Raw genomic sequence first — 72,089 nt, 5'->3', positions numbered from 1 at the left:
TGGACATGGAACAACAGACAGGTTCAAATAGGAAAAGGAGTACGTCAAGGCTGTATATTGTCACCCTGCTTGTTTAACTTATATGCAGAGTACATCATGAGAAACACTGGACTGGAAGAAACACAAGCTGGAATCAAGATTGCTGGGAGAAATATCAATCACCTCAGATATGCACATGACACCACACTTATGGCAGAAAGTGAAAAGGAACTAAAAAGGCTCTTGATGAAAGTGAAAGAAGAGCGTGAAAAAGTTGGCTAAAAGCTCAACATTCAGAAGACAAAGCTCATTGCATCTGGTCCCATGACTACATGGGAAATAGATGGGGAAACAGTGGAAACAGTGTCGAACTGTATTTTTTGGTCTCCAAAATCACTGCAGATGGTAATTGCAGTCATGAAATTAAAAAACGCTTACTCCTTGGAAGAAATGTTATGACCAACATTTACAGCATATTCAAAAGTAGAGACATTACTTTGCCGACTAAGGTCCGTCTTGTCAAGGCTATGGTTTTCCAGTAGTCATGTATGGATGTGAGAGTGGGACTGTGAAGAAGGTTGAGCACCAAAGAATTGATGCTTTTGAACTGTGGTGTTGAAGAAGACTCCTGAGAGTCCCTTGGACTGCAAGGAGATCCAACCAGTCCATTGTGAAGGAGATCAACCCTGGAATTTGTTTTAAAGGAATGATGCTAAAGCTGAAGCTCCAGTACTTTGACTGCCTCATGCGAAGAGTTGACTCATTGGAAAAGAGTTTGATGCTGGGGGGGATTGAGGGCAGGAGGAGAAGGGGACAATAGAGGATGATATGGCTGTATGGCATCACTGACTCGATGGATGTGAATCTGAGTGAACTCCGGGGGTTGATGATGTACAGGGAGGCCTGGCGTGCTGCGATTCATGGGGTCGCAAAGAGTCAGACATGACTGAGCGACTGAACTGATGTTAAGATATTTGGTTTCATGCCAAATTTCTCTTACATCAGTAACTTGCAGCTTTTGTTATTTTCTACTGTCATGTTGGGCTTCCTAAGTCATAATAATGATAAAGAATCTACCTGCCAATGTAGGAAACTCAAGAGATGCGGGTTCAACCCCTGGGTGGGGGAAGATCTCCTGGAGAAAGGAATGGCCACCCGCTTGGAGAATCCATGGACAGAGGAGCCCAGCAGGATACAATCCATGGGGTCCCAAAGAGTTGGACATGACTGAACATCTGAAAACACCATCATAACCAGGAAGCCACAGACTAACAATTTTCACTCCTACTGCTTGCAATTTTTCCAAAATAATCTTTCCTTGAGCTTCTGTCTTTCCTTGGATGTTTTCTGGTGACTTTACACAGTTTTTCTTTTTCTTTTTTTGGTAATAATACATTCTGTTTTTATAATTGTCATTTGTGGGAGAGCTCATACAACCACTTAACTCTAATACATTCTTGCCCACATGATTTTTTTTTTTTATTTTCTGAACATTTAATGTTTTTATAGTCAGTACACTCATAAGTATAATTTTAATAGAATGTATTGTTGTTTGATATAGATCAAGTTTTGTCACACAGTAGATTCTGCAAAGTCAAAGTTTATACAAATATGTTAAAATTTACAACACTAAGGAAGGTGCTTGGTTTATAGTAGTTTTCTTTGTTTGTTTTATATATGTTTATTGAATGATTAATTGAAGAGAGTTTTTCTTTGCATTTACTTAGGGTTTTTCATTTTATGATCAATATTGCCCAATATTTTGTATTTTGTTCTGTTTTTGTGTTTCATTGTATTTATATTACACTACATGGTGTCATACTCTGTCAGAGAAAAGATCACAATGTGATTTTTGGTGTTTTGAATCATTTTTCATATAAGAAACCTCCAAGAGCCCATGAGATGCTCACTTTTATTTATTGCTGCTTAAAAAGTTAGAAAGCAATTAATGTCAAATTTAATTAGACTCTAAGACTTTCCCTAAGCAATTATTCACAGATTACAATGAAAGACTACTTTGACTGAGACTCCTGACTAAGGCAAGATGACAGAGGCAAGACGGAAAATAACAGAGCTATCATGCAGATGAAATAAGAGTTGGAAGCAATAAGGGCATCAAAACATTCCCAAACAGAAAAGTAAATAAAATCTGGAGGACAGAGATAACTATAAAAATAGAGAGAAGAAAAAGTCTTTACATTTGTCAAGATTTGAGAATGATACTTTACCAAGTACCAAGCAAGGTATTTGGCACAGATTCATCACAAAAGTTTATTTATGTTATCTCACGTTTTAGTAGGAGTTTAAGAAACACAGGTGTGAAGTCAATGCAAACTATATCACAAACAGTAGAGTTAGGGAAATTGAGAAACAGGAAAATATAGAAGGAATGGATATATGGTAGGCACAGTATGAAGAGTATCATGCTAATAAACCAACTTGGTATTTGGAATTTCAGACATTCTTACCCTGATGAGAATCCATGCTTAGCAAGACCAAGACTGGTTGATAGTACATAAGTGATGAATAACAGATTGAAATGTAATATTAATTCCTAGGTAGTGAATGCTACCTCAGTTTCCTAAGTTAACTGGATTATGTTCTGCCACCTGAATCTGCTAATGATTTTCTATAGGCTTATATTAGATTAGAACATTTCCAATGTTAGTCAAGGACAGATTGAGAAACAAAAAATAATCAAAAAATTAGCCAGCAGTTGTTGTTCAGTCATTAAGTCATGTCTTACTCTTTGTAACCTCATGGACGGCAGCACACCAGGTTTCCCTGTCCTTCACTGTCTCCTGGAGTTTGCACAGACTCATGTCCATTGAGTCGATGATGCTGTCTAACCATCTTATCCTCTCTTGCTCCCTTCAGCTTTTGCCTTCAACCTTTCCTAGCATCAGGATCTTTTCCAATGTGTCAGCTGTTTGAATCAGGTGACCAAAGTTTTGGAGCTTCAGCTTCATCACCAGTCTTTCCAATGAATATTCAGGGTTGATTTCCTTTAAGATTGTTTGGTTTGATATGCTTGCAGACCAAGGGGATCTCAAGAGTCTTTTCCAGCACCAAATTTGAAAGCATAAATTCTTTGGCACTCAGCCTTCTTTAGGGTCCAACTCTCACATCCGTACATGACTACTGGAAAAAACATAGCTTTGACTATACAGACTTGTCAGCAAAGTGAACTCTCTACTTTTTAATATGCTGCTGCTTACGTTTGTCTTATTTCCCTTCCAAGGAGCAAGTGTCTTTTAATTCAAGGCTGTAATCATCATCTACAGTGATTTTGCAGCCCAGGAAAATAAATTCTGTCACTGTTTCCATTTCTATTTGCCTTGATGTGATGAGACTGGATGCCCCCATGTCAGATTTTTGAATGTTGAGTTTTAAGCCAATTTTTCACTCTCCTCTTTTACCCTCATCGGGAAACTCTTTAGCTCCTCTTCACTTTCTGCCATCCTAGTGATATCATCTGCATGTCTGAAGTTGTTGATATTTATCCCAGAAATCTTGATTCCAGCTTGTGATTCATCCAGCTGAGCATTTTACCTGATGGACTCTGCATATGCTAAATAAGCAGGGTGACAATATATATGAACTCCATGAACAGTGTGAAAAGCTAGCAGTAGCATTTAGAATTACATTGTGTTCCTAGTTAATTCTGCTGATCAACAAGATAGGGAAGAACAAGTAAAAACATTTTTTAGTCTCTCTTTTTGTGTTAGCCCAATTTGTATGACTTCATTTTCACATTGCATCCCATGCTGTAGTCTGTCTCTTTATCCGACTACCTTGTGATAGACTGCTTTTAGATATGAGGTCACATAAAATCACAGTGTTCAATACATTTGATATTAATAGTTTATGTGGTTCAGTCGTTTGGCTGAACTATACCTCTGTCATACATAGCCTTTAAAAATTGTACCTTCTATAACCTGAGTTAGTTCCTCAGTCCTTCTATTCTACTCAGCTTGGTTTGTAGCCTTTAGAGTCATTATCCTGGCTATCATTAACCAATTAACTTGAAATGTCCAGTTAATGTTTAAAGCTTTCTTTCATATTTTGTGTTTGGGGCTTACGTTTTATGTTTTAGAGTAAGGAAAATCACACATTTTCTGCAGCCTCAAAACCTGGCTTGGCTCTTATATTATTTGGTTGACTCTGGGAAGTCAGCAACACTTTATTCCAAATATGCAGGAAAATTTCAGGGATATAGTTAAAGGGAAAAGAGGGAGGTGAAGAAACTCTAGGCTTAAATGTCTTTATATTAAGCACAATTTTATTTTATCTTACTTGTATTAATTTCCTGGTGCTGCTGTAACAAAGTACCACAGACTGAGTGGCTTAAAAAAAATCTCATTTTTTGCATCTGTTTTGGAGACTAAAAGTCCAAAAATCAAGTTTTTGGTGGGACCATGCTCTGTGGAAGGCTATAGGGAAGAATTTATTCCATGCCTTTGTCTTAGTTCCTGGTATTACCAATAATTCCTGGAACTCCTTGGCTTGTAGTTGCATAACTGTTATCTCTACCTCCACCAACACTTGCTATTTCTCCCTAACTCTTTGTATCTTCACACAAAAATATTCTTATGCAGACACCAGCCACGTTAGACTAAGAGCCCACTCTACTCGAGTATGAGCTCATCTTAACTAATTGCATTTATATATTTATATCAACTTTATTTTCCAATAAGGTCATACTGGGGATTAGGTCTTCAACATATCTGTTTTTGAAAGAGAATCAATTGAATCCTTCTACACTTGTGTGTTGACCAACAGGTAGAATTATTCAGGATTTTTTTTTTTCCTCTAAAATATTGAAAGGGTCTAAATGACATACAAGTAGACATCATACAGCATTTCTTGAGTCTTTAATATCCCACAAAGTAAAAGTATATTGTTGGCTCATCATATTGAGTGGTCTTAAAGATAAGTAAGGACCAAGATAAGCTCAAGATAAGACTTTCTGATAGATTTTCAGTGACTGAGTATTTTGTACAAGTTGATCATTCTTTTTGGCAATATAGTTTAAGAGAGTTGATAATTTATCAATAAGAAATAAAACTAGAAATTCACAGTCTTATTTATAAATGGCAATGCAAGCCAATATTTTAGTGCTGGCTGAATTTTAGCTTCCATCCATGTTCCAAAGGGAATTACAATTTAAATGAATCTGTCACACAGGCAAATGACATGGTTAGCTAACTTTCATAAATAAACCCATTGCTTTTATTGAATGTGGAATCTTCTGTTTGTCTTTACATTTTCAGACAGTTTTTTTTTTTTTTTTTACTTTTGTGTCATAATGATTGCATAATGGAAGAACACCTCATTTTCTGGTTTTTAGAATTTAAATATCTGGTTACCCTCCTGGTCTTACCCAATGACCCATTTCTTGGAGGTACAGTTAGGGTTAACTCCTGTCCTCCAGGCTTTTTAAATGTCTAATTAAAGAAGTTATTTATTTATTTTTCAATCACCAAAGTAGATATTTTGGGGGAGGAGGACATTTGGTCAAATGTTGTCTTTTCTTGCTTCAATTTATTGCACCTAGTGGATCTTAGGGCACCATGTATGTTGACAGTAAAAATAATAGCTTTACAAAAGCAGTAATCTGTAGCTACATATTGCAGTTCTGAAAAATGGAAGCCTTGGTTCAGGTCACATCTTTTTATTGAGCAACCATCCTCTATAATGGAAGATATAGGTGAGAAAAGAACATTTCTAATCAAAGTGCACTCAGATAAGGAGGGTCAATTAATCTTTGTCTTTGGAAACTGAGGATAAGAATTAACTTCCGTAAACTAGGGTGATGGCAAAGTTCAAATACAATTTACATTATTAAAGTTCTTTGTGACTCTTCTTTTTCAGCCTGTGCAAATTACTTTGCTCTTGTGTCAGCTCATGACTTAATACAGTTGCTTGGTTTGTTACCGATGCTAACAAATGTTGAAACCCATACATTATTTTGGCAGTGGCTATTATCTAAACCTGAATGACTGAGTTGCATTTAGATGAGCTCATCTTAGCTTGTTGTTATCTTTTGGGAGTTTCACCTTAATGCTACTGAGTGGGAAAGCAAAGCGTAAAGTGAAACTTGAGTAAATCCAGCTCTGTCTGCTTGCAGGCTCTGAATGTATAAAGGGATTAAAGTATACAGAGTACATTACCAGATCCATAACTTGATCTAAATATATCTTATCTTTTGTCAGAACTGACCTTTGGGAACTGCTGATTCTTGGGAGATTGAAGAATTCTTAAAATCTACCACATTCAAGCACTATCTAATAGGGTCTAGTTCATATTTCACTGTATTTCCATGCTGATAGAAATTAATAGATACCTAGTATGCTTTCTATCCCGATCCTGACTATAATTTTAATGCTCATGATGATTACAGTTTAAGCACTGCTAATATTTAGTTCATATAAGAGCTACCAGATTTGGGGGTATAGTGGATAACAGGGCACAGTATATATGTCAAGAATCATGAATTATGTCTTTATGGACATTATATTAAACAGTAGAAAAATGAGGGATAATTTATTTGATTACACATAAATTTTGTGATTACAGGAAAAGTATTAAGTTGACTTTACTATGCACAACTTTGCTACATTGAAAGAATGTGAAAATGTTAATTGCTCAGTCATGTCCAACTCTTTGTGACCCCATGGACTGTGGCTCACCAGTCTCCTCTGTCCATAGGATATCCTAGGAAAGAATACTGGAGTGTGTTGCCATTCCCTTCTCCAGGGGATCTTCCTGACCCAGGGATCAAACCTGGGTCTCCTGCATTTCAGGCTGATTCTTTACTGTCTGTGTTACCAGGGGAGCCCACAGACATTGCATCATAATTAATTGGATGTAAGACAATTTTTCTGTGAAAGAAAATAACTGGATGACAGTTTTTAACTCATTAGTCTGATTTTAGCTGGTTGAAATTTATTAACATTTCTTTCTGTTCACAATTTTCTTGATGGCCTCATTGAGCTGATGATACATGATGATGATTTCCCCTAACAATCAGTTTCTTGCTTTTAAACACTCTATATTAGAGGTGAATGAAGTTGAAGGCCTCAAAAGTTCAAAGTTGAGCCCATATCTCCCAAAGAACTTTGGAAAATCTATCAATGAGCATGTGACAAGAAGCCAGAAACACACAACACTAGAGGTTTTCACAACAAATACAAAGTTCAGTTACAAATATGCATAATAGTGTTTGGAAACTGGTGCCTTTATTACTAAAGAAAACAAAAATTAGCCAAAAAGAAAGTGTATGATGCTGAAGGAGGAAATTAATCAGCAAGATACACACATATATATATATATATATATATATATATATACATATATATATATATATGCATGTGTGTGTGTGTGTGTGTGTGTGTGTGTTCAAATGAATGAAAGACAAGTGCTTAGGTACAACCCACAGTATAAAATCAATTGTTTGTTCCATGAATCTACACACATTTTTAACTGTATTCAAATATTTTTGTATTTCTCAATGAAGTCTTTTTAATTTTATGATTTTTTTCTCGTTTCATTGTGTCTTTTTAAATGTCCCTCTTTTATTTTTCTTTATTTAATCTTTGACAGAAAAATTGCCTTGTGACCAACTAGCTGTGCTGTGAACAAGTTAGTGGCAAAAGTGTTTGTGGCAAAGATATGTATGTGTTAGTTGCTCAGTCATGTCCAACTTTTTGCAACCCCATGGACTGTAACCTACTAGGCTTCTCTGTCCACAGGATTCTCCAGGCAAGAATACTGGAGTGGATTGCCATTCCCTTCTCCAGAGTATCTTCCTGACCCAGGGATTGAACTCAGGTCTCTTGCACTGGAGGCAAATTCTTTACTGTGTGAGCTACTGGGAGGTCCAGATATGACAACGATGATTATGGCAAAATTACTGGACACAGAGTGTATCAAACAGGAAGTTTCACTATGAAAAAAACTCTCAGCAAAGATTTTCATTGCTTTTGAACAAAAATGAAGCATCAAAAAATGTTTATGTAACAGACTGTAGAAATACATTGTTCTGTATTTTATAAATGTTGTTATAGATAAAAATCTACGAGATCATCCCTGTAATAGCAGAGTATTTTACTGACATATACTGGTAAAACATTTAAATTTGTATCTAATGAATAAAGGTATTAAGATGTCAATACCATTACCTCACTGACCTTTCTGTTTTCAGTTGCCATATTGACACCAAAATTATTACTTCAGTGACAGATACTTCACATTATTTTTTTCATGTTCAGCATAATTTTATTTTAATTACAAATTTAAAGAGTGTTTAGGTTTCAAATATTTGATAAGCCTTAGTCAGCATGTTGTCACTCACTAATGGATCACAATAGGTTTTTGTTGTTGTTGCTCTTGTTGGTTGACAATTGTCAATTTCCAGCAGCATGTTCTGAATAGTAATAGCTTATCCAATTATTGATTTTAACTGTTTTTTAGAAACATGCTTTGAGCAATAATCCTACTTTCACTAAACCATCTTTCTGGCATATCAAAACCCATAATGAGAAGTTACACAGAAAGCTGTGTCTCTTAGGCAACTAAAATTTTTAAGAAGACTTACAACTTAATCGCTACCAGAAATAATATTAGCTATTCTTTTTGTAATAAATTATCTCACAAAATAACAGTGAAATCCTTATGTATTCTGCTTCTTTTTTTTTTTTTTCCACATCCCTAATAGATACCTGAGTGAAGAGAAGACTCTGACAGCACACTTGGCTTGCATGTTTCTCAGGAACTGTGGTCTCAAGCTGATCAACGGTATTTTTTCAAAACAAAAAAATCATTCAATGCATGTGTACTTAATTTGGCAAGAGACCATTTCTAGCATATTTTCCCTTATTTGTCAAAGGGATAATAGAATTCTGTGAAATTATATGTTGCTCTGTTCCTGCCTAACTCTAGCCTTGATTCTCATGAAGACTTTTCTCTAGAAAGAAAATAACTTCATTTCATATAATGATCCTGAAAATTTCTTATTGTTCATGGTAAAAAAAAAAAAATTAAGATGCTTTTACTGAGATAAACAAGCTGTTGAAAATCTTGACATAATCTATTCATTTTTTTGTGTGTTGAAAAATAATCTATAGATGGTACTGCCTTTTTGTGACTAAAAATATTAATGATTGACATGTGGTACATTTTTAATTGACTTGGGATCAGGACTTATAGGCCCCGTTTCAGCAAATCTGGTGGCTTTCCAGCATTTGTATACCCTTAGCTGAGAATGTGGAAATTAAGAGTGATAAAATAAGTCAAAGCATTTAGTGTGACTGCAGCTGTTAGGCAGATTACTCCAAGAAAAAACAACTTGGATGATTTTTTCATTTAAAAGTGGTTAAAGAAGGAATTTTAGTTAGATATTTTTGTTATCATTCAGGAAAGTGAATGATAATTTAATTTTACATATAAACATGTAGAAACAAAGAGTATCATAAATTTATTTTCCCCTCCTAATTTGAGACTATTTTATCTTACTTGCCTCACTGACTCAATGGACATGAGTTTGAGTAAACTCTGGGAGTTGGTGATGGACAGGGAAGCCTGGTGTGCTGCAGACTATGGGGTTGCAAAGAGTTGGACATACCTAAGAGACTGAACTGAACATCTTTCTTGTCAGTACATATTATTCCCAAAAGGATGTAGTTTATCTTTTATCCAGCTAAGCTACAGAGTTTGTAAATAATAGCTTCCATTTCTTCCCTAGAGAGAATATTATACACTCATTATCATTAAGAAGTGTTTTTTTTTTTTTTTTTGCTGGCATTGGTCTAAATGTTTGTTTTTATTCTGCTACTCATGGTTCTGATACCTTAAATGATGTCATTTTAGACTTGACGTTTACACTTTCAACACTGGTTTTCCATTCACTTAATTCTGTCTGTAACTTGCTTTCCAGGATCTATGTAAATGTTGTCTCTCTCGTGCTGGAAATAAATACTAATGAAGATGCACTTGCTGTTAAAGGGCAAGAGAGCAGCTGAGTCAAGGTCAGTTTTATTCCCTCTGCTAGTTTACTAAGCAAGAACTACTAGGCTAAAATGAAAGTCAGGGCAGATACATAACTTAAGAATGAAGTGAAACAGGTTTTAAGCAATTGATACAGAGGATTATGGGGAAGAAAGCTTTGGAGAGGAGAAACTGAGTTATTTCAATCATTTCTAGGCATGAACCTCTCCTTTCCGATTTTCCTTTAATATAAAAGCATGTCTGTTTTATACTTAGTCAAAACGCATTTCAAATATATCAAACATCACTGTACCCCTATTACGTGATTTTTATGTCACCAATTTGCATTCTAAATACTAACTTGAATTGGTGAATTCTCATCCATCAAATGAGAAGGTTCTGACATTGTGAGAAATCTAGATAGAATTTAAACAAAAGAAGGACTGATTTTAAGAAGTCATGTTGGTAACTCTAAGCTGACCATGGGTTCTGGCTTGCCTAGGACAGTTCTGATTTATATTTTGAAAAATAGAGATATAGTGGGAGTTACTCTGAGTTCATTACAAAACAAGACATGAAAACCTGATTTTTTAAAAAAATGGGCTGAGTGAAATGGTACACATAGATTAAATGTCAAAGACGAACTTAGAGAAAATTGATAAAATTGATAAATCAAGATGATAGATAAATAGACAGATAGAATTCATAGGTGACAAGTGTGTGTATGTGAGAGAGAGAGAGACGGAAGCCTTTGAATCCCAGTCTCTGTGACCAAAGACAAGAGTGAGACTTATAAAGGCAAAAGCCCCAGAGGCTGCTCATGGGAAGGTGAGTGGTGAGTTTGAACAAGTCTTTGTCTTGTCAGTTCAGAACTTGTTAGCTATAGTGGGTGCCAGGGCAAGCCACTTTTGTCCATTTGTTGAGTGTAGGATAATAGAACTGTGAATTCACCATCACTAGCATCACCACCTTTCTCTGAAGTCTGATCGGTTGTCTGAAAATAGTTGTTCTTATTTCTTCTGTTTGCTGACTGCTTACTGTCTTGTGCTCTTCAAGTTCAAGATCACACTGAGAACATGTCTGCATAAACACACTCAAAGATTCCCGATTTATTTTCTTCAATCAAAGTGTGGTCCCAAGGTCTTGTCCTATATATCTTTTTCATGGATTTTTAAATTTGTTTAAAAAATAATTTTGTAAACAGTCATATCAAAAATCTAGTGGGTGGGAGGTGATTGCCAATGTCTACTTTTACTTCCAATCTCTGCCATGGCTCCATTTATAAGCTATGAAATACATGATTTTTTGTAGAATTTTAGTCTGGTTAAGTCTGAAAGAACCCAAGACCATCCAAAGCACAGCTCTTTTTACTTGAATTTTCTCAAATACATTCTAACAAACACCCTTATCCTAAATACAATGTACAGAATTTTTCAAGAACAGTAGTAATAAAACCTAACTTCTTCTTATACGAGGAGTGTTCAACACATGCCCCTTGCTGGACACCAGCTGTAATGTCCACCTGTGTTGAGGCCAGTGTCTGACCTAAAAGATGCAGTAAGCTATCATAGAATGGTACCAAGATGGGAGAAGCACAGAGTGTCGTGGTGCAGATAATAGGGGAGTGTGTTATGCATAGGAAATTTTAAAAAGAATAATAATGCTGACTTACAATTCCTAATTTTTACTGCTTTGTATGGCTACCGTGCTCCAGCAATTCTAAACAATAGCGTGACAAAATGCTCCACGCTGCCAGGGCTGAACGCTTCCACTGTCAACCCCTACCCCCTTTGGGGCTGCAGTAGATATGGCCTCCAGCCCTAGGCAGTGGAAGAGAACGCAGGAATGGTAATTTAGGTGTATAAGAAATTTGTGCAGGAAACTGAGACTGAGAACTAGTGCCAGTGGAAAGTAGTCTGATATGTGTGTTGTTCTGTAAGTCTTAAACCATGTTTATAACTGCTTTCTGCACCAGTGAACTGAAAAAAAAGTGAATGTTTAATTTAAAAATACACATTATTTCCATACAAATTGTGAAATTATTTGTTCTAGCTCTGGTAGCTTGATAGGGATTGCATTGAATCTATAAATTGCTTTGGGTAGTATACTCATTTTCACTATATTGATTCTTCCGATCCATGAACATGGTATATTTCTCCATCTATTAGTGTCCTCTTTGATTTCTTTCACCAGTATTTTATAGTTTTCTATATATAGGTCTTTAGTTTCTTTAGGTAGATATATTCCTAAGTATTTTATTCTTTCGTTGCAATGGTGAATGGAATTGTTTCCTTAATTTCTCTTTCTATTTTCTCTTTATTAGTGTATAGGAATGCAAGGGATTTCTGTGTGTTGATTTTATATCCTGAAACTTTACTATATTCATTAATTAGCTCTAGTAATTTTCTGGTAGAGTCTTTAGGGTTTTCTATGTAGAGTATCATGTCATCTACAAACAGTGAGAGTTTCACTTCTTCTTTTCCAATTTGGATTCCTTTTATTTCATTTTCTGCTCTGATTGCTACGGTCTAAACTTCCGGAACTCTGCTGAATAGTAGTGGTGAAATTGGGCACTCTTGTCTTGTTCCTGACTTTAGGGGAAATGCTTTCAGCTTCTCACCACTGAGGATAATGTTTGCTGTGTGTGTGTCATATGTAGCTTTTATTATGTTGAGGTATGTTCCTTCTATTCCTGCTTTCTGGAGAGTTTTTATCATTTTGTCAAAGACTTTCTCTGCATCTATTGAGATAATCATATGTTTTTATTTTTCAATTTGTCAATGTGATGAATTACATTGATTGATTTGCAGATATTGAAGAATTCTTGCATCCCTGGGATAAAGCCCACTTGGTCATAGTGTATGATCTTTTTAATGTGTTGTTGGATTCTGATTGCTAGAATTTTGTTGAGGATTTTTACATCTATGTTCATCAGTGACATTGGCCTGTAGTTTTCCTTTTTTGTGGCCTCTTTGTCAGGTTTTGGTATTAGGGTGATGGAGGCCTCTTAGAATGAGTTTGGAAGTTTACCTTCCTCTACAATTTTCTGGAAGAGTTTGAGTAGGATAGGTATTAGCACTTCTCTAAATTTTTGGGAAATACAAAAAACCTCGAATAGCCAAAATAATCCTGAGAAAGAAGAACGGAACTGGAGGAATCAACCTGCCTGACTTCAGACTTTACTACAAAGCCACAGTCTTCAAGACAGTATGGTACTGGCACAAAGAAAGAAATATAGATCAATCGAACAAAATAGAAAGACCAGAGATAAATCCACACACCTATGGACACCTTATCTTTGACAAAGGAGGCAAGAATATACAATGGATTAAAGACAGTCTCTTTAACAAGTGGTGCTGGGAAAACTGGTCAACCACTTGTAAAAGAATGAAACTAGAACAGTTTCTAACATCATACACAAAAATAAACTCAAAATGGATTAAAGATCTAAATGTAAGACCAGAAACTATAAAACTCCTAGAGGAGAACATAGACAAAACACTCTCCAACATACATCACAGCAGGATCCTCTATGACCCACCTCTGAGAATATTGGAAATAAAAGCAAAAATAAACAAATCGGACCTAATTAAAATTAAAGGCTTCTGCAAAACAAAGGAAACTATAAGCAACGTGAAAAGACAGCTTTCAGGATGGGAGAAATAATAGTAAATGAAGCAATTGACAAACAACTACTCTCAAAAATATACAAGCAGCTCCTACAGCTCAATTCCAGAAAAATAAATAACCCAATCAAAAAATGGGCCAAGGAACTAAATAGACATTTCTCCAAAGAAGACATACAGATGGCTAACAAACACATGAAAAGATGCTCAACATCATTCATTATCAGAGAAACACAAATCAAAACCTCAGTGAGGTACCATTTCAAGCCAGTCAGAATGGCTGTGATCCAAAAGTCTACAAGCAGTAAATGCTGGAGATGTTGCGGAGAAAAGGGAACCCTGTTACACTGTTGGTGGGAATGCAAACTAGTACAGCCACTATGGAGAACAGTATGGAGATTCCTTAATAAACTGGAACTAGAACTGCCTTATGACCCAGCAATTACACTGCTGGGCATACACACTGAGGAAACTAGAATTGAAAGAGACACGTGTACCCCAATGTTCATTGCAGCACTGCTTATAATAGCCAGGACATGGAAGCAACCTAGATGCCCATCAGCAGATGAATGGATAAGAAAGCAGTGGTACATACACACAATGGAGTATTACTCAGCCATTAAAAAGAATACATTTGAATCAGTTCTAATGAGGTGGATGACACTGGAGCCTATTATACAGAGTGAAGTAAGCCAGAAAGGAAAACATCAATACAATATACTAAAGCATATATATGGAATTTAGAAAGATGGTAATGATAACCCTGTATGCAAGACAGGAAAAGACACACAGATGTATAGAACAATCTTTTGTACTCTGCGGGAGAGGGTGAGGGCAGGGTGATTTGGGAGAATGGTATTGAAACATGTATAATATCATATATGAAATGAATCACTAGTCCAGGTTTGATGCATGATACTGGATGCTTGAGGATGGTGTGCTGAGATGACCCAGAGGGATGGTATGGGGAGGGAGGAGGGAGGGGGGTTCAGGATGGGGAACACGTGTATACCTGTGGCAGATTCATGTTGCTGTATGGCAAAACCAATACAATATTGTAAAGTAATTAACCTCCAATTAAAATAAATAAATTTATATTTTAAAAATTCAACATCAATAAATACATTTAGCAAAAAAATAAAAATACACACTAAATGTCCATTTTTCAAGAAAGTGTTTTTCATCCACAATAAGAAACTTGGTGCTATCCCTGACTGCATAAAATCAAGACGAATAAATCTGCTAAAGAGACATCAGCATTTATTTCAGGAGTTAGTGGGTAATTTGGGAAGACTGACCCTCTCCAGAGTTGATGTTAAATATAGGCAGCAGCTGCATAAGTTGTATTTGCAATGTCATTCCATGAAATCATACATTTTATTTAAATAAAGTGACACTTCATCTACATTATTTTCATTTATTTTCAAATCTAAGTTTTCCCCTGCATATAGACAGCATTACACAATGACTATTAGTTTATTTTCTCTATCTACAGAAGAAAAATTTCCAAGTAGATAAATACAAGCTTTTATATTAGTGAGATCAGATTCTTGGACAACATATTAAAAAGCAGAGACATTACTTTGCCTACAAAGGTCCATATAGTCAAAACTATGGTTTTTCTAGTAGTCATGTATGGATATGAGTTGAACCATAAAGAAGCTTGAGCACCAAAGAATTGATGCTTTTGAAATGTGGTGTTGGAGAAGACTGTTGAGAGTCCTTCCAAGATCAAATCACTCAATCCTAAAGGAAATCAATCCTGAATATTCATTGGAAGAACTGATGCTAAAACTGCAGCTCCAATATTTTGGCCACCTGATGTGAAGAGCCAACTGATTAGAAAACACTTTGTTGCTGGGAAAGACTGAAGGCAGGAGAAGAAGGGGATGACAGATGATGAGATGGTTGGATGGCATAGGAGACAGGAAGAATAAAAGAAAAGCAGACTTGGCAAGGGCCACAAAAGAAATTTATAATTTTTGATAAACTGGATGCTATAAGGCATGAGACTCTTGGAACAAGTCCAGAGGGAACAGTTCATAATCTTAAAAACATGATATCATCCAGGGGTCAGAAAACCGACCCCAGACTGTTTCTCAACTGGCGTCTCAGAGTCACATGTTTTACGTATCTGGTGGAAAATCTATAGATAAGACTATTAGTCTTAGTAATGATTTGTTATTGACTACTGTTTCTTAGTTACTCAGTGGTTAATGATCACTTTGTTCTTTGGCCCTGAAGACCACAAGAGTTATAGTTTATCTCCCCACATATTTTTTCCTTCATGGCTGAAAGTATAACAAAGCTAGCTTGAATTCAGTTTTGGCACCTTCACCTTGGAGCCCTGGGTGTTGGTCCCACGATCCTCACTTTTCTCTGAATTCTTGTGTCTTGTTTCTCTTTCTCTCGCCATATTACACTTTCAGAAACCCTGCTTGTCAAGCAGGTCTCGACAGGATGTGATCACTGATTCAATGGATATGAATTTTAGGAAGCTCCGGGAGATGGTGAAAGACAGGGAAGCCTGGTATGCTGCAGTTCATGGGGTCACAAAGAGTTGGACATGACTGAGCAACTAAGCAACAACAACAATATCGAAGATAAAAAAATTATTATATTAAAAATTTTTGATAAGGCAAAGCTTTTCATTAGAAAATTTCTTAATTAAGAAACCAAAGATATATTTTTAGTAGATAGTAAAACAAATTCTACTTATAATTATTTCCAAAAATGTTGTTAAATTCTAAAATCAAAATAAAAACTGTAGTTGTATTTAAACATGGATAGACTTACTGAAATATAAATTTTTGTTAAAAGATGATGTTGAATGTTAAGCAGTACATCAGCATGGTGGTAATACTTTGTATGTGGTTCATCATTAATTGGAGTTTAAAAATGTTTGAACTTTTCAAAACATATATTTAAAATCAGACTAAGTGTCCTAAAATTGTGTTGGACTTTTCAACAGTAAACCCTTTAAATTGTAGTTCCATAATGTTCAATAACAGTTTGAAATATTTAATCAAGCATTCTTCAAATGGAGCACAAAAATGTCAGCATTTTAAGCTTTCAGGAAATTGCACTAACAGGAAAAAAATGTGTGCAACAGAATGGTATTGGGATGAACCACTACAAAGACAAGGGAAGAAAGGAATAAATCAAAGCAAAGGTAACGCATTCAATCAAATTTGCCTTTGAAATTTTATATTCATAGTTTGAAATACCTCAAATCCAGAGAATGTGCTTTAGTGGAGCTGCTAATTTATTTAAAAATAATTGAAAATGCTCCTTGGAAAAGTATATTTGAAATGAGAAAGAGCATCGAAATAATAACATTATAGGATAAGTTGCTTTTATCTTTCATTATTCAGGACAATTATTCAGCTAGAGACCACACACATAGCAATGCATATTCAAACCTCATGTATTTAGACATTCACTTATAATACACACATGGATATGCTTACCTGCATTTTCAAATAAGCACATTTTTTATGCAGATATGTATTTGTATTAGTATATTTATGCAAGCATAACATTTATATGTGGTGCTGCATGTATATCTATATGTATACGTTTGTGTGTATATATAGAGAAATACCTTCAAAAATAAGAAAACTTTATTCCTTCATTTTGGTCACTTGATATGATCTAATATACAACCAAATATAAGTATCTGGAAAGACTCCTCTGTCTTTGCACATATGTTCAGCTTTTCCCAAAGTCTATTTTCTCAGATTTTCTAGATGAAAACATTGAATATTCTGCTATAACTTGAGTCAGATTTATATAGGATAATTTCAAGAATGTTTCTTGTTCTTTCATAACTCTAAATTTTATTTAGCATTTTTTCATACATGCTTATTGGGAAGCATATCATGAACGTTCTTGAAACTTCACTGTGTCCATTTCTTCCACCATTCTCAAAGCCAGCCACTTAGGACTATACCAGAAATCATCAGCTTTGTGTTTAATTGTGCTTGGAAAGAATGCTTTACAAGATTCTTTTATATTGTTATTTTGGGGCACATACTTATGATATGCTTATTATCTTGCCTTAAATATGGTGATACTTAAATATTTTAGTCTTCTACTGCTATTGTCAATTTTACATTTAAGAGATCCTTGCGTTGGTGATGGAGAAGACAAAGAAATTTCTGAGTCTCATCTTGTTTCATCCAAAATACTGATTATCAAACCAAGGGTGATTTTAGTCTCTCCATGAAAAATTAGCAAATAAAATGTGTCTTATCTCAAAGATCTTATTAGCAAAAAACTCCTAATCAAGTTTATTTTAAAATATTTGAAGCTACTTTATAAAATAATGATTAAAAGTTAGGATATACCAATGGTAAGATTAATCAAATATATTGATAATGGAAAATTAATCCATTAAAAACTATTTCAGTCTGTTTATTGTTATATGAAAAATTATAGTCAAATTGTAGTCATATACTTGGCAGAGTCTGAACTTTCCAATTACTACTGACTTGTTTACCAGTTCAGACTCACTCAAAGCTGTCAAAATCAAAATAAAATCAAATGACTGATTCATGTCAATGTATGGCAAAAACCACTACAATATTATAAAGTAATTAGACTCCAATTAAAATAAATAAATAAATAAAACAAAGTCAAATGAATCCTATACTCTCTCAACATTCAGAAAAGCAGAGGAATTTTAGAAAGTTCCCAAAAATGCTTGATAAATATCTCCTGTGTACCATACATGGTGTTAAACTCTGAGGGCACAAGCACCCATGTGAAATGTCTTCTCTTTTGGTCTAGTTGAGCAGTCTGATGGAGAAAACAGACATACAAGCAAATTAAAACACAATATGAAAGCACTAAAAAGTAGGCATAAACTTCTGTTTTGTAAAACAATCGTTTGTTGAAAATCCTTTCTTTTCCAGAAAATATTTAAGTACTCTTCATGGACTATTATCTTTGCATGAGTTAAAGATAGAGGGAAAAACAGACTGGAAAAGATAACCCAAGTAGCCCTTCAGATGTATTCAACTAAAAAGCCATTAAGCCAGGTGATAAAAATGAAGAAACAATTTTATTTTTTTGCTCAATTCCCACATGCAATTGCTTTTACATTATTTTGTTTTTCTACTTCATGCTCTTTTCTGTCTCTGCCTTTATGTCTACTTGTAACATATACTTCACAGCTTCATCCAGTTCTTTTGTATTTTGAAAAGGCAACACAGAGTGTGACTTGTTGAGGGTTTTATAAAATTTAAGCATACTCTAATCATGAATGACAATTATTTTTCCATTAGGTAAAATGGGTATTTTCTAAATGAAATGTCTTTTAGGTGTGAAAAGCAAAATAACACTTAGTGATGTAATTTATTAGACCTCAGTTCATAGAAAAGTTAATTTGCATTGTGCTTTAGAAAATGTAAGAGTGAACAAAAGTGTGCATATGTTAAATGAAAGAATACTTAATTAAACTCACCAAAATGAGAGTCTTGATGAATTAACGCATTCTAGTATTCAACTATTTAGAAACAATTGCTGAGTTTTCAATATGTTTGGTAGGTTCATCTGTTTAACTTTCCACATTAATATTATTAGCCATGGAATGACTAGAATTAGACTCCTGATGGTCACTGAGGAGTGGCTATGTTGATCTTCATTACCATTGTTATCTTTACAACACTTGAAGCAAAGCATGAGTTATAATCAACTTAATTACATTGTCCTCTGTGTGAAGGGAACAGCTTCATGTAAGCTTCTCAGATTCAGTGCCAGGTATAGACAACTATGTTTGATATCTTAGTCTACGGGACACTGAAGTAACAACTGACTCAAACCAACAAAAATGAATGTCTGTGGCAGTGCAATTGTGGCTCCTTTTCACAAAATTATTTCTCACATATTTAGTTTCTTTATTGAATTTGCTTCCCCTGGGCTCCAAAATCACTGCAGATGGTGACTGCAGCCATGAAATTAAAAGATGCTTACTCCTTGGAAGAAAAGTTATGACCAATCTAGACAGTATATGCAAAAGCAGAGACATTATTTTGCCGACTAAGGTCTGTCTAGTCAAGGCTATGGTTTTTCTTGTGGTCATGTATGGATGTGCAACTTGGACTGTGAAGAAGGCTGAGCGCTGAAGAATTGATGCTTTTGAACTGTGGTGTTGGAGAAGACTCTTGAGAGTCCCTTGGACTGGAAGGAGATCCAACCAGTCGATTCTGAAGGAGATCAACCCTGGGATTTCTTTGGAAGGAATGATGCTAAAGCTGAAGCTCCAGTACTTTGGCCACCTCATGCGAAGAGTTGACTCATTGGAAAAGACTCTGATGCTGGGAGGGACTGGGGGCAGGAGGAGAAGGGGACGACTGAGGATGAGATGGCTGGATGGCATCACGGACTCGATGGACGTGAGTCTGAGTGAACTCTGGGAGATAGTGATGGACTGGGAGGCCTGGGGTGCTGCAATTCATGAGGTCGCAAAGAGTCGGACACGACTGAGCGACTGAACTGAACTAAACGGAACTGGAGATACGGTGTCTCCTGGAAGACTGACATGGCAGCTCTCCCATTCATGATTAATTGGGTAAAGCCAGTCACATTTTCAAATGGAATTTGTCTCCAATAAGCAAGGGTCAGTAGGAAGGAGCAGTAAATATTTCATCAATAGTCCGTTCTTTCTCAGGGGCAAAGAGTAGAAAATATCTGGTTGGCCCTTGTGCATCTTTGTGTCGTAGTCCAGTCTCTCCTGGAAGAACTATCATTTTTAACCTATTAAATTACTCTATTCATTTACTGTGGATTTGTCTTTAGTTTTATAATTATCTATTCCACTCTACTTTTGCAAATATTTTGAAAAAATTCTTTAAAATGTATAATCTTTTAATAAAAAGCTTACATTTTAATTTCCCTTTTTATAAAAATAAAATCTACATTTTACTTCAAACCTTACTCCCACTTTTACATTGAGTAACAAATATTCAGCATACAAAACTTTACTCCTCCTTCCAATACTATGTATTACCACAAAAATCAATGTTAGAATTATTTTAAGCAATCTGAACATGGCTTTTGAATTATCTTAAGATAATATTTCAAGTGACCGTATCAATCAGGTGAGGTTAGCACTCAAGAAGTAGACTTTTTATCTTCCTTGCTTATGTTCTTAGTATCAGTTAAAACAAACAAACAAAATCTTTACATCCCTATTATCCTCCCTTCCCCTGGGCCCAGTCACTTCTAGTCCTAAACTCATTCTTTGTTCTCAATCCACATTGCATGAATGACCTTGCTTGCTTCTCCAGTATGCTGAACTCCTTGATCAGTAGCTTTCCCTGGACTCAAAATTGCATGGAACTAGGAGTAGGGAAGGTACATACTGTCCACTGCTTCTGTCTCAGCGCAGGGTCTTCTACTACACTAACTCCTCTGGCCCTCTCTCTATGCTTCACCCATCTTTACATAGAGAGTAAGAGTGAATTATTCCTGAAACAATTTAAGATAATAAAATCTTTGAGTTATGTTTAAGAGAAAATACTGAGCATGCTTAGCTCAGTTCCTTCCCTTTTGGAAGCCAGCCATTTTATAGAGATTTTGCATAGTAACCTACGCCTGTCATATGGAAGGAAGTCTGCTTTTGAAAGGAAAGATGAGCAACTAGCTAATCAACTGTTCGGTGATGGGTAAGCATATCTAACTCAGGGATGAAATTGGCAATTTTGTTTTTTACAGATGTCATATTCTGCAATCACCTTCCATAGGAATTAAGGTGAGACTTTGTTTTTATTATTCATACTCCTGCACCCTTTTCTCAACTTGCTCCATTCTTGAGTAATAAAGCATGTGTTATTTATTTGAATTCCTTAAAACCTAACTCACAATTTCTGTATCCTTTTTCCTGGCAGTAAGTTGCCCTGTAAATTTCAATTTCCTTCTTATATCTGGGTTGCTTAACATTTCTGGGAGAAATAATATAATAATCCACAGTTCTGTCCGTGGATATAATTGTTTCTTTATAATTTTTATAAAGAATTCCAAGGTGGCTCAGTGGTAAAGAATCCACCTGTCAATACAGGTGATACAGGAGATATAAGTTTGATCCCTGGATCAGGATGACCCCCTGAAGGAGGAAATGGCAACCCACTCCAGTATTCTTGACGGGAAAATTCCATGGATAGAGGAGCCTGGTGGGCTACTGTCCATGAGGTCACAAAGAATTGGACACAACTTAGTGACAGCACACAGCACGTGCGTGCACGCACGCACACACACACACTCTTTATAAATCCCATATCAGCAAGACAATCAGTATTTACTAGAATGGCTAGGAGAGGAGTTAAGAGCCTGAGCTCTAAGATGAACACTGCCTTGGCTCTTGTATATCCAACAAAGGGACTTTAGGTTGGGAGCATGCTACTTAAGGTCTCTCTGTCTCAGATTCCTCATTTGTAAACTTCAAATATTATAGCATTGACCTCATGTGATGGCAAAGTTTAAAATAACACATGCATAATGCTCAAAACAGTGTCTGGAAATAATGTCAGTTATTATAACCTTGGCAATTATTTTTTGTGTGTTTTGTCCCTTGCCTAGTCCTTTCAGGACACATAACAGATATATTCTTCAATTTTGTCTTTCTTCATATGTATACTAAAGCTTTTTTCTTGAAGTGCTGTCTTGACCTAGTATTGAGGCCTTACCCCGAGGCTAGTCAGTTTTCCTTAAAGAGCTAATTGCGGCAGTCCACACTCAACCGCTTCTTTTATCAGTGTCTCGCATTTCCAGCCACAATACACCATTTCCAGTTGCCACTGGGCCTAGTATCAGACAAGTAGGGACAGACTCTATGGCTCAGAGCCTAAAAAGTTATTCAGATTAGCCATAGGGTCGGGAGGCCTTGAAATCTAGCTAATGCTTCCTCACTTGCCAGGTATAAGCTATCCCCTGTAATCCCAGCTCACTATTACCATGTTCCCAAATTGTGTGACCCTTTACGGTACCTTTATCTCATTTGCAGCCATAAGTAATAGAGTTCTGCCTTCATCTTTCAGACTTTCAATGTGCTATGCTCCTTAAAGAATGTTTAAATCTTATAATGCTTAGAGTGATATGCTCCTAATGTAAATGATAACATATGATATTTGTCTTTGTCTGACTTCACTCAGTATGACAAACCTAGATCCATCTACATTGCTTCAAATAGCATTATTATGTTCTTTTTTAAGGCTAAGAAATATTCCACTATATATATCTTTTTTATCCATTCTCCTGCTGATGGACATTTAAGCCATTGCTGTTCCTTTTTATGAATAGTACCTGCTAGGAACGTAGGGGTGCATGCATCTGTTTGAATTATGACTTTCTCCAGATAAATGCCAGGAGTGGGATTGCTGGATCATATGGTAATGCTATTTTTAGTTTTTTAAGGAACCTCCATACTGTTCTTCATAGTGGCCGTAACAATCTACATTCTCACCAACACTGTAGGAAGGTTGCATTTACTCCACACCATCTCTAGCATGTATTGTTTGCAGTTTTTGATAATGGCCATTCTGATCAGTATGAGGGGATACCTCATTGTAGCTTTGATTTGCATATCTCTAACAATTAGGGAGGTTGAATATCTTTCCATGTGCCTTTTAGCCACCTGTATGTCTTCCTTGGAGAAATGGCTATTTAGATCTTCCACCCAGTTTTTTTTTTTTTTTTTTTTAGTTAGGTTTGGGAGTATTTGTTGTTGCTGTCGTTATTGTTTGCTTTTCTTTCTTTCTTTATTATTTTTTTTTAAGCTGCATGAGGTGTTTGTGTATATTGGAAATTAATCCCTTGTCAGTCACTTCATTTGCAAATAATTTCTCCCATTCTGAGGATTGTCTTTTTATTTTGCTAATGGTTTCTTTTACTCTATAAAAGCTTTTAAGTTTATTTAGATCCCAGGTGTTTATTATTGTTTTTACTTTTATTACTGTAATATCCAAAAAAATCTTTCTGTGTTCTGTGTCACAGAGTATTCTAAGTTCTCTTCTAAGAGTTTTATAGTATCCAGATTTAATTTAGGCCTTTAATCCATTTTGAGCTTATTTTTGTGTATGATGTTAGGGAGTGTTGTAATTTGATTCTTTTCACATGTAGCCGTCCAGTTTTCCCAGCACCACTTACTGAAGAAACTGTCTTTTCTCCATTGTATGTTCTTGCCTCTTTTGTCATAGATGAGGTGACCGTGGTGGGTAGGTTTATATTTGAACTTTCTATCCTGTTCTATCTACATTTGTATCTGTCTGTCTATATTTCTATCTGTCCACTCTCTATCTATATCTATCTGTTATATCTATATTTCTGTCTATCTGTATTTCTGTCTGTCTATCTATATTTCTGGTCTTATGCCAGTACCATACTGTTTTGATTATTGTAGCTTTGTGGTATAGTCTGAAATCAGGTAGCCTGATTCCTACAGCTTTCTTTCTCAAGATTGCTTTGATTCTTCAGGGTTTTTTATGTTCCCATAGAAAGTATAAAAATGTTATTCTAATTCTGTGAAAAATGCCCAGCAAAAAGTCTCATCCAGCAAGACTTTAGAGGTTCTTCAGATGATCTAATGCACCTGGGACTGAGACACACCTTGAAAACAACTTTCTTGTAAGGTAAGACATGACTTCTGAAGTCAAGCTGACCAAACTTACCCCCAAGCCACCACTCTTTAACTGAGTGAGCTTGAGCAAGTGAGTTAATTTCTCCAACTAAAAGATAGGTTTAGACAATGAAATCAGTGTTTACTTGGGGAAGTCAAACTTTCATCACCTTCTCCCTTCCAGTGGTCTACTTCTGTTAATAGGACCAAAACATCAAAAACATCAGTGTTTTGGGAGTTGTATGGAATGTCTTTAACCATACCCACATCTTACAAGAATGTAAGTGTACCTACTGCTATAAAAATAAATTTCTACACCAAAAGTTATGTGATTAAGAATTACTCAGTCTGCAGTTGGTAGTGATATCTCAAAACATCAAGGCACAGAAAGAGAATTCTTGCAAAGTGAGACAAACTAAATTATTTTCTAACATAATGCCATTAAAAAAAAATGACTTGAATACTTAACACTTCAAGATTTTAAAGACCTTCAAAGTGATTCTATGTTCTGGAAAGATATTCACAATATATTATCATATGAAAACTCAGATTAACAAAATAAACATTTTTTAAAAACACAGAGGACAACATGTTCCTCACTCTATGTCAACAGAAAGTGTTTTGCTCTCCTGAATTTAAAAGTGAATTGTCCAGTATATACTTCTGGGAAGTCTATTATTACACATTTTTTCTGAAGTCTCAAATTAAAACTAAATAAATTATCACCTTACATTTTAAAAGATGACTGTTATTTAAAAATAAAGAAAATAAGTGATGACAAGGTTGTTGGGAAATTGTATACTGTTGTAAGAGTATAAAGTGGTGCAGTCACTATGGAAAGCAATATGGAGATTGCTCAAGAACAAGAAGAACAAGAGCTACCATGTATAAATCCTCTATATGAAGCATAAGTAAACAGTATAATGATGGTTGCCAGGAAACAAGGGTAGGGAAATATGGGGAGTTGTTCAATTGGTATAAAGTTATGTTAATTAGTGCAGTTTTTTATTCCAGTTAAAGCTGGGGGAATGAAATAGTTTATCAAGGGAAAGATGGTTTTTCTTGAAAGTTCTTTTCTTACGCCAAGTTTGTACACTGGAATCACCAACAATAAGGGAATATGAGGTCAGCAGCTTTCATTCATATTTTGAAGAACATATCACTTCCATAGTTAATAATAACCAAATACTTATATAATTACAGTTGGTGAAAAGTATAATCTGGAAATATTAGCCTTTACAGAAATGAATCTCTGAAATAGAGGCAATATTAAAGTGATGTTCTTTGATCAGTTACAACTTAACTTACATTTGCTATAAGAATTCTAGTTAACCAGGAAGGTTAACATATACAATGATGTATGAATTAGGTTTTTTTTTTTTTTCTCTGTTTGGGTACATTGTAGCACCACAGTATGGTATTCCATAACTAAAATTATATTTCAACTCACAATTAAAAAGTCAGAAAGTTTCCATTAAAACATTGAGTGGGAGATAAGGTGAAACTCTTTGTAAGGATAATGGTTTTATAGGGAAAATGCTTGAATTCAAGCTTCACATACCACCAGCTGTGGAGTCTTGAGTTAGTTACTCAGCCTCTCTGGAGCACATCTGTATTTAATTTGATAAGAGTGCCTTTCTCAAAAGATGGCTAAATGAGTTAATTGTTGTAAAGTCTTCAAAGAGAATCTGACATATTAAGCACTCTATAAGGCATCATTAAAAAACATAGCTTTTCTTTTTTGTGTGTTTTCTTGTTTGTCTTTGTATGCTCATCTGATTATTCTTATCAGTATACTGTACTATGAACTATGACAGATACTAGAGGAAACTTTTGGTTATTTTCTTGATTCTTTGTTAGTTTGGAACTTGCATATTTTATATTATGGTGGTAAAACTGATCTGAAATCTCAAATACCTCTATGATATCATTAGCATTCCCTCAAGTAAGCAGATGCCTTATATCTTATAGCTGTAAGAAATATTAAAAATATGTCAGCATACATAATATTATTATTATTAAACCTTTTAATAAAAATTCTGAGTCAATTAAAATTAGTACATTAGCACTAAATAAACTAAGTATAATTTATTGCAGCAATATAGATATGAAGCAATTAACTTAAACTAACCAAACTATGCTAACAAGCTAAGCAACTAAATATTTGAAACATAACTGTTAAACTTAGTTAATAGAATTTTGACTAGAAAAAAATTTTAATATTTTATTTTATATCTTAAATATTTTCAAAAGAGTCTCTTGATAATCTCCCTTACACTTTCATTCCAATATTCCTATATATATTTATGTTAAACTAGAGATTTAGTGGAAAAAAAACCAGACATTTATCAATATCAACAGATATTTATCAATAGATAATTTTCCATTCAGATAATAAAATTAAAAATCCATTATGTTTCTAAAATTAAGTTATGGGAATGAATTCTTTTTACCCTTAGATATTCATTATCACAGTAACAGGGAGGGTTAGGATTTTAATAATTAAAACATTGCATGTGTCATCCCAAGTAAACTCTGCTCATTGCTAAATTTTTAAGTGGTAGCAAGAGTAAGTAGTTTATATTCAATATTTAAGAGACTTGTTCTAAATGCTTCATTATTCTTCATTTAGAATCATCATCCTAAGCAATTATGGTTAATTTTTCAGTACTGGTGTTTTATAGATGTTTCCTTCTGTGAACAATACAGAGCCCACTGACAGAGATCTGTGAAAGTGTATTTCAAAAGAAAAAAACAAACAAACAAACAAAAAAGGTGTTCACAACTGATCTCCAATAAAGCACAGCAAAATGCAGAATTTAAAAGGGGTCATTAAAAACATTTTAGCACATTGAATACATTTAGCTCAATTTTCTAAGACACTTAGAAGAAATGGTTTTCTGTCAGAGAAGTAAAAATTCACAACCTAATTTATTATGTCTATCAGCTGAACTTTAACTTTTTTTTAATCCAAAATGAAGAGTAATTTCAAGGTAGCAATCCCTTTTATGTACTTGATTTGCTATCCAGAGGCTTCAGTGTACAGAGATGCTTAGATACAGACATATGCTACTTTAGAAGCTAAATAAATAGAAAATAAAGTTCAAATACAAATTAGAAAAGTGTTAATACTATTAAAGTTTAGAGAAATAATGTCATTTTGTTCAGAGTTCAAAGTGTCTCAAGTAGCATGGGAGAAAACCCTCTGAACTATTGGTCCTCATTGCTGATAGCTCTGTAGCTAATCCATGTATCCTTAAAGTGGGTTTCCAGTTTACTTCTGGGGAAATACACATTATCCACGGGTTCACAGTCATGGAGAGCCTTAAGGAAAGTCGAAACATATATGCGTTCTTCTTTAAAACGGTTGTATCTGAAAATACCTACCTTTTGCCAATTTCCCATCTCTCCTCTCACTTTTGAGTGTCTCCTATCATACATACAGAAGTCCCATCTCACACCATCCCAAATCTATCTATGGTTCTTTGCTCTGAAGTTTAAAATATCTGCTTGTTTTTGCAGAAAGAGAAAAAAAATGGAAGAGACATTTAGCTAAACGTTAAAAGAATGAGTCAACTGAACAAGTAGAATTAAGCACTAATTTGTACACCGGAATGGAAGCAGATCATCGTGGAATGTGTTAATTCAGAGCAACTAATATTCAATTCAGTCACTCAGTCATGTTCGATTCTCTGTGACACCCTAGTCTGTAGCAAGCCAGGCCTCCCTGTTCATCACCAACTCCCGGAGTTTACCCAAACCCATGTCCATTGAGTCGCTCATGCCATCCAGCCATCTCATCCTCTGTCGTCTCCTTCTCCTTCTGCCCCCAATCTTTCCCAGCATTAGGGTCTTTTCCAATGAGTCAACTCTTCGCATGAGGTGGCCAAAGTATTGGAGTTTCAGGTTCATCATCAGTTCTTCCAATGAATATTCAAGACTGATTTCCTTTAGGATGGACTGGTTGGATCTCCTTGCAGTCCAAGGGACTCTCAAGAATCTTCCTCAACACCTCAGTTCAGAAAAATCAATTCTTCAGAGCTCAGCTATCTTTATAGTCCAACTCCCACATCCATACATGATTACTGGAAAAAAGATAGCCTTGACTAGATGGACCTGTGTTGGTAAAGTAATGTCTCTGCTTTTTACTATGCTGTCTAGGTTGGACAGAATGTGGTCTGACAGTATGTGGTCTGAGAGAATGTAGTCCTCTGGAGAAGGGAGTGATAAACCTTCTTGTCTTGAAAACTCCATGAACAGTATGAAAGGCAAAAAGATAGGACATTGAAAGATGAACTCCCCAGGTCGGTAGGTGTCCAATATGCTACTGGAGGTCAGTGGAGAAATAACTCCAGAAGGAATGAAGGGACAAAACCAAAGCAAAAACAACACCCAGGTGTGGATGTGACTGGTGATAGGAGCAAGGTCTGATGCTGTAAAGAGTAATATTGCATAGGAACCTGGAATGTTAGGTACATGAATCAAGGCAAATTGGAAGTGGTCAAACAAGAGATGGCGAGAGTAAATGTCAACATTCTAGGAATCAGCAAACTAAGATGGACTGGAATGGGTGAATTTAGCTCACATGGCTGTGGGCAGGAATCCCTTAGAAGAAATGCTGTAGCCATCATGGTCAACAAAAGAGTCCAAAATGCAGCAATTGGACGCAATCTCAAAAACGACAGATTGATCTCTGTTTGTTTCCAAGGCAAACCATTCAATTTCATGGTAATCCAAGTCTATGCCTCGAGCAGTAATGCTGAAGAAGCTGAAGTTGAATGGTTCTATGAAGAACTAAAAGACCTTTTAGAACTAACACCCAAAAAAGATGTCTTTTCATTATAAGGGACTGGAATGCAAAATCAGGAGGTCAGGAAACACCTGGAGTAATAGGCAAATTTGGCCTTGGGGTATAGAATGAATCAGGGCAAATGCTAATCGAGTTTTGCCAAGAGAACCCAGTGGTCATAGCAAACAACACAAGAGAAGACTCTACACATGGACATGACTAGATGGTCAACACCAAAATCAAATTGATTATATTCTTTGCAGCCAAAGATGGAGAAGCTCTAGAGAGTCAGCAAAAACAAGCCTGGTAAAACTGTGGCTCAGACCATGAACTCCTTATTGCCAAATTCAGACTTAAAGAAAGTGAGGAAAACCACTAGACCATTCAAGTATGACCTAAATCAAATCCCTTATGATTATACAGTCAAAGTGAGAAATAGATTTAAGGGACTAAATCTGATAGAGTGCCTGATGAACTATGGATGGAGGTTCATGACATTGTACAGGAGACAGGGATCATGACCATTCCCAAGAAAAATAAATGCAAGAAAGCAAAATGGCTGTTTGAGGAGGCCTTATAAATAGCTGTGAAAAAAAGAGGAGCACAAAGCAAAGGAGAAAAGGAAAGGTATACCCATTTGAATGCAGAGTTCCAAAGAATAGCAAGGAGAGACAAGAAAGCCTTCCTCAGTGATCAATGCAAAGAAATAGAGGAAAACAATAGAATAGGAAAGACTAGAGATCTCTTCAAGAAAATTAGAGATACCAAGGGAATATTTCATGCAAAGATGGGCTCAATAAAGGACAGAAATGGTAGGTACCTAACAGAAGCAGAAGATATTAGAAGAGGTGGCAAGTATATACAGAAGAAGTGCACACACACAAAAAGATCTTCATGACCCAGATACTCTCGCTGTGTGATCACCCACACTCACCTTGTGCCAGACATCCTGGAATGTGAAGTCAAGTGGGCCTTAGAAAGCATCACTATGAACAAAGCTAGTGGAGGTGATGGAATTCCAGTTGAGCTATTTCAAATCCTAAAAGATGATGCAGTGAAAGTGCTGCACTCAATATGTCAGCAAATTTGGAAGACTCACCATTGGCCACAGGACTGGAAGAGATCAGATTAAGGAACATTAAAATAATAGGGTAATGAGTTTGGGTGTAATTTATTAGGCAGTGGGAGCTTATGTGTAATTTTGGGCATAGAAGTAAAATAAAGGAAAAACAGAGAGTAGAACACAAATTGGAATTACGCATGCCTGCATTTCAGTCCCAACTGTTTTAATGGAAAAAACCTAGCTTCAATTTTCTCATACATAATACTGACTGCTAAATTATATTTGGGGGATTGATGTGAAAATTAGATGAAATACTGTATATAAATCACCTAGGTGCTAGACAGATTATTAAATTATTAATTATTAAATTTCAATGAATAGTAGCTATCCTAACAGTAAGTACTGTGGGGAACAGATTTATCTTTGAAGATACTTCACACAGAAACAGTTGATTAATAATATTAACTAGAGGCAATAAAATTCTGAGAAAGTCTGTTGCCATTGGATTGGGTAGTTGAATATGATAAAGGGATATTATAGACTAGAGATGGAAGCTCTCTAGAATATGAGATGTCTATATGGATAATGGAGAGAAGAATGTGAGATTATACTGTCATTTTGAAATTTATTGCCTAGGAAATATTCCTGTCACACAATGGTAAGTAATTCAAGGAAAGAAATAGATTTAGGGAATAGATGATTTAGTTTAGAACCTGTTTATTTTGTGGTTGATTTCACAGTGTCAGTGAAATGCCCAGGAAACATGTGGAATTGAAGGGTTAGAAGAGAAATCAGAGCTCAAGATAATTTAGGGCAGTAGCTGTATGGGAAGAAAACAATAACAATAACAACCACAAAAACTGGACAAGGAAATAAAAAGCAGAAGTTAAAATTAAAACTTTGCTTTGTGATTTTCTTAACCTTTTACAAAGTCCCCTAAGCTTCAATTTTATTTAAAAAATACGTTGTTTCAGATTATTATGAGACTTCTCTGGTGGCTCAGATGATAAAGCGTCTGCCTGCAATACAGGAGACCCAGGTTCAATCCCTTGGTTGGGAAGATCTCCTGGAGAAGGAAATGGCAACCAACTCCAGTATTCCTGCCTGGAGAATTCCAGGGATGGAGGAGCCTGGTAGGCTGCAGTCTATGGGGTCACAAAGAGTTGGACACGACTGAGCGACTTCACTTCAGATTATTATACCAAAGATGAATGATATATTGAATATTGAGTACTTTGTAATCTAAAATGCAATGTACAAGTAATAATGTTAAATAATTATTGAACTCTTATTAGTAGAATAAGCACACATGCATAGAGAAATAAATGGCTTGGGACACAAAAAGCATAAGTAATATGTGAAAGTCCTCATGGTTTGGATGTGGTCAAGCTGGACTAGATACTTAGATCAGGCTCCATAGGACTTGCATCAAACTACTACTGTTTTTCACTTTCAAGTTATCAAGTATTACATTAAAACTTTATTTTTGAAGAAAGGTATTGTATCTAATTTATATTTGTATCCCCAGTACTTAGCAGATTTGTTCATTGTAATGACAAATGAATGTTCAATGAATTAATTGGTGTACATGGAGGTGATATATAAAGCCATAAAAAGTAAAGTATATCAAATGAATTGCATATGGAGAAGAGGAAAGGAGCAAAGGGAAATGAGAGAATAGGCTGAAGAAAGAAATCATTTAGGAATAGAAGTTTGTGTACTGTCAAGGTCTTTGTAGACCGGACCTGGGGACTGGAGTCGATGAGAAAAGGGATGCAGGGCACCCAAACCTCGAGTGAAACAAGGGTGCTTTATTTGCAGAAATGCATGTTTAAATATTATCATACAAGGCAGCTTTAGGCATTAAAAATAATTGAGCAAAAACAAAGCCAAATAAATAAAAATCTTCAAAGGGCCAGAAAGCATTCAATATCTTGAGTAAGAGGGGCATAACTGAAAAGGTCACTGAAGGGAGTCACTGAAAGGAATCCAAGCAGGGGCCCTTTCTCATGATCTCAGTCCTGAGAACTGCGTGCAGCTCTGCTCATTCCTATTTTCCAGGAACTGACAAGGAATAGAGTCCTTGATAAACAGTACACAAAAGAAGAACATATTGCATCCCTTAAAGTTGAACGTCCCCTGACAGTGTACCTTCGTAGGAATCTGGCTTTTACCCTGATATTCACATTTGGGAAATCTACCCAGTAATAATTGGTCTCCTTTTCCACCTCTCATTCACTTTTCCCCAATAAAAGGAAGGATGATTATCTGATTATAAATTTGGGAGAAGAATTTTTTGAACATATTCACTTAAGAATCTTTGTCAAATCTTTCCTGATTCATAGTTTTTTAGAGATAAGTAATATAACTGGTTCAGAAGCCCTGAAATTTTTCACCTGCATCAGTAAATCTGTATATTTCAGAGGTTAAAATACCAAAGTCCACTGGAAATGTTTCTTCTAGGATATGATTTCTAATTTAGCTGCTGCTGCTGCTAAGTCGCTTCAGTCATGACTGACTCTAGACAAAAAGTTAATTTTTAATGTCTGTTTGCCTCTTGAGTCTGTGTCCAATTGATTCCAATTTAAGCATTGAAGAGAGATTATTTATTGGATCCTTTCAAACTCCAACTATATATATATATATATATATATGTATATATATATATATATATATATAATTGTTCTTGCCCACCATGATTGGAATCCATTCTTTAATGGCTGGATATCTCAGCTCCACAAAGTATTTCTGGCCTTCTTCCCCAAGAATGGTAATGTCATTTATCTAAACTTGCTTCTTACTTTGTGACTGTAATGATTTACCTCTCTAGAAGTACCTGACCTAATAAAGAGTAGTTACTTTAGCAAACCAGATCAGGTTTAAAGTCTTAGCCTCCTCTCATAATGGAGTTTCACAATTTCTGGGGAACTGACTAGGTCTGAAAGTATCTACAGGAACAGTTCAAAATAAAGATTATCTTTCCTATGCGAGCTTCCCTCATGGCTCAGACAGTAAAGGGTCTGCCTGCAATGCAGAAGACTCAGGTTTGATCCCTGGGTTGGGAAGATCCTTTGGAGAAGGAAGTGGCAACCCACTCCTTTCCAACCCACACTTGCTTGGAAAATCCCATGGATGAAGGGGCCTTGTAGGTTACAGTCCATGGAGTCGCAAAGAGTCAGACATGACTGAGTGACTTCACTTTCCTTTGTAGCTAAGGGAAAGACTAGACATATATAGAAATTCAGAGGTTGAAGACTCATGTAGGACCTGACCACACTCCAATTAAAATAATAATAATAATAATAAGACATGCAGGTTGTAAAACAAGAGTCACGGTCCAGAGCAAATATTTAAAAGATAATTGCCAAACCTGAATTTATTATGTTAATTGTATACATTAGGCACACAGACAGATTAAAAGTCTTAGCTCATTTCCCATTGTTTCATGCAGAGCATTCTAGAATATATTATAGCTCAAGACAATTATGAGATCTATGGAAACATTTGAGAAATAAGTATTATGAGAGATTTAGAAATAGAAACTAGTGGAGGAGGGAGTTGGATGTGAGAAAGCAGAAAGAAAATATGCATTATTTCTCTTTCAACTTGGATGCTAATAGAAAGAAGGATATTATAGGAATGAAAGAGATTTATATTTTAAGCAATATAACACCCATATAGAAAGATGAACTAATCATGTATGCACAATTTAATGAATTGCTAGAATAAATAGTGCCAGGTCAAGAAATATAGAATTGCTAGATCCCATTAATCTTCTCATGTTCTCTCTCAATCACTAACCCTTTCATCCTTTCCAAAGATAGTGATTATCTTTACTTCTGTTGAAATTGTCTATTTATATCTGCTTTTGAAGTTACCTATACATTAAATTATGGGCTTCCCAGGTGGCACCACTGGTAAAGAACTTACCTGCTACTGCAGGAGACTTCAGAGACAAAAACTCGATCACTGGGTCGAGAAGATCCCATGGAGAAGGTCATGGCAACTCACTCCAGTATTCTTGCCTAGAGAATCCCACAGACAGAGGAGCTTTGCAGGCTACAGTCCATATCATCACAAAGAGTTGGACATGAATGAAGTGATTGAGCATGCATGCATACATTAAATTATATCACGTATTCTTTTGCATATGACTACTCTAACATTTTTAAGTGTTTATATTGCTGTAGTTAAATAATCATCATTGCTGAATAACATTCCATTGTACTAATGTACACAATAAGGATTTATGCTTTCTGTTGGTAATGGCCAGTTCTGTTTATTATGAAATAAGTCCTGATAAAAATTGATCAAAATTAATGAATTTTAGTGTACATATAGAAGAACTTCTGTAGGATATATCTAAAAATGGACTTTTAGATCATTGTGTATGAATAGGTTCAAAAATAGAAGGGATTTATAGTTTCTTTCTCTATTCCAGATTAGTTGTACCAATTAGTTATGAAATCAATCCCCTCATGTAAACTCCACAGTTATTATCATGTAGATCTCTATTTTTTCCCCCTGAAACTTTGAAGAATGTTTGCAGACGTCATTATACTTTACCATGAATATGTATCTTCAAAGAATATGAATATCCTCCTATACAGCTAAAGTATCCCTATCACACATTTAATACAGTTAATACTTCCAAAATAAGAATATCAGTTTATATTCAAATCACCCCAAACACTTTACAAATGTACATTTTAAAGTTTTTGATGCAGAGTACTATCAAAGTTTTAGCATTCAATTTTGGCATTCATATTGAAGGATATTCTCACTCTGTATAGAATTTTGAGCTGAAAATTTCTTTTTTCTTTAGGTACTTAAAGATATCATTCCACTGTCTTCTGGTTACCATAGTTTATGGTGATAAAGAGTAATTTGCATTGTTGGTGCCTCTTTGGTATGTGTCAGCCTCTGTTTTCAAGATTATCCTTTTATCTCTATTTTCCAGCAATATAACTATAATGTGCATAGGTTGGATATTATTTTATTTTATCCATGTTGGAGTCACTCAGATTTTTGAATCTGTAAATTATACCCTTCACAAAATTTGGGAAATTATTGGTCATTATTTCTTCAAATATTGTTTTGTACCATTCCCTCTTCTCCTCTTGGACTCCAAACTCCACAAAGTTTAGAGTTCTTAATATTGTCCCTCATTTATCTATGCATTTACTTAATTTTTAAAAATATGTCTGTTTCTTTTCTACATATCAGATGATTTCCCCAGATCTATCTTCAAGTTCAACATTTTTTTCTATTATCTCCATTCTATTAAGCTCCACTCTATTAAGCTCATCTTGTGAATTTTTTATTTCAATTACTGTACATTTTATAGTTAAATATTTCATTTATTTTGTTTATAATTTCTATCCTTCTGGTTAGTTTTCCAATTGTTGCATTCATTCTGAGCATATTTTTTCTTACCTTAGTTAGTATGGTACATTAACCACTTATCCCTTTCTGACAATTACCACATCTGAATAATCTTGGACTTGGTTTTCCTTTCCCAATAAAATTTGACATATTTTCTTGTTTTATTTTTTCTATGTTGAGTAATTTAGCTTTAATTTTAGTAATTAATTAAGTTAAGATTAATTTTAGCTTTCTATAAGTTTTACATACTTTGGTAGCAACTGGATTCTGATACTGTCATCTGAAGAGTGTTAATATTTTGTTTCAGCAAGCATCTTGGAAGGATGGAAAACATTTATTTGAGATTAAAAATCAAAATTTAATCTTATAGTGTTTCTATTTAGTGAGCTACTTGGAGTTTAACCTGAACATACATGTTTCAAGGGTTAGTCCAATATTTGATTTTATGTGTAGAAATTACTCTGCCCTCTGGTTTGCTCCCTTTAAAACTTTACTCTCTGCCATTTCAGGCCAGAAAGACTGAAGTTTTTCTGTCAGTTCACCTACTCCATATAGAACTGACTGCAAACTTTCCCTCAGATTAAAAGTCATAAAAATATGGGCATGGATAAAGTCATTCCATGCCCATTCTTTTGGATTGGTTTTCTATCTTTAAATATCATTCATGATAAATTTAGTGCCTTAAGCAGGAGACAGTTATTATATCACAGATGGGTCAATAGTCTGGTCATGTCTTCTACTCAAGGTCTCACAAATTTAAACTTAGTTATCAGCCAAGAAATATTTTCTTCTGGAGTGTGGTGTCTTCTTCTATCACTTGGGTTATTAGCCAAATTTTCTTTCTAGCAGTTGTAAGAGTGAAGGCCTCATTTACTCAACTAATGTCCTGAGGTATATATTTGGACAGTATTAATATTTTACAAATCCAAATAAGTTTTTCTTTTTTTAAAATTTGAAGTATATTGGGCTTATAATATTTTATGAATTTCAGACAAACTATATAGGGCTTCCCTCATAGCTCAGTTGGTAAAGAATCTGTCTTCAACACAGGAGATATAGGTTCGATCCCTGAGACAAGAAGATGAAGATCCCCTGGAGAAGGAAATAGCAACACACTGAAGTACTCCTGCCTCTTGAGAAACCTATATGTAGGTCAGGTAGAAACAGTTAGAACTGGACATGGAAAAACAGACTGGTTCCAAATAGGAAAAAGAGTACATCGAGGCTGTATATTGTCACCCTGCTTATTTAACTTATATGCAGAGTACATCATGAGAAACGCTGGGCTGGAAGAAGCACAAGCTGGAATCAAGATTCCTGGGAGGAATATCAATAACCTCAGATATGCAGATGACACCACCCTTATGGCAGAAAGTGAAGAGGAGCTAAAAAGCCTCTTGATGAAAGTGAAAGAGGAGAGTGAAAAAGTTGACTTAAAGCTCAACATTCAGAAAACGAAGACCATGGCATCTGGTCCCATCACTTCATGGCAATTAGATGGGGAAACATTGTCAGACTTTATTTTTGGGGGCTCCAAAATCACTGCAGATGGTGACTGCAGCCATGAAATTAAAAGACGCTTACTCTTTGGAAGAAAGTTATGACCAACCTAGAGAGCATATTAAAAAGCAGAGACATTACTTTTCCAACAAAGGTCCGTCTAGTCAAGGCTATGGTTTTTCAAGTAGTCATGTATGGATGTGAGAGTTGGACTGTGAAGAAAGCTGAGAGCCGAAGAATTGACACTTTTGAACTGTGGTGTTGGAGAAGACTCTTGAGAGCCCCATGGACTGCAAGGAGATCCAACCAGTCTCTGAAGGAGATCAGTCCTGGGTGTTCTTTGGAAGGAATGATGCTAAAGCTGAAACTCCAGTACTTTGGCCACCTCACGTGAATAGTTGACTAACTGGAAAAGACTCTGATGCTGGGAGGGATTGGGAGCAGGAGGAGAAAGAGAAGACAGAGGATGAGATGGCTGGTTGGCACCAAGACTCAATGGATGTGGGTTTGGGTGAACTCCGGGCGTTGGTGATGGACAGGGAGGCCTGGCGTGCTTCAATTCATGAGGTCGCAAAGAGTCGGACACAACTGAGCGACTGAACTGAACTGAACTGAAGTATTCTTGCCTGGAGAATCCCGTTCACAGAGGAGCCTGGAAGGCTACAGTCCATGAGGTTGGAAGTCAGACATGGCTTAGCGACTAAACCACAACCACCACATAGTGACTCAATTTTTTTCTAAATTACACTCAATACATTGTTACTCTAAATTTTGACTATATTCCTTGTACTGCATATAATATATTGTGACATTTATTTTATATACAGTGATTACAAATTCCTCTTAACGTCCTACCTCTATCTTGTATCTCCCTTCTTACCTCTCCCAATGGTAACCATTAGTTTGTTCTTTTTGTATATGAATCTGTTTCTGTTTTGTTATATTCATTCATCAGTTTTACTTTAAAAATTCCATATATAGTGATAGCATACAGTATTTATCTTCTCTATCTAACTTTTTTCAGTAAGTATAACACCCTCTGGGTCCATCCCTGTTATTGAAAATGGCAGAATGTCTTTCCCTTTTTATGGGCGAATTTATGCACACACACACACACACACACACACACACACATGCACGCACACACACCATGTATGAAGAGAAAGTGAAAGTGAAGTCACTCAGTCATGTCCGATTCTTTGCGACCCCATGGACGGTAGCCTACCCACATATGAAAGAGTAAAGAAAACATGGTGTACTTTACTCTTTCATATGTGGGTTCAATGGCTTGGCTAGTATAAATAATGATGTCATAAATACTGTGGTGCATATATCTTTTGGAATTAGTATTTTCATTTTCCTTGCATATATATTTAAGAGTGGTTTGTTTCACTTTGGTTTATTTCCAAATGAAACTTTTTATTTTTTTCAAAAGTACATTTTAAAATCAAGAACTTTGTTAAAGTTGAGTGGATTTTTGAAGGACTCAACTTCTTTCAACAAATTTGAGCTATGATGGCTGAATAACCACATAGTATAAAAGACATCATATTACTGTTTTAATCTTGACATATTTACTAATTTATTTTAGCAGTTTGGATTTTCTCTTTAAACTTTACTGTTAAAACTGAATCACCCATCTCTTAAATATTTATTATAAAAGAAAAATCAAAATTACTGAATTTTCCATAAATAAAAAGGTAATATCTTCAAAATTAATTGTGAAGAAATTTATAAAAGCAGCCCTTAAAATACTGAGATATTTTACATAAGGAAATTCAGATTAGTTTTTCTGATAAAATCACATCAAATAAAAAAAGCTATCTAATGCCTTTTCTTTTCCACTTTAGACTAATAGCATTATCATAACTTTGTTTGAAACAAAATGACTTGAGCCAAAGCGCTACATTCTTTGTAAGTGCTCTTGCAGCTTTGTCATATAAATAAGTTTTTACCTGAAACACGCAGATGATGATTGGAGCTTGAGCTATACTATGGTTTAGGATGGAACCTATGTACCATAATGGTGCAAGAAACAATAAAACTTTTACTGTCTATAGAAAGTAAAAGGACAGTGTAGTCATTATACCAGGTTTCACTGCCCATATGTCTGGAGTTATAGATGGATAAAATACATTCTATTTTGTTAATCAACTATTTTTTGAGGCTTTGGTTCTATGATACAAATATATGCTACTAGTCGATAGATGCAATTCATGTCAAACACTGAAAATATTGTAATGATGAACTTCAGAATTTTAAAAAAATTGTCTAAAATTAAACAGAAATTACTTTAAATGGTTCAGGATTTGATTAGATCCAAGACTTACATATAAAATAGATTTTAGCTGTCCAGTTTACCTAGCAACACTATTGATGAGACTCTTTTCTTCATTTTATATTCTTGCCTCCTTTATCATAAATTAATTGACCATATATGTGTGAGTCTATATCTAGGTTTTTTATCCTGTTCCATTGATCTGCATGTCTGTTTTTCTGCCTATACCATACTGTTTTGTCTACTGTAGCTTTCTAGTATAATCTGAAGACAGGATTTTGATTACTTCAGCTCCATTCTTTTTTCTCTAGATTGTTGTGGCTATTTGTTGTTGTTTTTTTTTTTAATAAAAATAATAAAATATTTTGTTCTATTTCTGTAAAAAGTGACATTGGCAATTTGATAGAGGTTGCAGTGAATCTGTAGATTGCTTTGGATAGTATGGTTATTTTACAATATTGATTCTTCTAATCTATTAGCATAACCTGTCTTTCCATCTGTTTGCGTTACCTTCTTTAACTTTCATCAACATTTAATAGTTTTCTTTTGCATCAAATTATATAATGAAATTAGACCATTCTGCAACACCATATACACAAAAAAAACTCAAAATAAATTAAATACCTAAATGTAAGACTGACTACTACAAAATTTCTAGAGGGAAATACAGGCATAACACACTTTGACATAAATCACAGCAATATTATTTTTGTATCTGTCTCCTAGATTAATGGAAATAAAAACAAAAATGTGAGCTTTTGAGGCCATTTTTTTTTCCAGCTCCCAAGTTGTGGGTTCAAGCCAAAACTAAAATGGTATGTGGGAAAAATCTTTAAAAAAAAAAAAACAACCCAGTATTGAACCACAGACAATAACTGTATTATAATGTTTTTCCTCAATTTTTATAACATGAATTCACCTTCATATTATCTCAGCACCAAGATTTTATACAGGTTTTATTAAAATAAGTTTGAAACTGAAAGCAAAGCAATTATGATTAAAAACATTCAATTTATAATAACACTGATTTAAGTATCTTGAGACAGTAACAATCACTGTATTGGAGAAATATGACTTATCCTGAACATAAAAAAAAAGAAAGAAAAAAATAAGTATTTAGCTTCTTGTCATTTGAGTCTAATTATTTCCCCTGGCTATAATTTAGAATGATTTTTTTTCCTGAACACTAATAATTAATTCAATTATTTCCCCACACATTTACAGAAATCCCAGCATCCCAAAGCCAGGTTTACCTGTCAAGTGTATTCAAACTGTATACTCTAAAACAGAGTTACTAATAGCTACGAAAAAAGGACCCTTAAGCCGAATTTATAGCCAGTACAATCAATACTAAATTAGATAAAATTTTAAAGTTATGTTTTTTTTTTCTGTACTCTGTCCCTTTTAATTTTTTTCCAATGATACGATCTGTCACTGCAATTCTCTAAATTTTAACATTTATGAACCCTATCCCAAAACACGCTTCTAAATCTTTTATCTTCAAATTTTCTGTGTTGTGAAAACTCTATTCTATTAAAGTTCACAGAGATCTCTTCTATTTGTTCGTTCTTTCTTTCTTTCTTTCTTTCTTTCTTTCTTCCAGAAAAGATCCTTTGTGAAAGTTGTAAAAGTGCCAGGACATTTTCTTGCTGCCCTCTTGCTTCTCCACTATACATTAGGTTTCACAGTCTGAGGAATATTGGCCCTGAACCTGTGAAGCAGAGGCATTAATTAGTTGCAACCCCATGGACTGTAGCCCACCAGGTTCCTCTGTCTATGGAATTCTCCAGGCAAGAATACTGGAGTGAGTTGCCATTCTCTGCTCTTTACCAGCTAAACTACCAGGAAAATCCCCCAAGGTAAATCAGTAGGTCTTAAATGATAAATGGTTTCAGTGTGTCTGCCCTCTGATGCCCTCTTGCAACACCTACCATCTTACTTGGGTTTCTCTTACCTTGGCAGTGGGGTATCTCTTCACGGCTTCTCCAGCCAAGTGCAGCTGCTGATCCTTACCTTGGATGAAGGGTATTTCCTCACCACCACCCTTCCTGACCTTCAACATGGGATAGCTCTTCTAGGCCCTCCTGTGCCAGCGTAGCCACCGCTCCTTGGACGTGGGTTGCTGAAACCATACTCACAGAAAACTAGTCAATCTAATCACACTAGGACCACAGTCTTGTCTAACTCAATGAAACTAAGCCATGCCCGTGGGGAAACCCAACACGGGCGGGTCATGATGGAGAGATATGACAGAATGTAGTCCACTGGAGAAGGGACTGGCAAACCACTTCAGTATTCTTGCCTTGAGAACTCCATGAACAGTATGAAAAGGCAAAATAATAGGATACTGAACGAGGAACTCCCTAGGTCAGTAGGTGCCCAATATGCTACTGGAGATCAGTGGACAAATAACTCCAGAAAGAATGAAGGGATGGAGCCAAAGAAGAGACAATATCCAGCTGTGGATGTCACTGGTGATAGAAACATAGTCCGATGCTGTAAAGAACAATAAGGCATAGGAACCTGGAATGTCAGGTCCATGAATCAAGGCAAATTGGAAGTGGTCAAAGAAGAGATGGCAAGAGTGAATGTCTACATTCTAGGAATCAGCGAACTAAAATGGACTGGAATGGGTGAATTTAACTCAGATGACCATTATATCTGTTTCTGCGGGCAGGAAGCCCTCAGAAGAAATGAAGTAGCATTCATGGTCAACAAAAGAGTCTGAAATGCAGTACTTGGATACAATCTCAAAAACGAAAGAATGATCTCTGATCGTTTCCAAGGCAAACCATTCAATATCATCGTAATCCAAGTCTATGCCCCAACCAGTAATGCTGAAGAAGCTGAAGTTGAACGGTTCTATGAAGACCTACAAGATATTTTAGAACTAACACTCAAAAAAGTTGTCCTTTTCATTATAGGGGAATGGAATGCAAAAGTAGGAAGTCAAGAAACACCTGGAGAAACAGGCAAATTTGGCCTTGGAATGCAGAATGAAGCAGGGCAAAGACTAATAGAGTTTTGTGAAGAAAATGCACTGGTCATAGCAAACACCCTCTTCCAACAACACAAGAGAAGACTCTACACATGGCCATCACCAGATGGTCAACACCAAAATCAGATTGATTATATTCTTTGAAGCCAAAGATGGAGAAGCTCTATACTGTCAACAAAAACAAGACCAGGAGCTGACTGTGGCTCAGATCATGAACTCCTTATTATCAAATTCAGACTCAAATTGAAGAAAGTAGGGAAAACCGCTAGACCATTCAGGTATGACCTAAATCAAATCCGTTATGATTATACAGTGGAAGTGAGAAATAGATTTAAGGGCCTAGATCTGATAGATAGAGTGCCTGATGAACTATGGAATGAGGTTCATGACATTGTACAGGAGACAGGGATCAAGACCATCACCATGGGAAAGAAATGCAAAAAAGCAAAATGGATCTCTGGGGAGGCCTTACAAATAGCTGTGAAAAGAAGAGAAGCAAAAAGCAAAGGAGAAAAGGAAAGATTTAAGTATCTGAATGCAGAGTTCTAAAGAACAGCAAGAAGAGATAAGAAAGCCTTCTTCAGAGATCAGTGCAAAGAAACAGAGGAAAACAACAGAATGGGAAAGATTAGAGGTCTCTTCAAGAAAATTAGAGATACCAAGGGAACATTTCATGGAAAGATGGGCTCGATAAAGGACAGAAATGGTATGGACCTAACAGAAGCAGAAGATATTAAGAAGAGGTGTCAAGAACACACAGAAGAACTGTCCAAAAAAGATCTTCATGAACCAGATAATAATGATGGTGTGATCACTCATCTAGAGCCAGACATCCTGGAATGTGAAGTCAAGTGGGCCTTAGAAACCATCACTATGAACAAAGCTAGTGGAGGTGATGAAATTCCAGTGGAGCTGTTTTAAATCCTGAAAGATGATGCTGTGAAAGTGATGCACTCAATATGCCAGCAAATTTAGAAAACTCAGCAGTGGCCACAGGCCCGGAAAAGGTCAGTTTTCATTCCAATCCCAAATAATAACAATGCCAAAGAACGCTCAAGCTACCACACAACTGTACTCATCTCACACACTAGTAATGTAATAATGCTCAAAATTCTCCAAGCCAGGCTTCAACAATATGTGAACCGTGAACTCCCTGATGTTCAAGATGGTTTTAGAAAAGGCAGAGGAACCATAGATCAAATTGCCAACATCCGCTGGATCATTGAAAAAGCAAGAGCGTTCCAGAAAAACATCTATTTCTGTTTTATTGACTATGCCAGAACCTTTGACTCTGTGGATCACAATAAACTGTGGAAAATTCTGAAAGAGATGGGAATACAGACCTCCTGACCTGCCTCTTGAGAAACCTATATGCAGGTCAGGAAGCAACAGTTAGAACTGGACATGGAACAACAGACTGGTTCCAAATAGGAAAAGGAGTACATCAAAGCTGTATATTGTCACCCATTTTATTTAACTTCTATGCAGAGTACATCATGAGAAACGCTGGACAGGAAGAAATACAAGCTGGAATCAAGATTGCCAGGAGAAATATCAATAACCTCAGATATGCAGATGACACCACCCTTAGGGCAGAAAGTGAAAAGGAACTAAAAAGGCTCTTGATGAAAGTGAAAAAGGAGCGTGAAAAAGTTGGCTTAAAGCTTAACATTCAGAAAACGAAGATCATGGCATCCAGTCCCATCACTTCATGGGAAATAGATGGGGAAACAGTGGAAACAGTGTCAGACTTTATTTTTTTGGTCTCCATAATCACTGCAGATGGTGACTGCAGCCATGAAATTAAAAGACGCTTACTCCTTGGAAGGAAAGCTATGATCAACCTAGATAACATATTCAAAAGCAGAGACATTACTTTGCCAACAAAGGTCCGTCTAGTCAAGGCTATGGTTTTTCTTTAGTCATGTATGGATGTGAGAGTTGGACTGTGTAGAAGGCTGAGCGCCAAAGAATTGATGCTTTTGAAGTGTGGTGTTGGAGAAGACTCTTGAGAGTCCCTTGGACTGCAAGGAGATCCAACAAGTCCGTTCTGAAGGAGATCAGCCCTGGGATTTCTTTGGAAGGAATGATGCTGAAGCTGAAACTCCAGTACTTTGGCCACCTCATACGAAGAGTTGACTCACTGGAACAGACTCTAATGCTGGGAGGGATTGGGGGCGGGAGGAGAAGGGGACGACAGAGGATGAGATGGCTTGATGGCATTACTGACTCAATGGACTTGAGTCTGAGTGAACTCTGGGAGTTGGTGATGGACAGGGAGTCCTGGCATGCTGCAATTCATGGTTGCAGAGAGTCGGACACAACTGAGCGACTGAACTGAAATTATAAATCCATTCAAATATTTTAATCTCCATAAGCAGTTGAGTCTCCTCTCTACGTTAAACTATAAGAGATGAGGTATTTCCATGTCATGCACAGTGGATTACCTTTTGACTTAAATTTCAACTAACCAAACAAGCCAACTGTTGTTGACCTTTCTAACTCCCTTTCCAACTGCAACATTAAATGTAGAGTCTCTGGGTAGTGGGTCTATATCAAAAAATTCAGCCAGATCCATTGTTATGTTCCTCCCATCATTATCCCATATGATTAATAAAACCATTCCCAACATATTCTCTGGATTTCTGTCTGTATAAATTTGAAAATTCAAGTAGTTCTTTTGGAGTGAAACTTATTCCTCATGGATCATTATTCCTCATCTTTAGAGGCCTACTCTGCCTTTCCTGGTGGCTCAGATCTTAAAAACATTCCCTACAATACAGGAGACTCAGGTTCAATCCCTGAGTTGGAAAGATCCCCTGGAGGAAGGCATGGCAACAACCTCAGTATTCTTACTTGGTGCATGGGGATGACCCAGAGAGATGTTTTGGGGAGGGAGGTGGGAGGGGGGTTCATGTTTGGGAATGCATGTAAGAATTAAAGATTTTAAAATTAAAAAAAAATAAAAGAATAAAAAAAAAATTCTATGGGCAGAGTTGCCTGGCAGGCTACAGTAGTCCGTAGGGTCACAAAGAGTCAGACAGAACTGAAGCAACTTAGCACGCATGCACACTGACTTGAATGGAGTTATAGGTACAGACATAAAAAGAAGTGGTCAGGGGTGGGCCCTCAGAAAAATCAGGATAGTTTTTCAAGGCAATGAACTAGTTCAAAAGTAGAAAAGGAGTACGTGAAGATTGTATATTGTCACCCTGGTTATTTAACTTACAAGCAGTGTTCAGTTCAGTTCAGATCAGTCACTCAGCTGTGTCTGACTCTTTGCAAACCCATGGAATGCAGCATGCTTCCCTATCCATCACCAAATACTGGAGTCTGCTAAAACTCATGTCTATTGAGTCAATGATGCAATCAAACCATCTTATCCTCTGTCATCCCCTTCTCCTCCTGCCTCCAATCTTTCCCAGCATTGGTCTTTTTCAATGAGTCACTTCTTCCCATCAAGTGGCCAAAGTATTTGAGCTTCAGCTTCAGCATTAGTCCTTACAATGAATATCCAGGTCTGCTTTCCTTTAGGATTTACAGGTTGGATCTCTTTGCAGTCCAAGGGACTCTCAAGAGTCTTTTCTAACAGCACAGTTCAAAAGCATCAATTCTTCCATTCTCAGTTTTCTTTATGTTTCAGCTTTCACATCTATACACAACTACTGGAAAAACCATACCTTTGACTAGACAGACCTTTGTTGGCAAAGTAATGTCTCTGCTTTTTAATATGCTGACTAGGTTTGTCATAGCTTTTCTTTCAAAGGGTGAGTGTCTTAATTTGATGGCTGCAGTCACCATCTGCAAGATTTTGGAGCCCAAGAAAGTAAAGGCTATCACTGTTTCCATTGTTTCCCCATCTATTTGCCATGAAAAGATGGGACCAGATGCCATGTCTTTTTTTTTTTTTGAGCTTTTTGAGTTTTTTGTTTAGTTTTAAACCAGCTTTTCACTCTCCTCTTTCACTTTCATCAAGAAACTCTTGAGTTCCTCTTCACTTTCTACCATAACAGTGGTGTCATCTACATCTTTGAGGTTATTGATATTTTTCCCAGCAATCTTGATTTCAGCTTGTGCTTCATCCAACCCTGGCATTTCACATGGTGTACTCTGCATATAAGTTAAATAAGTAAGGTGACAATATATAGCCTTAACATACTTTTTCTCAATTTGCAACTAGTTCATTTTGCCATGTCAAGTTCAACCTGTATGCAATGTACATCATGTGATATGCTGGGCTGGATGAATGAAGAGGAAATAAAGAGCCCCTTGATGAAGGTGAAGGAACAGAGAGAAAAGCTGTCTTAAAGTTCAGCCTTCAAAAAATGAAGACCGTGGTATCTGGTCCCATCACTTCACGGCAAATTGATGGGGAAATAATGGAACCAATGACAGATTTTATTTTCTTGGGCTCCAAAATCACTGCAGACAGTGACTGCATCTATGAAACTAAAAGACACTTGCTCCTTGGAAGGAAAGCTAGGAGAAACCTAGACAGCATATTAAAAGAAGAACATGAAAGTATTAGTCTCTCAGTCATGTCTGAATCTTTGCAACCCTATGGACTGTAGCCTGCCAGGCTCCTCTGTCCATGGGGATTCTTGAGGCAAGAATATTGGAATAGGTTGCCATTCCCTTCTCCAAAGGACCTTCCTGAACCAGGGATCGAGCTCGAGTCTCCTGCATTGCAGACATTCTTGGCCATTTGAGCCACCAGGGAGGCTTTGCCAACAAAGATCTGTATGGTCAAAGCTATGATTTTTCCAGTAGTCATATATGGATGTGAGAGTTGGACCATAAAGAAGGCTGAGTGACTAAGAAATAATGCTTTCAAACTGTGGTGTTGGAGAAGACTCTTGAGAGTCCCTTGGACAGCAAGCAGATCAGCAGCAGCAGCAGCTGCTGCTGCTGCTGCTGCTGCTGCTGCTGCTGCTGCTAAGCTGCTTCAGTCATTTCTGACTCTGTGCGACCCCATAGATGGCAGCCCACTAGGCTCCTCTGTTCCTGGGATTTTCTAGGCAAGAATACTAGAGTGGGTTGCCATTTCCTTCTCCAATGCATGAAAGTGAAAAGTGAAAGTGAAGTTGTTCAGTCATGCCCGACTCTTAGCGACCCCATGGACTGCAGCCCACCAGGTTCCCTCATCCCTGGGATTCTCCAGGCAAGAGTAGTGGAGTGGGTTGCCATTGCCTTCTCTAGGAGATCAGCTAGTCAATCCTAAAGAAAATCAACCCTGAATGTTAATTGGAAGGACTGATGCTGAAGCTGAAGCTCCAGTACTTTGACCAGCTGATGAGAAGGGCCAACTAATTGGAAAAGAACCTGATACTGGAAAAGATTGAGGGCAGAAGGAGAAGGGGATGACACGGGATGAGATGGTTGGATGGCATCACTGACTCAATGGGCATGAGTTTGAGCAAACTCCAGGAGATGGTGAAGGACAGGGAAGCCTGGTGTGCTGCAGTTCATGGGTCACAAAGAGTTGGACATGACTGACGGAATGAATTCAGCTGAACTTGCAAAGAAATAGTCTCAGGGAACCTTGTTTAGCAAGAATACAACCTCAGGCAATGCAGGATTAATCTCAGATGGGAGAAAGAAAGCTACTTCCACTGGAGATGGAGAGTACTCTCTTAATAGGGAGCAGAAAGTTTATTTCTTGGGCTGCAGTGTCTGAGCTTTGTCAGGATATTTCCACATGTCCCATTCCGAATTGTAGGATTCAATTTTTTCTTTTCCAATTACTGCCCTCCCTTTAATAGTAAACATCCTTTGAAACTGTGAATTCAATTTGCATTGTAATTCCACCACTGACAAGATGAAATTCTGGTTTTGGTTTACATTCATGTCAGTCCTGAGGCTCCAAGGAAATAAGATCTCTTTGTGTGTGTGTGTGTGTATGTGTGCATGCTCAGTCATGGTCGATTCTTTGGGACCCCACGGACTATAGCCAGCTAGGCTTTTCTGCCCATGGAATTGTCCAAGCAAGAATCTGGAGAGGGTTGCCATTTCCTATTCCAGTGGATCTTCCCAACCCAGGGACTGAACCCACATCTCCCTATGTCTCCTGCATCAGCAGGTGGGTAATTTGGATATAAAATCTTTCAGGTCATGAATAAGGTATTTCAGCTAAAAATTAGAATTCTTAGGCTCATTTTTTTTCCCCTTCCATTTCATGACAGGAGGAACTAGTCAATATCATTATACTCTTTAGTTTGACTAAAGTATCTCAAAGTTTTATGTGCATGATCATCCATATCCTTGCTTCCTATAAGTGCTGGATTAAGAGTATCCAATGGTAATATCCTGTATATCTTACTGCCAGATAATGCCGTGGACTACTTTAGCTTTTTTTTTTTTTTTTAACTTACAGAAATAGAGTATTTAATGTCTTTAAATCTAATGAGATTAGACAGTCACTTTCAGATCCCTAGAATCAAATCAGAAGATTTATTAGTACCATTCTCTTCCTCTAGAATCAATCTTGGGATCAAAATTTGTATTGATCAGTGTTCTCAGAGAAACACACCAATAACATACATGTAGATTTGTAGGTAGATAAATATATAGTTATATAGGTAGGTAGGTATGTAAATAGATAGATAATAAGGTATTGGCTAATGTGGTTATGAAGGCTGGTATGTCCAAAGTTTAGAGTGTGGGTGAGTAGGCTGAAGAAGAGGGCTGCTAATTGTGTGTTTCCAGTATGTAAGCCAATACACAGAGAAACAGGAATGCCAATGGGGCAACTCTATATCAAAAGCAGTATGCTATATAGTTTCTTCTTCCTCAGAGGAGACTAGACTTTTTTATTCTATTCAGTCCTTCATCTGTGGATGAAGGCCAGTCACATTACTGAAGACAATCTGCTTACTCAAAAATTATTGGTTTAAATGTTAACCTCATCCAAAACCACCCTCCATGTTGACATATAGAATTAACCATCACAGATGTAATAGCCACTTTTATATATCTCACACTAACTTCATCTTCCCAGTTTAGTCTCTGTATTCATTGCTTCAAGTATGTGGTATCCTAGGACTCACTCATAACTTACACCAATCTTTGTCCAAATGTGTTTCTATGAAATTTCATCCCTTTGTAATATTTTATATATTTTTATTCTTTGTGAATTTGTTAATGTTGTTGGTCACCTACAGACATATTTTTTCATTTTCCAGTAAGGTCCTAAATTTATTTGTAAAAAGCCTGCCCTGATAGTCCAAGAGGAAATGCATATTTAAACTCAATCATTATCTTGATACACTCATTTATTTCTTGAAATGTTCTATGCTCTAAGAATTGCTTGATATTTTGCTTTCTAGTTTTTGCTTTTACAGCTTTGATATGTTGCTCGCTAACTCCTTAGATTCTTTTTCTTTTCCTCAGAGTTATTTTCTTGATACTTTATTCTTCTTATTTGACAATTTTTCTTAAATGAGGTTGAGGTAAAGTATTGGAAGAACTGCATAAAGTATTCCAAAGTATTGCAATCTCAAAACAACAGAATGATCTCCATTTGTTTCTTAGGCAAACTATTCAATATCACAGTAATCCAAGTCTATGCCACAACCAGTAATGCTGAAGAAGCTGAAGTTGAATAGTTCTATGAAGATCTACAAGGCTTTCTAGAACTAACACCCAAAAAGATGTTCTTTTCATTATAAGGGACTGGAATGCAAGTTTAGGAAGTCCAGAAATACCTGGAGTAACAGGCAAATTTGGCCTTGCAGTAAAGAATGCAGCAGGGCAAGACTAATAGAGTTTTGCCAAAAGAACGTACTGGTCATAGCAAACACCCTTCCAACACCACAAGAGAAAACTCTACACATGGACACCAAGAGATGGCCAATAGCAAATCAGATTGATTATATTGTTTGCAGCCAAAGATCGAGAAGCTCTATAAAGTCAGCAAAAGCAAGATTGGGGCCTGACTGTGGCTCAGATCATGAACTTCTTATTGCCAAATTCAGACTTAACTTGAAGAAAAAAGGGAAAACCACTAGACCATTCAGGTATGACATAAAACAGACCCCTTACAATTATACAGTGGAAGTGACAAATAGATTCAAGGGATTAGATGTGATTAACAGAGTGCCTGAAGAACTACAGACAGAGGTTGGTGAGATTCTACAGGAGGCTGGGATCAAGACCAACCGCAAGAAAAATAAATGCAAATAGACAAGATGGTTGTCTGAGGAGGCCTTACAAATAGCTGTGCAAAGAAGAGAAGCAAAAGGAAAAGGAGAAAAGGAAAGACATATCCATTTGAATGCAAAGTTTCAAAGAATAGCAAGGAGACAAAAGAAAGCCTTCCTCGGTGGTCAAGGCAAAGAAATAGAGGAAAACAGTCGGATGGGAAAACTAGAGATATTTAAAAAAAAAAAAAATTAGAGATACCAAGGGTATATTCCATACAAACATGGGCACAATAAAGGACAGAAATGATATGGACCTAAGAGAGGCAGAAGATACTAGGAAGAAGTGGCAAGAATACATAGAAGAACTATATATATATAAAAAAAAACAACCCACACAAAACCTTGATGACCCAAATAATCATGATGGTGTGATCACTCACCTAGAATCAGACATCCTGGAATGGAAATTCAAGTGGGCCTTAGGAAGAATCACACAAACAAAGCTAGTGGAGGTCATGCGATTTCAGTGGAGCTATTTCAAATCTTAAAAGATGATGCTGTGAAAGTGTGGCACTCAATTTGCCAGCAAATCTCGAAAACACAGCAGTGGCCACAGGACTGGAAATGGTCAGTTTTCATTTCAATCCCAAGAAAGGCAATGCCAAAGAATGTTCAAACTACTGCACAATTGCACTCATCTCACACGCTCATAAAGTAATGTTCAAAATTCTTCAAGCCAGGTTTCCACAGTACCTGAACCATGAGCTTCCTGATGTTCAAGCTGGATCTTGAAAAGGCAGAGGAACCAAAGAACAAATTGCCAACATCCACTGGATCATTGAAAAACCAAGAGAGTTCCAGGAAAACATCTACTTCTACTTAATTGACTATGCCAAAGCCTTTGACTGTGTGGATAACCAGAAACTGTGGAAAATTCTGAAAGAGATGGGAATACCAGACCACTTGACCTTCTTTTTGAGAAATCTGTATGCAGGTCAGGAAGGAACAGTTAAAAATAGACATAGAACAACAGACTGGTTCCAAATCAGGAGAGGGGTACATCAAGGCTGTATATTGTCACCTTGCTTATTTAACTTATATCCAAGAGTACATCTTGAGAAATGCTGGGCTGGATGAAGCACAAGATGGAATCAAGATTTCCAGGATAAATATCAATAACCTCAGATATGCAGTTGCCACCACTGTTATGGCAGAAAGTAAAGAGTAACTAAAAGATATCTTAATGAAAGTGAAAGACGAGAGTGAAAATGCTGACTTAAATTTCAACATTCAAAAAACTAAGATCATGGCATCTGGTCTCATCAGTTCAGTTCAGTTCAGTTCAGTTCAGTTCATTCGTTCAGTCGTGTCTGACTATTTGCGACCCCATGAATCACAGCATGCCAGTCCTCCCTCTCCATCACCAACTCCCAGAGTTGACTCAAACTCACGTCCATCGAGTCGGTGATGCCATCCAGCCATCTCATCCTCTGTCATCCCCTTCTCCTTCTACCCCCAATGCCTCCCAGCATCAGGATCTTTTCCAGTGAATCAACTCTTTGCATGAGGTGGCCAAAATATTGGAGTTTCAGCTTCAACATCAGTCCCTCCAATGAACACCCAGGACCGATCTCCTTTAGGATAGACTGGGTGGATCTCTGTGCAGTCCAAGGGACGCTCAAGAGTCTTCTCCAACACCACAGTTCAAAAGCATCAATTCTTCGGCGCTCAGCCTTCTTCACAGTCCAACTCTCACATCCATACATGACCACAGGAAAAGCCATAGCCTTGACTATATGGACCTTTGTTGGCAAAGTAATATCACTGCTTTTCAATATTCTATCTAGGTTGGTCCACAATGTTCCTTCCAAGGAGTAAGTGTCTTTTAATTTCATGGCTGCAGTCACCATCAGCAGTGATTTTGGAGCCCCCCAAAATTAAGTCTGACACTGTTTCCACTGTTTCCCCATCTATCTGCCATGAAGTGATGGGACCAGATGCCATAATCTTAGTTTTCTGAATGTTAGCTTTAAGCCAACTTTTCCACTCTCCTCTTTCACTTTCATCAAGAAGCTTTTTAGCTCCTCTTCACTTTCTGCCATAAGGGTGGTGTCATCTGCATATCTGAGGTGATTGATATTTCTCCTGGCAATCTCAATTCCAGGTTGTGCTTCTTCTAGCCTGGAATTTCTCATGATGTACTCTGCATATAAGTTAAATAAGCACAATATACAGCCTTGACGTACTCCTTTTCCTATTTGGAACTGGTCTTTTGTTCCATGTCCAGTTCTAACTGTTGCTTCCTGACCTGCTTATAGGTTTCTCAAGAGGCAGGTTAGGTGGTCTGGTATTCCCATCTCTTTCAGAATTTTCAAAAGTTTATTGTGGTCAACACAGTCAAAAGCCTTGGCATAGTCAATAAAGCAGAAATAGATGTTTTTCTGGAACGCTCTTGCTTTTTCAATGATCCTGCAGATGTTGGCAATTTGATCTATGCTTCCTCTGCCTTTCCTAAAACCAGCATGAACATCTGGAAGTTCACGGTTCATGTACTGCTGAAACCTGGCTTGGAGAATTTTGAGCCTTACTTTACTAGCTTGTGAGATGAGTGCAATTGTTTGGTAGTTTGAGCATTCTTTGGCATTACCTTTCTTTGGGATTGGAATGAAAACTGACCTTTTCCAGTCCTGTGGTAACTGCTGAGTTTTCCAAATGTGCTGGCATATTGAGTGCAGCACTTTCACAGCATCATCTTTCAGGATTTGAAATAGCTCCACTGGAATTCCATTAATTCCACTAGCTTTGTTCATAGTGATGCTTTCTAAGGCCCACTTGACTTCACATTCCATGATTCCTGGCTGTAGGTGAGTGATCACACAAACATGATTATCTGGGTCATGATGCTTTTTTTGTACAGTTTTTCTCTATATTCGTGCCACTTCTTCCTATTTTTTAAAAAAATTAATTATTTATTATTATTATTATTATTATTATTATTATTATTTTACTTTACAATACTGCATTGGTTGTGCCAAACATCAACATGAATCTGCCACGGGTGTACATAAGTTCCTACTCCTGAACCCCCCTCCTACCTCCCTCACCATAACATCCCTCTGGGTCATCCCAGTGCAGCAGCCCCAAGCATCGTGTATCCTGCATTGAACCTAAACTAGCGATTCGTTTCTTACATGATATTATACATGTTTCAATGCCATTCTCCCAAATCATCCCACCCTCTCCCTCTCCCTCGGAGTCCAAAAGTCTCTTCTGTACATCTGCATCTCTTTTGCTGTCTCGCATACAGGGTTATTGTTACCATCTTTCTAAATTCCATATATATGCGTTAGTATACTGTATTGGTGTTTTTCTTTCTGGCTTACTTCACTCTCTATAATCGGCTCCAGTTTCATCCACTTCATTAGAACTGATTCAAATGTATTCTTTTTGATGGCTGAGTAATACTCCATTGTGTATATGTACCACTGCTTTCTTTCTTTTTTTTTTTTTTAGTTTTTTATTTTTTAAATTTTAATATCTTTAATTCTTACATGCGTTCCCAAACATGAACCCCCTCCCACCTCCCTCCCCAGAACATCTCTCTGGGTCATCCCCATGCACCAGCCCCAAGCATGCTGCATCCTGCGTCAGACATGGACTGGCGATTCAATTCTTACATGATAGTATACATGTTAGAATGTCATTCTCCCAAATCATCCCACCCTCTCCCTCTCCCTCTGAGTCCAAAGGTCCGTTATACACATCTGTGTCTGTTTCCCTGTCTTGCATACAGGGTCGTCATTGCCATCTTCCTAAATTCCATATATATGTGTTAGTATACTGTATTGGTGTTTTTCTTTCTGGCTTACTTCACTCTGTATAATCGGCTCCAGTTTCATCCATCTCATCAGAACTGATTCAAATGAATTCTTTTTTACGGCTGAGTAATACTCCATTGTGTATATGTACAATGGCTTTCTTATCCATTCATCTGCTGATGGACATCTAGGTTGCTTCCATGTCCTGGCTATTATAAGCAGTGCTGCGATGAACATTGGGGTACATGTGTCTCTTTCAATTCTGGTTTCCTCAGTGTGTATGCCCTGCAGTGGGATTGCTGGGTCATAAGGCAGTTCTATTTCCAGTTTATTAAAGAATCTCCATACAGTTCTCCATAGTGGCTGTACAAGTTTGCATTCCCACCAACAATGTAAGAGGGTTCCCTTTTCTCCACACCCTCTCCAGCATTTATTGCTTGTAGACTTTTGGATTGCAACCATTCTAACTGGTGTGAAATGGTACCTCATTGTGGCCTTGATTTGCATTTCTCTAATAATGAGTGATGTTGAGCATCTTTTCATGTGTTTGTTAGCCATCCATATGTCTTCTTTGGAGAAATGTCTATTTAGATCTTTGGCCCATTTTTTGATTGGGTCGTTTATTTTTCTGGAATTGAGCTGCAGGAGTTGCTTGTATATTTTTGAGATTAGTTGTTTGTCAGTTGCTTCATTTGCTATTATTTTCTCCCATTTTGAAGGCTCTTTTCACGTCTCTTTAACAAGTGGTGTTGGGAAAACGGTCGACTACTTGTAAAAGAATGAAACTAGAACACTTTCTAACACCATATACAAAAATAAACTCAAAATGGATTAAAAATCTAAATGTAAGACCAGAAACTATCAAACTATGAGGAGAGTTCTCCTAGAGGACAACATAGGCAAAACACTCTCTGCCACCTCTTCTTAATATCTTCTTCTGTTAGGTCCATACCATTTCTGTTCTTTGTTGAGCCCTTCTTTGCAAGAAATGTTCCCTTGGTATCTCTAATTTTCTTGAAGAGATATCTAGTCTTTCCCATTCTGTTGTTTGCCTCTATTTCTTTGCATTTATCCCTGAGGAAGGCTTTCTCATCTCTCCTTGCTATTCGTTGGAATTCTGCATTCAGATGCTTATATCTTTCCTTTTCTCTTTTGCTTTTTGCTTCTCTTCTTTTCACAGCTACTTGTAAGGCCTCCTCAGACAGCCATTTTGCTTTTTTGCATTTTTTTTTCCCATGGGGATGGTCTTGATCCCTGTCTCCTGTACAACATCACGAACCTCCGTCCATATATCATCAGGCACTCTGTCTCAGATATAGTCCCTTAAATCTGTTTCTCACTTCCACTGTATAATCATAAAGGATTTGTTTTAGGTGATACCTGAATGGTCTAGTGGTTTTACCTTTTTTCTTCAAGTTAAGTCTGAATTTGGCTATTGCCAAATAGGAGTTCATGATCTGAGCCACAGTCAGCTCCTGGTCTTGTTTTTGCTGACTGTGTAGAGCTTCTCCATCTTTGGCTGCAAACAATATAATCAATCTGATTTCTGTCTTGACCATCTGGTGATGTCCATGTGTAGAGTCTTCTCTTGTGTTGTTGGAAGAGGGTATTTGCTATGACCAGTGTGTTCTCTTAGCAAAACTTTATCAGCATTTGCCCTGCCTCATTCCATATTCCAAGGCCAAATTTGCCTGTTACTCCAGGTGTTTCTTGACTTCCTACTTTTGCATTCTAGTCCCTTGTAATGAAAAGGACATCTTTTTGGGGTGTTAGTTCTAAAAGGTCTTGTAATTCTTCATAGAATCATTCAATGTCAGCCTCTTCAGTGTTGCTGGTTGGGGCATAGGCTTGGAAAACCATGATATTGAATGGTTTGCCTTGGAAATGAACAGAGATCATTCTGTTCTTTTTGAGATTGCATCCAATTACTGCATTTTGGACTCCTTTGTTGACCATGATGGCTCCTCCATTTCTTCTAAGGGATTCCTGCCCATAGTAGTTGATATAATGGTCATCTGAATTAAATTCACCCACTGCAGTCCATTTTAGTTTGCTGATTCCTAGAATGTCGATGTTCACTCTTGCCATCTCCTATTTGATCACTTCCAATTTGCCTCGATTCATGGACCTGACATTCCAGGTTCCTATACAATATTGCTATTTACAGCATCGGACCTTGCTTCTATCACCGGTCACATCCACAACTGGTTATTGTTTTTGCTTTGGCTCCATCCCTTCATTCTTTCTGGAGTTATTACTCCACTGATCTCCTGTAGCATACTGGGCACCTACCTATTCGGGGAGTTCCCCTTTCATTATCTTGTCATTTTGCCTTTTCATACTGTTCATGGGGTTCTCAAGGCAAGAAAACTGAAGTGGTTTGCCATTCCCTTCTCCAGTGGACCACATTCTGTCAGACCTCTCCATCATGACCCTCCCATCCTGGGTGGCCCCACATGGCATGGCTTAGTTTCATTGAGTTAGACAATGTCATCAATGTGGTCCATGTGATCAGATTGGCTAGTTTTCTATGATTATGGTTTCAGTGTGTCTGCCCTTTGATGCCCTCTCGCAACACCTACCATTTTACTCGGGTTTCTCTTACCATGGATGTGGGGTATCTCTTCACGGCTGCTCCAGCAAAGCACAGCCACTGCTCCTTACTTTGGGGTATCTCCTCATGGCTGTTCCTCCTGACCTTGAATGTGGAGTAGCTCCTCTAGGCCCTCCTTTGCCCACTCAGCCCCTGTTCCTTGGACGTGGGGTTGCTGGTCCCATCACTTCATGACAAATAGATGTGGAAATAGAAAGAGGGACATACTTTATTTTGGGGGGCTCCAAAATCACTGCAGATGGTGACTGCAGCAATGAAATTAAAAGACGCTTGCTCCTTGGAATAAAAGCAATGACAAAACTAGATAGTGTATTAAAAAGCGGAGACATCACTTTGTCAACAAAGGTCCATCTAGTCAAAGTTATTGTTTTTCCAGTAGTCATATATGGATGTAAAAGTTGGACTGTAAAGAAAGCTGAGTGCTGAAGAAATGATGCTTTTGAACTGTGGTGTTGGAGAAGACTCTTGAGAGTCCCTTGGACAGCCAAGAGTTCCAACCAGTCCATCGTAAAGGAGATCAGTCCTGAGTGTTCATTGGAAGGACTAATGCTAAAGCTGAAACTCCAGTACTTTGGCCACCTGGTGTGAAGAGTTGACTCATTTGAACAGACCCTGATGCAGTGAAAGATTGAAGCCAGAAGGAGAAGGGGATGACAGAGGTTGATATGGTTGGATGGCATCACTGACTCAACGGACATGAGTTTGAGTATTCTCCAGGAGTTGGCTATGGACAGGGAGGCCTGGTGTGCTGCAGTCCATGGGGTCGACTGAACTGAACTGAACTGAAAGTATTATTATCTTTAAATAACTACCTAATAGTTTGTCCAGAGGTTACTTGTCATTTGCTTCAGAACATGGGCTAGTTTCCAATTTCTTTTTTTCTTTTCTATCTTAAAAGTGATTCAATAACTAGAATGTCAGTAGCCTCCAAATCCATAGAGCTAGCTTAGCCAAGAATTTCATGTTATGAACAACACCCACTCTATTTTCTGGGTAGTATGACTACGGTTACTATTATTGGGGAAAATAAATATTTTCACAGCTCAGTTTTTATGCAGTTGTGGTGTACAGTAATGGAGAATATTGTGTGTGCATGTACTTGTGTATGTTGCTAAGTATACTGGAAATGTTTTACCTGTTCACAATGAGAATGACATAGTATGTTCTGCCCAAATAAGGCCATGACTTATTTACTCTCTTATAGTAATATTTCTTCTATCTCTCACTTTCTTTATTCATTGCCATGTGTCTTTGCTAACAGCTAGAAAGCTGACTTGGAAGTTGCCTCCCTATAAAATCAAGCTTTGTAAGGCCTCATGGTAAATATTATACTTTCACTTGACTATTTTTTCTTCTTTGGTACCAGGGTAAGCATGGCAGATAATTTTCATCTTGAAAGCCAATTCTCATTGTTTCACAGAAATTGCCTGGAGTGATACATTAAAAACAGTTCTAAGTTCAAATACGTGCTCTTTTGGAAATAATGTCATCAGTTAGCGATATTCCCCATGGGTAATAAGAGGAATGAATATTACACCTGTTATAGATTTTTCACCAAATTCCCTGAAACTGTCAAATGTTTTGTCACATATTTATCTGGCATATTTTTTTCTTGGTTTCTTCCAATGAAAATTATTAATCTAAATCTATTCAAAAATATTTACTAAATAGTCTCATGTTTTATTTATGTAATTTGTAAAATTCTTTATCTCAATTCTTGTTTTCAAGAAATCAAAACCAATATGGTTTCTCTCTTTTTGATCTCTACATTTGAAATTTATAGACAGTAGTTAAGATATATTTTCTGATAGACTTCAGGAAAAGAATATCTGTGTTAAGAGTAAAGAAAAAAAAAATAGAGAATGAAAAACGAAGATATGCTCCTATCTTACAATATCTTGTACTAATTCTCAATTTTATTCCAGAATGACAATGCACACTGACATATCCATCCTGATCTTACTTTGACCTTATTGATATTACACTATATTAACAAAATTAAAGAAAATGTCTAGAATTATGCAAAGTCACCAAAAAACAAACAAAAAAAATAACGTCTTTCAGAAAAGAGAAGTTTCTGTAACATCACAGTGATTTGAGGATCAAGGTGTTGACACCTGCTTGTACCTGGTATACCAATACACAAATAAGAATTTGCATTGGTATACCAGTTTGCTTAGTCATCATACTAACCAGATTCCAGAAATTTTAGATAAAAAATTATAATTTTACAAGTCTCCTCTAGTTTTATCTACAACTCTCTAACCCAGAGAGTATTTCATTTGAACACCTATTAAATTTATAATCTGTGTCAATCTAAAACTTACATGTGGATTTGCTTCAATACATTTTTAGTTACATAATTTAGTTTCATTTCCCTGATCAGAGCCAAGGTGTCTCAGGGATATTTTAATTAGGTATTTATGAATAGCTGTCAATTTGTAACTAAGTCTTTCTAGGACATTTTTAGATGACTAGATGTCATCAGCATTGGTTCAACTTTATTTAAATCAATGTTATAGTTGATCACTCTTAATCAAAGAAGGATACTGGGTAATAAATTTGGTAGAAAATATGCCTACTCTTGAGAGTGCTTATTTGCACTGGCCAAACACCTTTCCTGAGTTAAGCTACTTGGGAAATAAAATAACTAGAGGGCTCCTTGATATAAATGGATTCTACATGAAAATATTATTATCATTTGTTTCCTGTGAAGTGACTGTTTATTATAAGTATAAGCAAGTCATACAGACTAAAATGTTTCTTTATATAGGCTGGTTATATGCACTTACCAATAGTTCCTTGACAATGACAAACCCAGTTTGCAGTCCAAGTTGTTCAACTCTATTATTTGAGAAACTTTAATATCTCACTGTTCATCCTGCCATAGTTTCTTATTATAATTCTCAATTTGCAGGTTATTTTTATTGAGGGAAAAAGATTAACAAGCTGAATCTAAACTGTCATTTGCTTCTGTTCCTTGTTCATATATTTCTAGAAATACATGCGTTATACTCTGTTATTTGCCAGTTAAATTTGAAAAGAAAATTTAATTTGTATCAGTGAAATGTATACTGAACAGTAAGAAAGTTTTAAAAGTTCTGAGATGGAATCATACTACAAATAAAAATTTTATAAAAGTTTTATGTGTTTTTTTTTCATTATATGGAAATCAATATAAGGTACATTTTATTTAGTTGTGGTTTAAAAAAAAAAAGGAAATTATTTCTTTTAAAGACGCTAACAGTTATGTCCTAAATTATTTAGGTAGAGAGATTGTTACTTAAAAAATAGCCACTTTACTTTCTAAAAAAGAAATTTTCTTTTTTTGAAAAAGAAAACAAAAAAACACATTACCTATTTTTTAATCTATGTTTTCAGATTATAACAATAGTCAAAATTCTTAAAAATCAAAATTGGAAATAAGTTTTTCATTATTTCAATGTAATTTATCATACTTTTTTACATTTTAAAAGAAGAAAAATATTAATAAATATATAAAAGCTTTATCTTTTAGGGTTATGAACAGAAAGACCATTATGTTTTCTCAACAATATGCATTATTTTTAGACCTTTGATTTCCTAAATTTTGACAACAAATTTCAGAGTTCCTCCTCATGTTTTACTGATCTTTTATATTTCTTTTCTAAATGTTTCTTTATATTTTAACAGATATCTAAGTGATTGAGCATGCATACAGATCACTCAGTGCTGGTGATAACCTTGCCAAAATCCATGAAACAACTTTGCAACAATGACTCTGGGATCCCCTGGATTATAGCCTACCAGGCTCCTCCGTCTATGGAATTTTCCAGGCAAAGTACTGGAGTGGGTTGCCATTTCCTTCTCCAGGGCATTTTCCCAATGTGGGGATTGAACCCATGTCTTTCACATTGCAGGCAGATGCTATAAACTCTTAGCCACTAGGGAAGCCCATAAAACAACTTAAAAGTGCATTATTTGATAAAAACAAAAGGATGACAAGTACTATTATTTCCAACAGAGTATATGAAAATTAATCATTTTTATTTTATTCTTTAGAAATATAAGTTGAATGTATATACATTAATTTATATTAACGGACCTGGAATTAATGAATGGACTTGGAATGTTAGGTCCATGAATCAAGGCAAATTGAAAGTGGTCAAACAGGAGATGGCAAGAGAAAACATCGACATTCTAGAAATAAGCAAACTAAAATGGACTGGAATGCATGAATTTAACTCATGACCATAATATCTATTACTGTGGGCAGGAATCCTTTTGAAGAAGTGCAGTAGCCATCATGGTCAACAAAAGAGTCCAAAATGCAGTACTTGGATGCAATCCCTGAAATGACAGAATCCTCATTGCCAAATTCAGACTTACATTTAATAAAGTGGGGAAAACCACTAGACCATTCAGGTATGCTCTAAATAAAATCCCTTATGATTATACAGTAGAAGTGAAAAATAGATTGAAGGGACTAGATCTGATAGACAGAGTACCTGATGAACTATGGACAGAGGTTCGTGACATTGTACAGGAGACAGGGATCAAGACCATCCCCATGAAAAAGAAATGCAAAAAAGCAAAATGTCTGTCTGAGAAGGGCTTAAAAATAGCTGTGAAAAGAAGAGAAGCAAAAAGAAAAGGAAAGATATACCCAATTAAATGCCGAGTTCCAGAGAATAGCAAGGCGAGATAAGAAAGTCTTCCTCAGCAATCAATGCAAAGAAATAGAGGAAAAGAACAGAATGATAAAGACTAGAGATCTCTTCAAGAAAATTAGAGATACCAAGGGAACATTTCTTGCAAAAACGGGCTCAATAAAGAACAGAAATGCTATGGACCTAACAGAAGCAGAAGATATTAAGAAGAGGTGGCAAGAATACACAGAAGAACTGTACAAAAAATATCTTCACGACCCTATAATCATGATGGAGTGTTCACTCACCTAGAGCCAGATCCTGGAATGTGAAGTCAAGTGCACCTTAGGAAGCATCACTACAAACAAAGCTAGTGGAGGTGATGGAATTTCAGTGGAGCTATTTCAAACCCTGAATGATGATGCTGTGAAGTGCTGCACTCAATATGCCAACAAATTTGGAAAACTCAGCAGTGGCCACAGGACTGGAAAAGGTCAGTTTTCATTCTAATCTCAAAGAAAGGCAACACCAAAGATTGCTCAAACTACCACACAATTGCACTCATCTCACAAGTCTGTAAAGTAATGCTCAAAATTCTCCAAGCCAGGCTTGAGCAATATGTGAACCATGAACTTCCAGATGGTCAAGCTGGATTTTGAAAAGGCAGAGGAACCAGAGATCAAATTGCCAACATCTGCTGGATCATCAAAAAAAAAAAAAAAAAAGAGTTTCAGAAAAGCATCTATTTCTGCTTTACTGCCTTTGACTGTGTGGATCTAAAGAAACTGGAAAATTCTGAAAGAGATGAGAATATCAGACCACCTCACCTCCCTCTTGAAAACCTGAATGCAGGTCAGGAAGCAACAGTTAGAACTGGACATGGAACAACAGACTGACTCCAAATAGGTAAAGGAGTGTGTTAAGGCTGTATATTGCCATCCTGCTTATATAAATTCTATGCAGAGTACATCATGAGAAACGCTGGACTGGAAGAAGCACAAGCTGGAATCAAGATTCCCGGGAGGAATATCAATAACCTCAGATATGCAGATGACACCACCCTTATGGCAGAAAGTGAAGAGGAACTAAAGAGCCTCTTGATGAAAGTGAAAGAGGAGAGTGAAAATATTAGCTTAAAGTTCAACATTCAGAAAATGAAGATCATGGCATCTAGTCCCATCACTTCATGGGAAATAGATGGGGAAACAGTGGAAACAGTGGCTAACTTTATTTGGCGGGCTCCAAAATCACTGCAGATGGTGACTGCAGCCATGAAATTAAAAGACGCTTACTCCCTGTAAGGAAATTTAAGACCAACTTCAACAGCATACTAAAAAGAAGAGACACTACTTTTTTAACAAAGGTGTGTCTAATCAAGCCTATGGTTTTTCGAATAGTCATGTATGGATGTGAGAGTTGGACTATATAGAAAGCTGAGTTCCCAAGAATTGATACTTTTGAACTGTGGTGTTGGAGAAGATTCTTGAGAGTCCCTTGGACTGCAAGGAGATCCAACCAGTCCATCCTAAAGGAGATCAGTCCTGGGTGTTCACTGGAAGGACTGATGTTGAAGCTGAAACTCCAATTCTTGGCCTCTTGAGGCAAAGAGCTGACTCATTGGAAAAGACCCTGATGCTGGGAAAGATTGAGGGCAGGAGGAGAAGGGGCTGACAGGGAATGAGATGGTTGAATGACATCGCTGACTCAATGAACATGAGTTTGGGTGAACTTCGGGAGTTGGTGATGGACAGGGAGGCCTGGCGTTCTGCGGTTCATGGTGTTGCAAAGATTTGGACACGACTGAGTGACTGAATTGAACTGAACTGAACATTAATTGAAACTGGAAGTAATTATGTTTTTGTAGTCAACTGAAAGCAAACACATTACTCTCTATTGCACAGAAAAACTGAAGTAATTTATACAGTCTTTTCATTTGAAAGCTTTTCACTTACATTACTCATCTTATTTGAGCCCATCAATAATCTTTTCTGGAGAAAGGAAACACTACCCATTTCTGTATTCTAGCCTGGAGAATTTCATGAACAGTATAGTTCATGGGGTCACATAGAGTCAGACACGACTGAAAGACTTTCACTCATTCATAATAAAATTATGGAATTTTTCTAATATACACAAAAGTTGGAAGTATATTTTATTTTATTTTTAATATAAATTTATTTATTTTAATTGGAGGTTAATTAATTCACAGTATTGTATTGGTTTTGCCATACATCAACATGAATCCACCACAGTTATACACATGTGGAAGTATATTTTAATAAATCTGCAAATAACTAATATCACGTACTAGAATTAGTGATATTTTTAATCTTACAGTTTTAGTCTATTTCCTTCTTTTACCTTCCCTTTTGACTAAAATATACTATTTTAGCATACAATTAAAATACAAATTAATTAAAAATTTTCCTGCATGTTAAAGCTGTTACATGAAACTCATTATGGGGCACTTGTATCAGAGGTCTCCATATGTTGAGATATATTCTAAATACATAATTTGTGGTCAAAAAGTTATGATCAACCTAGGTAGCATATTGAAAAGCAGAGACATTACTTTGCCAAAAAAGGTCTGTCTAGTCAAGGCTATGGTTTTCCAGTAGTCATGTATGGATGTGAGAGTTGGACTGTGAAAAAGGCTGAGTGCCATAGAATTGATGCTTTTGAACTGTGTGTTGGAGAAGACTCTTGAGAGTCCCTTAGACTGCAAGGAGGTCCAACCAGTCCATTCTACAGGAGATCAGCCCTAGGTGTTCTTTGGAAGGAATGATGCTAAAGCTGAAACTCCAGTATTTTGGCCACCTCATGAGAAGATTTGACTACTGGAAAAGACTCTGATGCTGAGAGGGATTGGGGGCCAGAGGAAAAGGGGAAGACAGAGGATGAGATGACTGAATGGCATCACTGACTCGATGGAAGTGAGTTTGAGTGAATTCCAGGAGTTGGTGATGGACAGGGAGGCCTGGCAAGCGGAGATTCATGGGGTTGCAAAGAGTTGGACACGACTGAGCAACTGAACTGAGGTGTACTGTGCTCTCTGCAACCTCATGGACTGTAGCCCACCAGGCTCCTCTGTCGATAAGAGTCAGTTGCCAAGACCTCCTCCAGGGGATCTTCCTGACCCAGGAATAGAACCGGGGTCTCCTGCATTGCAGGTGGGTTCTTTACCAGCTGAGCTACCAAAGAAGCTCCAGCAGTCACTATATTGCAGCCAAATTATTTAGAAAAATAACTGGAAATAATAGAACATTTTCTGGAAAGGATGTGTTTCATTTAGTCTGATAAGCTACATATGTTTTCTTAAAAAGCTGATGGAAAGAAAACTCATTAATTAATGCATTTTGTCATATTAGAAATAAAAAATTCAAGACAAAGAAGACCCATTTTCCATGCCTTTTCCTGCCTCATGCAGATGAATCTCTTTTACCCTGGAGTTAGAAGTCTCTTCTTTGAAGTATTTCTACATTCTGCCAAGTCTTTTGCTCTATTTTCAAAGTACACATAGTCTTTATTCTGCAGTGTCCTTTAGCCATTCTGAAATAAACATAACCTGAATTCATACAGTGCTATCAGACACACACCCCATGGCAGGCCATGGATATTAATTAATAGAATCTCATGGGCCATATGATGATATATGCTGTCCAATTCAAGAGGACCTACTGTCTTTAAACAATAGTGACTTGTAGGAAATCTAGATTCTTAGCTGTATTATTTAGATTTTATTGAGTTTCAAATGGCAGACAGGCTAACCTAAAAACTTAAAAAAATAAACCCAGAATTTATTGTTTTTTCCCTCCTAAATTTACATTATTTATATCAAAAGCTTTGACTTTCATATAGGCTGCTCAGAGTCTTATGGATTTTTCTTATTTTTCAATACTATTGCCAAATATGAATCATTCACTTTATGTTTTATGTAGCTTCTTGAGATAAAGAAATGTCATTTCAAAGTTAGCAAAAATCTTCCTTATTATTCTATACCACAAAAACTAAAAAAGATATATTTTCCAAATATTAATCCCCATCTTTGATAAATGTATATGATGTTATGGAAAAACAACCAATCTTCTCTTGCCTTAATCACTCATGCATATGTCATCATAGAGCATTTATCAAACCTCTATTCTTAATGTTCCAAAAGATTTGAGAAAGAGGTTTTGCTCTAAGTTACAGTTCTGAAGATAGAAAAATCTGAATACATCCCCATTTGTAAAATGCATTTTTTGTTTGTTGGTATGGTCATTGATTCTTTATTCCTCCTCAGAAGTGCTTTAATAACAGAAATGATTTTTTTTTAAGTTATAACTATTTGAAAGTCTGGAATGGCATACCAATCCCAAAATGGAGATAGTTAACATGGTGGGGACTGTTTATCTTTTTAACTTTTCTGTTTTTCCCTTCAATAAACCTAATTTTCCTTGATAATAATAGCTAACATTTAGTAAACAATGTGTTTGGTATTTTGCTGAAATCCTTATACATTATCTCATCTCATTCTCACAGCAATCCTATGCAGCAGGATGTTCATTGATTAGGAATTAGAAGACAAGAAATAAAGCACTTTGCTGATGGTGACAAAATAGGCAGATAGGTGATAAGTATATAGATAGGTTGATAGGTAGATAGACAATAGGATAATGGACTGTTAGGTGTTTGTTTTGTTTTCCATTTGTTTCTGTTTTCACTTCCCTGGCCTTGCAGGACATCCAGCCCTTGCCTGTTATATGTCAGATGGACTTCCCCAGTCACTGTAAAGGCCAGACCTTCTTGGTCTCATTAGATCCCAAAATCTTCTCCAAGGAGCAAGACCAACTTCGCTAATTGTTGCCTCCAGAAAATAATTCAAAACACTCTGTGGCTTTTATTTCTGTCTTCTCTCCTCAATTTTCCCTTTGAGGGTTTGAGTAGTATGTAGGGAAAGTGAAAGTGAAGTCGCTTAGTAGTGTCCGACTCTTTGTGACCCCCATGGACAGTAGCCTACCAGGTTCCTCCATCCATGGCATTTTCCAGGCAAGAATACTGGAGTGGGTTGCCATTTCCTTCTCCAGGAGATCTTCCTGACCCAGGGATTGAACCCAGGTCCCCTGCATTGTAGGCAGACGCTTTACCATCTGAGCCCCCAGGGAAGCATGTAGGGAAGTAAGAGAAAAATAACTAATCCTGAAGTAAGTCTTTAGTGATAAACTTTAGTGGTAAAGAACCTGCCTGCCAATGCAGGAGATATTGGAGATGTAGATTCAATCCCTGGGTGAGGAAGATCCCCTGGAAGAGGACATGGCCACCACTCCAATATTCTTGCCTGGAGAATCCCATGGACAGAGGAGCCTGGGGAGCTACAGCCCATAGGATTACACAGTCATACACGACTGAAGTGGCTTAGCATGCACAAACTAAGTCAAGCATTCCTTCCTCAACACTCCAAGGCAGATGTACGTGCACCTTCCTTTGGGACCCACTCTGTGTCATCCACATTGCTGTCATACAACTTTTCAAGCTGACAACAGTTCACTTGTGTGCATTTATGTTTTCTCCACAACAACAAAAGCAAATCATTCATTTTCACTTTTTTTGGTTTGTTTTTCCCTAGGAGATCTCCTGAAGAAGGAAATGGCAATCCACTCCAGTATTCTTACCTGGAGAATTCTGTGGACAGAGGAGCCTGGCTTGCTACAGTCCATGGGGTCAAAAAGAGTTGAATCTGACTGAGCAAATATTATACTTTCAGGAGCTGAAAATATCTTGGAATGATCTCAACCTCTTTTTTGAAAATATCTGTATTATGGTATAATTGGCATACAGAGAATGTATAATAAACTCTATACTTTAATATATTGGGCATGTGTATGCATCCAGGAAGTTGTTGTCACAATCAAAATAGTGAACAAAGCCATTAGACCAAAGTATTTCAATTCCCCTACATGCCCCTCCACAGCCCACTCATTCCAAAGAAACAGCGACAACCAGTCTACTTCTTGTCACTATATATTGGTTTGCACTTTCCAGAAATATATGCAAAAGAAACTGTGCTATATACAATATTTTGTTCTGAATTATTTCATTCAGAATAATTATTATGTGAGTCATCCCTGTTCCTTTATATATCACTTACTCATTTTTTTAATTTTTAAATTAAAAATTTTATTGAAGCATAGTTGATCTACAATGCTTTATTAGTTTTAGATGTACAACATAGTAATTTGATGTTTTTATATATTATACTTCAGACAAATTTAATTAGCTCATTATTTTTAGATGATGACTTCATTCTATTACATGGATATAGTATATTTTACTTGTCAATTCTCTATTTAATGAATATTTGAATTGTTCTCTTTTAGACTAACAACCCTGTATCTTACAACCTTGCTAATTTGAAAAGTCAGCTTTAAATCATGCTTTTATACTTTGAAGATAATCTGTTATTTTCTCTGCTTTTAATAGTTTCCTTTATCTTTGTTTCTTTCATATTATGCTAAATAAATATTATAAAATATTGTTTCATTTAAATGTGCATGAAAGTTTAATGTAGTTGAAAGAACTCAGGTTTTTCTTCTGAAAATATGGAAATTGACAGGTTTATAAAAACATCACAATGTTTTCCATCTTTCAGCTTCTCTAACAATAATGGAAATATCCATATTTTTGGTGTCATAATAAATATATAATTAATTTTCAAACACTGTAATAATCTGAATATAAAGCAATCACTATAACAGAATTATTAAACTATAAGATTATTATGGCAAGGTCTCTGTTTTATTTTTCATATCCTGAATTCAGCAGTCTTCCCTACCTATTAAGCAGACAGTACAGAGTTAAATAAATCCATTTATAAATAGCAAAATTGCTATTTTGTGTGGTAGCTAAATGTGGATTTACCTTACACATGAGGATGATATGAATATATTAGTAGCAATAAGCAAAAAACTGTTCATATTTTTCCTGTAATATAAGCAATAAATCTTCTCATCATTTGTTGGCTTTGAAAACTATTTGATGATATGGACATTTGGAAGGACTTGTCGATTTTTATTGTTTGTTTAAAATGAAATTACTTGTTTAAGATTTAAATTAATATTACACAGTCCTTTAGATTTTAGAGAATAGTATCAGAAGATAGAAAATATATTAGATAAGCAGTGAGAATGGGAACACTTTCCTGGCTTGGCATTGTTTTCTTAGGATTTCTCTCTCATCAACAGAAGTATTCTGACTTAATAAAGAGCGAATATAGGCAGTAATCTCAGGTAAACTCAATATCACTGTATTTCACGTCTGGGAACCTCTGGTGCTCTCCTCTCACAATACATAACAGAATTCCTTTTTTTTTTTTTTTTTTTCAGAATTCCTTGTTCTTGCAAAGCCAGGTCAGACTGTGGCTACATAAGACTGACTATTGAATATACTTTATATATTATCTTTAATTTTATCTGTTTCATCCATTTTATAACATCTAGCAATCTTTTGGCATTTAAAAAATTAATAAATAGAAGTTGAATTGTGGAGACAAGCTGAAGAGCATTTTGTCTAAATCATTCCTGTATTCTTCAATACTTTTAATGAAAAAAACACTGAACATTCCAAATGATACAAAGGTGGAGTTAGGATAAGGACACAGGGACTTGCTTTATAATTCTTATAATACTTTCTTGTTTCCTGGTTTTAAAAGGGTTCAGAGGTCTTTCTGCCAGCCAATAGATTGTTTGTTCCTAGCATTGTGCAAGTATCAGCGAGGTTGATTCTGGCTAGAACATCAAAGGGATATTGGAGTAAATATCACAAAGCTGTAATGCTGTATTTATTTCCCTTTCCTACAACAGTTTAATTATGGATAATATTTCCAAAAAGTATTAAAATTAGATAATTACACACTTATAAATGAAATTAGATCGCTGAAAGGCAGTTTTATTTGAACTTTAATGACAGAAACAAATGCATTTACTATTGAAACTGACAAGTTATATGAAGTTATCATATAACTTAGAAGTTAAATTTAGTAGTGGTATACAATATAGAAAACTATATCTGTAATTCACAACTTTTACTCAGAATATACATTTGTTTAGGATTTGTAATTTTTATCTCCTGCTAAAACTGAATATTTACTTCTGAAATTGTTTATTTCTTTCTTTTTCTTAGCTGTTTATGTGAATGCCCCTTTTCATTTCTTTCTTTGGATGTAAAATATTTATGTGTTCTCAATAATCAGAGTTTAATGCTTTACTCTAAATGAAAGTTAATATACTGATACCTTATTGATTTCCCACAAGGGTTTTTATAAACTTTTTATATACACATTTTGATAAAATGTCTTATGAATTTATATTTATTTTCCATCAGATGCTAATTGCTATCAAAAAATGTTCCATGGAGAAGAGTAAAATCTGATTAACTTATTTGGTAAACAGTAGAAAGTTTCCTCTCTTTTACATTGATCATAATCTCTCATATAAATGAAATTTTTTAATGAAAATAAGCAGTCAACAAAAACCTCAGAAATTTCACAATCTTAGAAAAAAATTTGTTCTCACATTTCTAGTTATTGTTGCACTCAAAGTTAAAACCACCCTTTTGATTGATAGTCAATTCAATTAGGAAAACTTTTTTGAGTTTCCACCATGTTAGAGAGATGGGGAGAGTAGTTCATGAATAACTGACTATCTTTTTCCTACTAATATATTTTTATACATATAGTAAATAAAAATTCAATGTTTTACACTATTATTTTTTAATGATGTCATTTTCCTGAAAGCAAGATTCATAATTATTTCACAACAGTAGTCTGCTTCTTATTTATCTCTGCCACAAAGAGATAAATATATTTTTATTTCACAAAGGTTATATGTCTGCAAAGTCAGTAGCTTCTTTTCATGTGGAGTTTCATCAGGAAAAACTCGATAGATTCAGGTGAATGCTGCATTTAGCTAGCGAGGTGTAAAATAGAGGGCAAGTCAAAACTAAATGTCATAAGTAATGGATTCAATGGATACATCTTTAATTATTTATTGAGATAGACAAGTTTAGCATTTACATCTTTAAACCATGGTTCAAGTGATCACAATCATTGCTTCTCCAGTGGGCTTCACTTCAACCCTCTAGAATGTGTCTATCAATATGTAAGTCATGAAATGACATCGATTAGACAATGAGGTATCATTATTAGTGGGTGTTATTGAACATGAATTAAATATAATAATCATCTCTTCTCTTAACATTTAAAAAACAGATATGTAATTCCTAAGCAACAGTCATTTAGCAATCAGTAAGTCACTTAGCCAATTTACTATGATATAGCTATTAAAAGGTAGGCTTTAAAGAGTTGGAAATTCCCTTGCAAAATTTTATTAGTCAAAGTTATTGTTGTTGGTTCAAATTTACTAATTTAAATGTCTAAGATAATGATCTGGAATTTCCATAGTTTGAAGTGCTATTTAACTGGTGGTACATTGAATTATGTTGATTTATCCATTTCTGATACCTAGTCTTAAAAAAATCTTTCTAATCTTTTGTCTCCTGCCATGGAAGTTCAAGTTTCTGAAAAATGCAAAACCATTAGGCTATTAGATAGGTCAGTCTCCACATCAAGCAGAATTCTTATGCTCAATTTCCCAGAAAATAGACTTAATCGAAATTGATAATTAGTAAACCTTAAACTCATTCTTAAATTTTCAAGTTGTATATGATCTCAGCATAAAACAACTAAATGTAAATTCAAAGTAAGCATTAATTAGACATGCTGAAGTCATTTTTTAAAGTGTAGGCATGCTCAGGTCTGTCCAACTTTTCCAGGCAAGAATATTGGAGTGAGTTGTTATTTCCTCCTTCAGGGGATCTTCCCAACCCAGGTATCGAGCTCATGTTTCCAGCATCTCCAGTGTTGGCAGGCAGAGTCTTTACCACTGTGTCATCTGGGAAGCTAAAGTCACCTAGAAAACAGAATAAAACTGTTTAGGTTTTAGTAATGCCTACTGAAGGATCTCAATAAAGGATCAGATGGATGAGGGCAAATAAAAACATAATTAAATACAAAGCAGAATGCAATGAGAACTCAGGGACAAGTAAAACATGAAGCAACAAGCTCTTGGGTACAGAGGGAGAAGGTAGAGATGTAGACGTGTCCTCGCTTTAAAGGAAAGATCTGATTTTGACAGGCTTCCCTGGTAGCTCAACTGGTAAAGAATCTGCCTACAATGCAGGAGACACGGGTTCCATCTCTGGCTTGGGAAGATCCCCTGGAGGAGGGCAAGGCAGTCCACTCCTATATTCTTGCCTGGGAGAATCACCATGGAGAGAGGAGCCTGGCTTGCTGCCATCCATGGGGTCTCAAAGAGTTGGACATGACTGAGCAACTAAACACGTTTTCTCCATAAGCATGAGGCTGCCCTTCCCTGGTGGCTCAGATGGTAAAGCGTCTGTCTACAGTGTGGGAGACCTAGGTTCGAGCCCTGGGTTAGGAAGATCCCTTGGAGAAGGAAATGGCAATTCACTCCAGTACTGTTGCCTGGAAAATCCCATGGACAGAGGAGCCTGGTATGCTACAGTCTATGGGGTCGCAAAGAGTTGGACACAACTAAGTGACTTCACTTCTTCACTTCCCTGGCAGCTTATACAGTAAAAGAAAGTGTGTGCTTGCAATGCAGGAGACCTAGG

At 36.3% G+C, this 72,089-nt stretch overlaps 1 long non-coding RNA gene across 1 annotated transcript; it reads right to left on the bottom strand.

Annotated features, from left to right (window-relative positions):
- Positions 1-40,079: 40,079 nt before the first annotated feature.
- LOC132659607 (uncharacterized) lies at positions 40,080-61,960 on the bottom strand. Its single transcript, XR_009600194.1, has 3 exons — positions 61,730-61,960; positions 56,785-56,959; positions 40,080-40,933 (listed from the first exon to the last, which is right to left on the bottom strand). It is a non-coding gene; the product is annotated as an uncharacterized LOC132659607 (long non-coding RNA).
- Positions 61,961-72,089: the final 10,129 nt, after the last annotated feature.

The sequence above is a fragment of the Ovis aries genome, chromosome 3 (assembly GCF_016772045.2).
Source record: "Ovis aries strain OAR_USU_Benz2616 breed Rambouillet chromosome 3, ARS-UI_Ramb_v3.0, whole genome shotgun sequence".
Classification (NCBI taxonomy): Eukaryota; Metazoa; Chordata; class Mammalia; order Artiodactyla; family Bovidae; genus Ovis; species Ovis aries.
This window is presented reverse-complemented; position numbering and strand designations above follow the sequence as displayed.